The sequence below is a fragment of the Chamaea fasciata genome, unplaced genomic scaffold (assembly GCF_029207755.1).
Source record: "Chamaea fasciata isolate MVZ Bird 193981 ecotype frontalis unplaced genomic scaffold, bChaFas1.0.hap1 SCAF_7, whole genome shotgun sequence".
NCBI lineage: Eukaryota > Metazoa > Chordata > Aves > Passeriformes > Sylviidae > Chamaea > Chamaea fasciata.
The window spans coordinates 33,461,739-33,533,827 of record NW_027094092.1 but is presented as its reverse complement, the minus strand read 5'-3'; the positions used below and the strand labels follow the sequence as shown (position 1 = coordinate 33,533,827).

At 37.1% G+C, this 72,089-nt stretch overlaps 1 protein-coding gene across 2 annotated transcripts; it reads right to left on the bottom strand.

The window, feature by feature from the left end:
- Positions 1–17,267: 17,267 nt before the first annotated feature.
- On the bottom strand, positions 17,268–66,476 carry AQR (aquarius intron-binding spliceosomal factor). Of its 2 annotated transcripts, XM_066188347.1 has the most exons (35): positions 66,337–66,476; positions 65,426–65,482; positions 64,558–64,598; positions 63,350–63,385; positions 62,180–62,300; positions 60,735–60,875; positions 59,074–59,142; positions 58,500–58,600; positions 57,783–57,859; positions 56,498–56,562; positions 54,494–54,610; positions 52,919–53,032; positions 52,036–52,139; positions 51,441–51,543; positions 50,235–50,355; positions 47,265–47,406; positions 46,373–46,551; positions 44,394–44,561; positions 43,810–43,979; positions 39,459–39,700; positions 37,811–37,954; positions 37,253–37,322; positions 36,237–36,347; positions 34,047–34,156; positions 32,603–32,738; positions 30,722–30,931; positions 29,785–29,922; positions 28,868–28,939; positions 27,303–27,490; positions 25,535–25,706; positions 23,092–23,262; positions 22,296–22,381; positions 21,304–21,478; positions 20,800–20,913; positions 17,268–17,789 (listed from the first exon to the last, which is right to left on the bottom strand). In XM_066188347.1, the coding sequence occupies exons 1-35, from the start codon at positions 66,430–66,432 to the stop codon at positions 17,544–17,546; spliced, it is 4,407 nt and encodes a 1,468-aa protein (XP_066044444.1). In that variant the 5' UTR covers positions 66,433–66,476; the 3' UTR covers positions 17,268–17,543. The 2 variants fall into 2 exon arrangements, with proteins under 2 accessions (XP_066044444.1, XP_066044442.1); XM_066188345.1 differs by lacking the exons at positions 65,426–65,482; positions 66,337–66,476 and having other exon boundaries at positions 60,800–60,875; positions 62,251–62,300.
- Positions 66,477–72,089: the final 5,613 nt, after the last annotated feature.

Genomic DNA, 72,089 nt, shown 5'->3' with positions numbered 1-72,089 from the left:
TGCTACCACCACAGAGTGTCAGGTTGTATTCTGTCTTTGTCAGTGTTCTTGTACTACTGCATTTCTTTCTTTCTTTCTTTATTTTAATTTTTTCCCTATAAAATTATAATTCTGACTTACGATCTCCCACTGGTTTGATTTCAAACTAGTACAATACATTAAGAAGCATATAAGCTAAATGAGGTCTCAAAGCCTGAGCATTAAGAGAAAAATAGAACATGCACTGTAATTACAGTCTTGGGCTAGCTGACAACCTGTTCCTGTCCTAAAGTCAGTAGTTTTCCGTATCTTCAGAGGTCTTCCAGTTTGGTATAACTTAGATGTTCATGCTTCTTAGTGAATTTTAAACTCCCAAAGTTCCTGTGAGGCTTTTATGCACAAAGCAATGAGGTACAGGTTAAATTACTTACTAATAAACAGGAAATCATTGATCAACCTGAAAAAGAAAAAATCTTCTAAGAAGTACCACTCCAGTGTTTAATGCATCAGTCTTATAGTTCTCAAATTTTCTAATTATCCCCTATTCCTACTGGTGTTTTGGGGCATGCAGTTCCACAGATGACTTTAACATGATGACATAGTTGTCAATATGAAGAAATTCCTTTGCTCAGCCGTATTTTCCAAGCTGATCTGCTTGAAAGCCCTAGAAAGTACTGCTGGTTTCCGCAGTTATACCCACCCAAAGCCAAAGAGCAGTAAGGTTCTGAGTTCAATTATTAATGAAAAGGAAATTAAATACTGGAGGCCATACCTTTAGAAAAATTATTTCTGCATTATTCAAATGAAAAGAAAAAATAAAATCTTGAGCACAGAAACACAAGGGGTTTGAAAATCACAGCTAAACATATATTCTTGCTTTACCTCCTGCTTCTGGAACTGTTGGGAGAATATAGTTGGATATAAAAATGTCACTGCTACCAGAACAACCCATGTGATATCATGAGAGATTAATTACTTAGCATGGAAAAAAATCATGTGAGATAGGTGAACTCTTAAAGGAAAACTGAAGAAATTATCCTGGTTCTACTTAGTATCTTAGAAATTTGAGTTAGGCAAAAGAATGTTACAAATGGTAAATGCTGTGGGGTCCAAATGGGATGCAAGGACCCAAGGGGGTGCACAAGACAATCCACTGGGGTGCAGGAGGAAAATATTCTTTGTACCATTAACAGGTAAGAGGAAAAAAAAATAATTTGTGTCTGTTTCATCTTTATCTCATTCACTTTCTAATTTTGTTTTTCAATATGTTTTATAGTGTCCAGAATGTGTTATTACAGTAGCACTCATACATAAGTTATACATTAATAAATATACATAGATTGGATGTGCTCATTCAAAATTTTTACTGACAGAGATTTGCAATCAAAAACGTTTGGAGACCACCAGCCTAGAATACTTAATGCTGGAAGACCATTCCAACTAGTCAATGATAAAGAATAGGATGCAGTCCAAAATATGATCAAGGACGGCTGAACAAGAAAATTTAATAACATAAACATAAACAACACAACAAAAAACCAAAACACAACAATAAAAACCAAAATGCAACAACCCCTTAAGACATACTCAGCACAAGGAATTCTACAACTGTTATGTCAGCCATAAAAGCAGCTTTTTAAATATGAAAGGGACTTTTACAAAGTAAAGTTTGTGTAATGAACTGTAACGGAGGAGGTAGAAAATATTATGAAGGAAAATAAAATCAATTAACAAAACCTCAAATTTTAAAAAAAATTTAAAAATCTTACAGGGGAAAAAAAGTGGATGCAAATTACAACAAACTAAACAAAAGAAACCCCTGCAAAAATAGGAGAAAATAGAGGAAAGAGTTAAAGAGAATAAAGATGGATAGCACATTTAGAGTGAGAGGGAAGGGAAAAGAATGGAGATTATTCTGACATACATTCACATCTGTCTTGATTGGTGGGCTCCAAAACTCATTGCAATCCAAAAGTTTTTAAGCAATCACCTACTAATTCTTAATTTGAGAGACATGGGGAGGGAAGAGCAAATTAAAGAGGTGCTCATAGACATCACTCAACATTCTAATTCCCAGTGTACTTCTCACAAATCCTCCTGGGAGTCTGGGCCACAGACTCAGCCTTGACACGTTGGTGCCCTGTGGATGTGTGACATGAAGAAGTGACATGAAGAGCCAACCAGCTAATGTTCCAGTACTCCCAGGATGCACCTGCTAGGCTTGAGCAGTAATTGAAAGATGTTTGTGCATTGCAGGCTCCATTTTACCAGCCTGTACAATCACTGCTGGAAGTCACACAGCAACATTCATGATTGAGAAGGAAATCTAATTACAACATTGGCTTTTAGAAAGTGGATTTCTATGCAGAACAAAAATTAACCACATACAGATATTTCAAAATCAGCTTTCAACAAAAAAAATCTGTTTTTTCAGAATTTTTTCTCCATTTTGTTTCATTATTATGGAGCTATAAAAGAGAAAACAGAAAATATCCAAGTCATTCTGTGCCAAATAAATTAAACAAAAAATATACTCTCATTCCAGCACTTAGAAGCCGACCTACAGGGAGTCCATCACATGAATCACATACTAAGTTTAGAGTTTGAGTTTGGGTGCATTTATTTCCCTTATTTTTCATATCAAGAGCACATATTATGCTCAATATAAATCTCATATTTCTACCTGATATATTAATATAAATGTTAGACGAATGTTTAATGTCTAAGTTTTATCTGTCTGCTCTGCCCTAGCAGAATTCACAGCTCCCATGTCAATACACAGGGGAAGTTAAATGTTTCAGAGAACAGAGTCAGCAAAAAAACTCCCAGTGAATCACCTCAGTCAGCATTGTGTTTGCTCTGATCCTATCCTCTAAAATATTAAATTTCTCCAGTATGTCATCACCCAGTTCAGCATAAGATGATGCTTGAAGGTTGAGGCTAAATGAGGGCAAGGGTATTTCTGAAATACCATTCATCTTCAAAGCTTAGATGCTCTTTTTTGCCAGTTTGGATTCACAGCCTGAAACCACTTTCTAAAGGCTCAAAAATGCATCAACTTTATTTTCCATTGACTTTTTCATTTCAGTAGCTTATTCATAAGTAGTGTAAGTAATCCTTCTGACTGAGGTAGAAATACATATCATTACCTCTCAGAATTGAGAGGCAGTTCTGGACAGAAGATATCACAAGAGTAATTATGGGTAGCTATACACAGGATTGAATTTCTCACTATACCCTAATGATTAGGTGCATCCTCAAAAAGAGGAAATGAGAGATAATTTGGGCTGGTTGCCCTGTCTCTTCTTCCCCTTCAGTACTTAACAAGTAACTGCATTACATAAGTACTGTAAACCATCCTTGGACATGGTTCTCTAAGCTGTAGGCTGGAGAAGATGGACTCTGGTTTCCTCAGGTATTTTCCCTTCTTCACCACAGAGTTTTCCAAGGGTTCTGCAGAACAAGATGATACATTAATCTCCTCATATGAAAAGCTCTGGAATAGGCTTGAATAAAATTAAAGTCCAAAGCATCACACCCAGAGCACGTCCCTGTACTACCCAGAGTGAGACCAAAACCTCTGCTGAAGAAAATATATGCAGTCATTTAACTTCTACTTTATTATTTACTATGAGAGAAACATTCCTGACTTCTGGTTCTTAACTTCACAAGCATGGTATACTTTCACTAAACTGTCTTTGCACAAAGGGTTCAGGGAGATTTAAAAGAGGAAGTTGAAATTCATAGGTGATGTCATATATCACCATAATGTTTTTTCCCCGGTGGGGCTTGTGTCTTTACTTTCACCAGTATTACTGCCACAGGAGTAACAGGTTTGCACAACCATGTTGGGGAGAAGTATAATTTCTGGGTGCATTGTTTTCCTCTAGGTCTTTCAACAACATCTCCTCATTCTTACTTAGTTACATTCAAGTCTATCTCCACAATATAACCTTGCCTGCCCTATCCTCCTGTTCTCAATCTTTTCTAATTAATTAGGTTTTGACACTGAGTTCAAAACCTGATAAATGCATATATAGCTACCTTTTCTAAGTAAGCTACCTTCTCTAAGTACAAGGTATCATAACTCATTTTCAGTACAATAGCTTCCATTGTACATATTCATATTTTAGGAGACAAACCTCTGGATTATTAAGGTTTCCGTGACATGCCCAAGATCAATTCACACAGTTAAAAACTGAGAAAAGGTTGTTCAGACCTGAAAAACAAGGATTAACAGAGTAAACTATGAAATCCAACAGCCTAAAGTTGAGAGCTTGCCTGATGCAAAGCTGTCTCTGTTGCCTAGCACAGGAGCTTGTCACTACATGCATTCTGAGCATGCTGCCTCCCCAGACCCTTCAGCAACACTTGGCTTAATTCATCAGGTTCTATTGAAGCTGAGAGAGGAGAAAGGAATCCACAGAGGGCACACAAGGCTATGCTTAGGGGCCAGCCAAGAAACACCAGCACAATGAGGCAAAATAATCTCCACACCACGCTGTTACAGTCTGCCATCTGAAACCACTGACATGGAAAAGAAGGGTTGATTTTGGCTGCAAGTGCATATATATATATATATATATATATATATATATATATATATACAAACCTCTTTTGTTTAAATTTTTTTTTTTTTTTGAGAGAGGGAAAGATATTTTCAGCCAAGAAAGATCTGTTTCCTCTATTTAACAAAAGTCTAATATAAAAAATACCAAGTCATACATGCCTTCTGGGGTTTCTTCCTCAGGAAGAAAGGGAAATACCAGATTCACTTCAATGAGTAGCATTCTAGAGCAGAATGACTTAAATGCAAACTTTTAACACAGCTCTACAGAGATAAGTTCCAATGTCCCTTCAATGCATGATAAAATATGGCTATAGATGAAGAATAACATTAATGTTCAGAAGACAATACATTTGGAATTTAGTACTAGAATTAGAATTAGACTATGGCTAGTCCATAAAGCTGCAGAACACCTCAGGTTGACAACACTGGTTATTTTCTGGCTTAATGAGGAATAGCTTGCACACAACTAGTAGCAGGTTAATTGAGTCTGCATAACTGCTGGTTCTTTTCATTATCACCTACTCCCTGTGATGAGCTTTGAGACTATGTGCTTTATTTAACAGATCCATCAAGCCTATTATCCACCAAGACTATTAACAGCTATCTCCTCGATGACTGAGATGTGTTGTGAGCTGTCAGAGTATTTTATTTCTGCCTTGCTCATTCAGCAGACTGGAAAATTGCAGATATATTTATAAGTATGATAGCACCACACAATTGAAAACACAACCTGCAATTTTCTGATGGTCTTGTGAGAAGTCCAGCAACTAAATAAACCTAGAAAAAGGATGCAATGGAAAAATAAATGATCATATCTAAAATACGGAGACATTTCTTATGGGTTTGACCACACTCTGAGGGCCAGCCTGCAGAATGTGGCTATAGTAATGAGCGAGATGGCTGATCGAGACTGCCCTGAAAAATCAAAAGGGTTTTAATAAAGGTGGAAAATAATACAAAAAGCAAAACAACAGAGCTGAGCACAGCAGAGACAAACTCCTTGCTTGCTACAGCACATCGAAAAGCATGGAGTTCCTTTGTTCTCTCTCTTTTGTACTTAATAGCTTAGGTGGGCTTTTTGGCCCTTGGCCCAATGAGTGTAACAAAAGTCTTTGAGTAACATTCTCGGGGTCCAATCTACACTTCTGGTCTGGCACCGAGCCAATTACAAGGAGAAATCCACGGAACTTTCCAGCTAACTTCTTAACATGTCAAAAGATAAAGTGAAACTCTTTCCCTATTTGGAAGCACCTGCTAGAAATGTAAGGATTGCATTACCACAATTTCTCAATGTTTCATTTTTAATAATTCATAATTGAGATTTCATGGTAAAAATACAAACTGCTCAGGAAATTCTTTTAAAATTAGAATCCAAGAACTCTGTGCACTCTCGGTTATCAGATGACTGCTGTTAACTAGTTATATATACAAGGTGATAAGGGGGCTAAACATCAAGGAGAAAGAGAAGCAAAAGTTGTGGTAGTAAGCAGTATTATTCAGCATAATGTGAGATAACTGGATATGGTACAGTGTTATTGAGTTAAACATATTGCTATAAATCAGATGTTAATGAAATACATGAAAAACACTCAGGAGGCACCTCTTTAAAATAATGACAAAGTAAACAATGACATGAAAAATAAGAATATCTCTGGGTGTATGGACAACATATACAGTTCCATTTCTTCAGACAAGTTCTGCTTACACAGCATTTAAAGTACAACTATAAAGAATGTTTTCTTGAACAGTATAGCCTTACCTAGTGAGTGTTGCTCATGGACTAATTTCATAGTGATCACACAAATCATACTAACACAATCACATAATCATACTAACATACTAATGCAGTTTTCATCAAGATGGGAAGGTGTGGATTAACTAGCTGAATTTTTACTGCCTTATGACATCGTGCTGTAAAGTACACAAATATATCCATTAGGAGTAAAACCAGAAAAATATATGGAAAACAGCCTTCCTTACCTTGACAGCACAGATTTATGGCTTTTTAAATGATCATATTTTCTCCAGTGGGAACTCACCAAAGCAGAAAACCAAGGTGAATACAATATTTGACACTAGCCTGTCTCCTCTTGTGTCACCTGAACATGACCAGCTACACTGTAGCCAAAACAGGGTCATACCACAGCCACAGATGTGGTCTCAGCCAGTGGCTCATGCCTCAGGAGGGCTGCAAGGAATGGAGGGACTTCTGTAGACAGCAAATGTCTCTCAGGAACTGAGGGGCTCCTGAGCCTGACATTCCCCAACACTCACATCTGTAAACTGGAAACAGTAGCAGGAAATATCTTTGGCTCATGGAATCCCAGCTGGTGGCTGGGCTATCTGGAGCTGCTGGGCAAGGACAGACGTGTGTAGCAGCCATCAGCATCAGCCACAGACTGCACATCTCAAGAGGCATTGATGGCTGCCCTGGTAAGACCCTTGTAGGCCACCCATTCTGAAGAGCTGAAGATGAATCTTGCAGCCTCAGCCACGGTTTGGTGGATGCATTTTAGTGAATATGGTAAGTTTCTTCTGATCTCAGCTACAAAAAACATGAGGCAGGGAAACTAAAGATAGATGCATGTGCATGTTGTATTTTGATTAGTGAAAACATCTGGAGGAGAGACATAGCACACCTGAAGATATTAAAAATTAGTCCCTCCATTCCTTCCATGACAAGGATAGAAAAATAAGGTGGCCTAGAAAATTTTGCAGTGATCTTACAGAAAACTCTGCTGTGATCACTTAGAAAGAGTATATTCTTCATGTCATTCACATGGCATGAAGCTGAATCAGGTGAGGTTTAGATTGGACATCAGGAAAAGGTTCTTCCCCCAGAGGGTGGTTGAGCACTGGACCAGGCTCCCCATGGTGGTCACAGCACCAAACTGGACAGAGCTCAAGAAGCATTTGGACACTGCCCTCAGGCACATGGTGTGACCCTTGGGGATGGTGCTGTGCAGGGCCAGGAGCTGGACTTGGCGATCCTTGTGGGACCATTTTAACCCAAAATATTCTGCGGTTCTCTCATTTTGGTACAGGCATACCAAAGAAACAGGAAACAACCAGACAGGGAAGAAAACATGTCCCAAAACCTCTATGCAAAAGTTTCTACTTATATTCATTGCTCAAGCACTTCCTCAAATCCTCCAATTTCCTTGTCTTTGCCATCATTTTGCTAGATGACAAGAACATTCTATGACTTCCAGGGAATGTTCAGTGTGTATTTCTGTTAGTGCATTTGGTAATTTTTTAAAAGGCATTTAACAAATGCTTTCATATAGACAGCTTTTTTGCAATTCAACTATGTTTATGCTTCAGAAAATTCTGTTAAAATCCACTTAGACTATATAAAATCACATCAGAGTGAAATGCTGTAAGACATTCTAAGTAACTTTCTTCCTGTGGAGATATTTCAAAGAAAGTCTCTGCCACAAAACAAGTTAGGCATTTAGTTTAACAAAACATCTTATAGTCAATGTAAATATATGTTGATTTGAACTATGTCAACATTTTTTTTCACAGTATATATGAAGAAGTGGGTTTTTTCATAAATTTATTTCATCACTGAAGTTGCTAAACAAATATTTTGGTTGAAAATGTAAGTATACGGATGTCATGATATTCACAGTTTTAATGCTGCTGGCAAGTCTGACAGCTTGACAGCTGAAATTTTAAACACTCAGTCAACTTCAGCAAAAGAACAAATTCAAATAAAGAAAATGCACAGGACATGATAAAATAGCAGCACTATATCTTCAGTCTCATATTTGCTGAACAGGCCCTTAACATTAATTTTGGAGATGGTTTGAATTTTTTCTTCCAATAGAAAACAAAAAACCCCTTCACTCTTAACATGTACCCACAGAAATAATACTGCAAAGTAGTGCTTAATTTCTGATTGCCTTTCCTAAACAAACTAGTTAAATAGCTAACTGACACTGTTGTACACCACAATTATACAAAGACTCCGACTTCAGAAGGCTGAAATGACCCCTTTATTCTTGGGATATGTCTCCCCTTTTATAGTATTCTACACAGACCAATTCGATTGGTGACAAGAAGACAAACCTCTTCAATCACATTGGTCAGACCAGAGGGACATCAAGAAGAAGTCCCTCCTAGGGAAAGAATGTAAACAACTTTGCCAAATTACCAAAACATGTCTCTTGTTTACAGAAAATTCCCTGGGAAAGGATTTTCAGAAAACCAAATATCTCAGGCACGAACCAGGGCTACAGCTAATTAAATCTGTCTTCAAACTTCTCAGTTACGAATATATTTAAGATGTCCCAAATCTGGCTTCAAGCTAGAACAAGACAAGAAAGTACAGTCTTTCTTGTCCTAATGGGTGAGGGAGTTCCCTATTTTAAGCAGATTTTACAAGGGCATCTGAAATGATGATAGTCCCAAAAATTTAATGAAAACATTATGAACACATTCAAGTCTTTTCTCAGAATTACTCAAAAGATTGTAATGAATAACTGTTCCTTGTCTTCAAGATTGCTGATTTGAAAAGATACTGATAATCACAGTGCATAGAGGCATATCTGAAAGAAAAAGACCTTACCCAAACCAAAACTTTTGTGGATACAACAGCACGTAAACATCAAAATCTAAACCCATAACCTGAAAATCTGCACATATCTCCTGCCTAATGCCACAGGGGTGTGTGTCTTAGGAGAGAACTTGATGTACATGGCTGACATTGAGTCTGGCAGTGGGAGTTTGACACTTTAGTGTTACAGTTACCCTTATAAACCTTATTCAGATTTCTGCTTATGAGCACATTAATTGTTTTTCACATTAATCTCTCAGAGGCTTACCTTGCAAGGTGAAGCTTACATCTTTCTCTTCAACTGCATGTTGAATGTGGCCATTTCAAGAATGCAAAAAGCTGAAAAACTCATTCAGCAAAGTTTGCAAGCTGAAAAGAAGTTCTTATCGACAGCAAACTGAGACAGAAGGCAGAGGGTAGGGGAAGATTCCCACTAAGGCTTTTCTGGTTGGCTTGAGGAAGAGAGCTTGGCTCTGCAGGCATCAGTAACAGAGAACAGTAACAAACACAGTTGCCTCCCTTGCTTCTCAAAGGAGAGAAGTAGCCTAAGGTGGAGACAGGTGCCAACTGGGAAAATATTTTATCAAAGCAGATGTATTTATAGCTCATTTACAAGATCGTGCCAGAAGAAACATGGAACTGTTGTTACATTCCTAAATTAAAGCTAAACCACTGAGGTACATATTTAGCTTACTGCTACACATTACTGGGCATCTCCTCATACTGTGCTCATGGCATATTATGCACCCCTAATCTAATGGGCTCACCACTTTATACCTATTGCCTTCCAGGTCCCGATCACTTGCAGCCACATAATCCCTTACACAAAATTTGGGTAGCAATTTTTAGGACAAATTTATATGTGGGTAAATTTAGCATCTTTTTCTAAGGTCTAGGAGAATCAAAATAAGTACTCTTGACCCAAAGCTTCATTAGCCTGTGTAAAGCATGCTTTCCTTTAGTACTCTCTGTTGCTGGCAGAATTCAGAAATATAAGAGAGCAATTGCCTTCTCCACACCTTCTCCTCCTCCATGGCAGAGGAGCATTAGCAATAACAATAACTTGCATTGGCCCTTTATTCCACTGTATTTATTTTGGAACACTGTAAGGCATAATTTCTAAATGTATTAAAATAAATGTAAATAGAGTAACTTTAAATTTGCAGGACAAACCCTTTTATGTTGTTTAAATTGAAAGGCTTTTTGCATATTTACATAGAAAGAAAGCATGGGTACATATTCACTCACAGCTCCTTATAATTAAATAGTACCAAAAACCTGGTTTAATAATTTACAAAATAGGCTTTACCTTATATTTTTATAAAATCTCAGGCTTCATACTGACAAAACTAAACACGTTTGTGATTATAGAAAGAGATTCCCTTCAGAATCAGCCTGATATAAATTTACCATTACACAAGGTATGCATGTGTACTTCCACTGATATTTCTGTTTCAATAGATAAAATTTAACATATTATACCTGCTGTGTTTGCTCGGTATTTGTTTCCAATTTACAGTGATTGTTTCAGCCCAGAGTTACAGGAAGGTACTGAGCATCGAGATGAGTCAGGAGCAGCAGCTGTCCTCAGTGTCTCATCTCATTACACAGCCCAGACTGACAGAACGCCAGTGGGTGAACACTGCAGGAGCAGGGAGCAATCTAGGACAACTGTCCCATCACTGAAGTATCTGTGTATGCAGGGACAAGATTAGTTCATAGTACATTAGAGATCAAATGAGATAAAGAACTGAGCCTGTGAAAATTTCTTAGCATTTCTTGGCTCTGAGTAAAACTAGCAGGTGCCCTCAAACATGGACAGTCTGAACAAGGAAAGAAAGAGAACAATACTACATCTTTTACCAGGACAAGAAGGCAAGGCATTTAGGACAATTCAAAGAGCTTGAGCTTTATGAAGATTACAGTGAATCACCCACTTCTGCACAGAGGTTGGCCATTTTTCAAAACTGGAACTCAAGTTGTAGTGCAGGAACGGTTCAACACTCAAACACATTTGATCAGAGCTGGTCACAGTTTGATGTTTTCATTTTATGTGAAACTACAAATTTTTAAATCCTTTTCAGTGTTAATTGGATCAACAAAACAAAACAACAGAAATTTTAAACAATCAAATATGTTGGGGTGTTTTTTTGGTGTGGGTGGGTTTTTTGTTTGATTGGTTGACATTTTTTGTTTGGTTTGGTTTTGGTGTTTTTTAATACTGCACCTTTTACTTCCTATTCCATCCCCTGAATTCCTAAAAATGTATAATTCATGTCAGGGAAAAGTACCTTACTAAAGGCAAGTGCTTGAACAGTTTTTATTTGTTGTTTGCTTTTAAATTAGCGACCAACAAATTGCAACATTAATGTAACCTTTTGGGAAAAACATTTCTTTGGAAAAATTGTCATCATGTCTACAACCCCATTATTTTCAAAAACAATATCCCACAGAAGTTTCCAAAAAATGCAGTTATTTTTCTGTTTGAAAACCCATAGTTCATCTTTTAAAGTTTATGTAAAACTGTGCCTTGCTGACAGGAAAACAGTTATGTAAAACAGTTTATGTAAAACTATTGCAATACTTTGGATACAAAATTATAATACAGAATTGATCTGGATGGCATGGGTTCTGGCCTTGCTCTCCACAAGATATCTCACTACTACACATCAACAGAGATAAGAGAATCCAGATAAATACACAGTAGGCTATCAGTAAAAAAAAAAACAGTCTTGCAAAATAAGTACTCAAAATCTTCTTGAAGGTGAACATGTAGCATTCTCCTCTAGAATCTGTATGAAGCCACAAAACTCCTAATAGAGACTTAATCTCAGTAAATATTTTAATCAAAGAATAGTAATTTTCAATGTATCTTTCTTATATGCAAACCCATTATCTCTTCTTAAATTTAGCCATTATTAGGTTTAATTCAGAGCTATACAGAGGCAATACTTGGATTTGCATGAGTTCTCTTCAAAGTTAGATCATACATTACATTGCATAATTAAAATACAGCAGTTTTTAATTTAACCCTGATCACATTTCCAGGGGTTGTCAGTGACAGCCAGCCAGAAAACCTTTCCACAGGACTTTTTTCATCGCAGTTAGTCCTGTTTCAATGTTCTTGAATGTGTCCTCAGCAGAGGAGGATTATCAGTGAGTCGATTTCTCCCCTCTCTGACTCAGCTTGCAAAAAACATGGTCCCATTTTAGAAAACAGGGTATTGCCCAATAGGACATGACTGCTGCTGCCAAAAATCCCTCTGAGAAAATAGGGCAAGCCTAAACTGCTGTGGCTTGTGGTCAGAAACAAAATCTTTGTGCCTCTATACTGAGCTTCTCCCTACCCACTTCTGCTGCCCCTGAACTCCTTCCTTTCTTTACAGTAGTTAAGATACGTTCTGTCCCTAACGACTGTCCCATCTAAAAATAAGTGCTCTTGACACACAAGAGATGTCAGACTAGCACAGCAGGATGCTGAAGCGTCTCTAGATGCGTAGCAGGGCTTCTCTTACAGCGGGTTGCAGCAATTTAGGAATTCACACTTGATAAATGCAATAAGGGCGGCTTCTTTTTATCTCTTGCAAATGGTGCCAAGACTGATGTATTCCTGATCCTTATTTGGCAATCCAGCTTGCTTCTTTTATGCTGTTCTCTGGAATCACAGAATTCTAATGTTTGATTAAACAAACATGCACTGTGACTGTATATAGCTTTTTCACTGACATCTGTAGGTGAACTGTGTCATTGTCAACAGCTGGCTCAAACTTTTGTTTGAGTCTACGTTTTCGTAAAACATACTTGTACAGAAACATACTCTGCTATGATAGTGCTGCTAAAGCAGAAAGATAATGCCTGAACTCTGGAAAGTTTCTTACCTATAGCTGAAACAACTCCTCTTCAGCTTCTTTCTGAATCTCATTTTCCAGATATAGCGATACAGCAACATACTACTCTGTATTACACTTAATTAATGCTATTACTTGATTCAATTATCCTTGCCCTTGTTCCGTTTTCAAGGTGAATAAAAATCATAATGGCAGCTACATAAAACACACTATCTTTCTTAATAGCAACGTATTGCATTATCCCTTATATTGGTTAGATTAAGCTAAAGCCCTGCCAGAAAAAGGCCCAGAGAGATGACCTGTCCTTGTTACCTGTAAGTTTGGGGGAAAAAAAATCACTGTCTTATTAGAGTAGTAGTGTTTAGTCTGAAATACTCCTCTTTAGGAACTGAGAGGGAGTAACTGCAATTATTGTTTCTCTCTCTTCTACTCTTTTCAGTGTAGCAATTTTCCAGATGCTCATGTCTGCAAGTTTTCAAAGTTTGAATACTGTACTTTTTCAGATACCTCCCAAGAGCTTAGGAAAATATATGACTTACAGAGGAGACTTAGCTGAAAATCTTTCCAGAATGTTCTTTTGCAATTTCCAATGGAAACAGTGTTCTTTGAAAACATTATAGCATATGAACATTACACTGTTAATGGGCTTTTCCAACAGGTACCTAAACAACCAGCACTTCCAGAAAAAGGATTGTAAAAGAACTACGCTTGAGAAACTGCATAGCAAAGGAAACACTAAGGGCCATAAAAACAGCTTCCAAAACTCCCACAAAAACATTTATTTTTGATTGATTATCTTTCCTGAGACCATTACCATGTTTGGCAAAGGAAACTATGCTGCCATATATCTTAACAACACTCACAGCTTCTTGACTGCTGTCAGCTGTGATTCATTTGTTGACCAGGAGGTTCACTTTTGTCTGCTTGCTACAAGGTTTCAAGTGTTACCTACTTCTTGTTTCAATAGAATTGCATTGTCACCATGTTTATCCAGCATGTGATCATCACCACCTCTAGGTCTTCTTTTAAAAGATTTCAGTGATTTCAGAAAGCTGGTCGCTCTTGTCCTGTCAGCAAAGCAATTCTGTTAAAAAAACACCTTAATTTCTACTCCTTGTGAGAATACTTTTCTTCAGGATTCATAGCCTTTTACAGGAAATGGCAAGATCCATTCCAAGAGGGGAGGGAAACTGCCAGTGCTGCTCCCCCTTAAAGGAAGGTTCCTTATTGAACACAGAGCAGTACTCGGTGTCTACCTCTAAAGCAAATATAGTGTAGCAAAAATAATGGCCTTTATGTCTTACATTTATTTGTCCCTTCTTTTTGCCTTGGCAAAACTGCTTCTGAACGTTCTACTCCTGACTTATGCACCACCTTTGCCAAACCCTTTCAAAATCCATACAGACTAAAGCAAACTGTGCTCTGAGAGTCACCAAGGCATTTTCTTTGATAATACCAACACCTGCACTTACTGCATTATTTCAGTCACAGATGGAAACCAGCCTGTAGTTTTACAGCATTATCTCAGCTATATATGGATGACAGAACCCAAAGTAAATTGCTCTTTCCCTTTCTTTTTCTGGCTGTTACAGAAATGAACATTACCTTACAGGATCATTTTTACATTAGCACTACATCAGCATCCAAGATTTGAGCGGTCTCTATACCAGTCTCTAAGCAAGTCTGGAAAGTAGTAACTAAGTCGCTTTACAGGCTCAGTGTAAGCAGAAAATGAGGCAATCCATGTAAGGGTTGGCTAAATAAATATGAAGAAAAATCACTAATAGCCCTTTAGTTTCACTCAAATGTCCTTAATGGATTTCTTATTCTATACCTTTGGAACAATAAAATAAAGCAATTTCACATCTTTTCCTCCAGTTCATACCCTTAGAGGATCTTGCCCTCAGAAAGATTTTAATTTTGTTCACTAAGTTTTCATGCACTGCTATAATAACCTTTGCAATAATGTTTAAAAAGAATTTTAAAAAGCTATTTTAACAATTACTTTGTTCATTAAAGATTCTGTCTTTTTAACGTGATTAAATGTGTGCATTTCTTAAAAATTTCAATACACTTAGTTTAACAACTGGATAGTGTTGTTTACTTGAATAGAGATGATGTTTTCCAATTGCCATTGGAAAACAAACCACATAGATAAAAATTATAGTTTTAGACTCCTTCACTTCTCCCACATAATCTTTCTTGAAAGAAAATGTAAATCAATCATAAAAAAAACTATTTTGGTGGAAAAGACAAAGCTTGTCCTTTACCAAAAATTAAAACCAGAACTAAAAAGCTTTGGAAGTAAAAGGCCCCAAACCTGACCTCACACACCAAAGTAAAGCCTCGAGAACTTTCCAACCACTGCTAGAACAAAGACACAATTTTCCTAAATTCCTGAAAATGCATTCCCCCATGTCTCTGAACAAAGTCAAGTTTAACATGTGGAAGATGGCATGAAGGATAATGAATGACCTGCTCTGCTCAAGTTACCTCAACCAAACCTTCCACTTTTTTTACAGGCGGTGCTTGGTGCCTCAGAAAGCTGCACATTACAGCTGTTGAAGCTTTTACAATTGTTTGCAGTTCAACTGCCTCTTCCTGCACTTTAGCTAGAAACAATCTCCATTGCCACTCCACTCACGATTTTAGGGCAACACTGAGATGTGTCTAGGACAACTCTGTACTTGGCTGCTGCTCTACAAGGACTGAGCCAAAGTGACCAGACACACCTGGGGCCTGCACACACATCACAGCATGGCACAGCCAGGTGTGCACACTGTCCACTGCAACCTGCACAACTCAGAAAGGTCTCTGCAGCCCCTTTCAGCTTCAGGTGCTTGTTAAGACTCATTCTGTCCTAATTTTTTATAGACGCTCTGTCAGTTACATTATTCATTTCAGAAAAAAACCCCTAACAACTGGAGAACCCTTTTCAATTCCTAAAATAATAAAGCAAGTAAATGATTGCCAGACTCAGTATTTATAGAAAATTAGCTAGAAAACAAAGATGACAACCCTCACCCGAGAAGTTGCTTGTGGCCTGAAGGCTTGAGTATTATTCAATCCTGCATGAACACGATTTGTTACTGCATGAAACTTAACACCCATGTGTTCAACATGATTCGTTGTTCCAAGGCAGGTAATTCAGTAATAAACAGTACACTCCCTTAAATCAAAACACACGTGGATAGAACAGAGATAGAATAAATTCTGCATTATTATTAGTTTCTTGTTTGAGAAAACTTCCATTTCAGCAAAGGAAGAACACAAAACACCATGTACCAAAGGTAAGTACTTAGATTTGCTACTCCTGAGCTCCCCTCTGAGAGAGGGGAGAGAATGATTTGAGGGGGAGAGGCAGATGAGATCCCAGTATGCAGAGATTGATATGCAATGGATGCATTTCATGGAGCTTGGCATATTTTTAACTTGATACTATTTTTTCCTGTACTATACTTTAAAAATATTAGGAAAAATAAAAAAACTTCAATGCTGTTAAAAAGCTTGGAAGTTAATTATTCTCTGATTATTCTATCAAGTCGATCTGGCAGCTTCACAACTGCAACACTTGAAATCCAAGTTTTCCCTTTGCCAGCAAACGGTGTTCCTATGGCTATTGCTGTGTTTAAAAATCTACTTGGAAATTCCTAAGTCTCATTAAACCACTGACTAATTTGACATGATGGCAACTATACATAATAAATCAGGGACAAATCCTCTCTCTGATAACTTTATGAAATGTGCACACTTAGAAGTTACCCTAAAAGAGCCCCCACTCACCTATTATGTCATTAAAATGGATATTGTATGTTTTACATATCCTGCATTCAGGGAAATTAACTTTTCTTCCTCATGTGGCTTTAGCCTGGGCAATTATTGTGTCTTCTTCAAGCAAAATAAATTTATTTCAAAACACTTATTTAGAATCCCATGCTGTTGAAAATCTGCATCCTTCCTTCTTCTGTAAAGAATAACAAATTAAAAATAACTGAGAAGTCAATGATGAGAAATTGCTACAAGTACGTGGGCCTTTGAAATCCTGAGAATCCACTAAGGTCAAAATTCAATAAAGCTTTTGATCACTTCAAAGTCCCATGACAGTTCACATTTCTCAGATGTACAATGAAACATCTTAAAGAACTTGATCCTATGCCTAAAATACCAGCTCAGCACATACAAGCCCAGCTCTGCACAAGGAATTCTCCATGGCAAAACACTAAGGAAACTATAAAGCACGTCTGACTAATATTGAATAGCCCTAGTGAGGTTTAATGGGTGACTGAATTAAGAGTCAAATATTCAAAACTGGTATAAAAAGCATCTTTACTGAACAATTTATAAAAAGCAAAATGCACATAGTTTGAGGCCATTAAACAAATTGCATTATCAACAGTGACAAGAACTCAGTAGAATGTTCACCAAACATCTTGCTTGTCCCCAAAGTATTCAGTGAAAAATATACCAAACAGGTATTACACAAGCAACCATTTAATGAAAGTCAATGTAAAAATAGCAATTATTTTTCTAACTGCTTTTTTCCTGTCAATTTTCCAAAATGCGTTAAGGACAAGGATTCCATCAATCACTTTTCAGTCTCATTCTCAGGTTCACTGTCTCCACTATCACTGTCTCTTCCAGGATGTTCTGGCATTTTTCGATGTTCATCCATTTCATCCACACTCAATTCTCCCTCCTTCATCATTTCTTCCATTACTTCACTTTCTTCTGCTGCATCTTCATGCATGCCCTGACCTTCACCTTCTACTTCAGTCTCTCCAGTTTGTGTTGGTTCTGGTTCTTCAATCATGGCAGGTGGGGGCAGTAAATGCTGGATGATTGAAAAAGGAGGGATTTTAAGTTTTTACGCTTTAACTTGAACTGTTCATCTCATATTTAAGGTTTTGCATTAGATAGTAAGTTAACAACAAAAACTTAAAATTTAAAGCTGTAATGGTTTGTAAGCACTTCACTCCTACATATAAAAAAATTAGAATAATGGTCACAGTACAGTTATCTTAGATACATTTTTTTCTGGAAAAGAGGGTGTTAAAATCTCAGGACTTCCAATTCAAAGACAGAAAGCACATTTCATTATCCCAAACACTCAGACAAGTAATACGGTTATGGACTATACGTATATTTCTACCCTAATCTCATCTGTTACCATTTCAAAGTCCTAGATATATTTAACTTGGATTTTGATGCCTTCAACAGGCCTGTTTTTAACAATTCATACCCCTAATTTCTCCTTGCAACATCTTATAAAGTACTATAGGAATGTTATCTGTACTTACACAAGCTTCATGCACAGCTGTAAATGTAGAACAATTCAAATTTCACTAACAGTTAAACAACACTTAAATATTTTCACACAATACTTCTGAAAAAGTAGTTTAATGTATTCAGAGTATTCTGCTTACAACCAAATACGCAGTTTGCAAAACATTATAGACTGGAACGGTAGCCAAGTTACACAACTGGACAAAAAATACCAGGAATACATTGAACTGAAGAATATGGATGAATGCTATACAACTAACTCCAGGCTGAACAGAAACACTCATACTTCTTGCAGCCTGACATTATTTAATGACATAATAGATATTTCTTTGTAATATTTTGGATCCCTTTAATGAAATGCAATCTTGAAGAACCTGACAACTGTTTACATTTGTTTTGCTCAAAAGGCAACTTTGTAGCACATGACAAATGAAGTGTTTAATTGCAGTGAAGTTTTACCTTCAATTAGATGACACGAATATCACAAATTTGCATACACAAATTTACAAATCAATTATGATTATCAGCAGTGATATAAAAAGCATTTTCTATAGACTCTGAAGTTATGAGACTTGTCTCTATATCCATGTGCACAGGAAAAGTGTAGTTCCAAACCGAAGACCTTACAAAAATACATTCTTGATGTATTGAGACAGACTTCTGTGACTTACTTCAATGCACGTTGTGCTTTGTGACAACTACTGTAAAGACTAGTGTAAAAGAAAAGTTAAATAATAATGCTGTACTGAATAGAATAAAAGATATTTAATGCCAGCTTTGCTTTTTTTCAGTAGTTCACATCTTGGCTTCTCCTGCAAGGAGAATGTGATTCATTGTCACAGTAGGAAAATAGCAGTTTTGCAACTAATCTTAGCTAGCAACAGATAAGATTAGGTTTCAGGTTGATTAAGGTGTCAAGCAAATGCTTTTTGATAAAATTTAGATGCTAGCATCTATGTATATGCTTCCCTATTTTGACAGGGCTATTCATTTACACCTAAATGTGGCCAATCTACTGCACAATCTGCTAAGTCTTCATCACATAGCATTTTGCATGGTTGAAAGATCTCCAACTATATTAGACAAACTGGCTTGAAAGCAAGTCTTGTCAGCTGCTCATAGGACTGGGTTTCTTAAAACTGTGTAGGTTAACTTCACTACTACTAAAAAGAATTACAGTAAGAAGAAATCCTAGTAGTGTTCTCCTTGTAGATCCCCTTTTCTTTATAGAACACAGGTAATTACAGCGTTTCTTCAAAATAGTGATAAAGTATCCTCTCAGTCCCAATAGCCTGGAAAAGGCTTTTTCTGGAAAACAAAACACTTCAAATTTGTCTGAAGCTTTCTCTCAGAAATAAAAATAAAATCCAGAAGTCACTTGGTAAGAATTGCAGTAAAAAAAAAAAAATCTATCTTGAAGTCTGACATTCAGTTAAAGTTTTGGGTTCTGATCTCTGCTGATCACACTGTTCCATACTAGATGAAACATGGAAGCGAAAGAAGAATAGGAAGAGGATGTAATAGAGACATCCTTGCATTAAAGAAGAGAACCTAGATCTCTTAGACTATCTGCTCAAGGACTGTCACGTTCACACTCTTTTCCCACAGTCACCTACACAGAGTAAGTAGTGTCCACTTTTGGAAATCTTTCAGAAGAGCAAAAACCAGTAAGGGAACTTCAGAGCACCATGAAAGAATATAGGTAATTCAATATATAGGTATTATATAATAGATGAAGAATAATATATAGGTAATATATAGATAATATAAACATGATAGACCCCAGACACTGAGTGAAAGCGGATGCAGTTGAGGGGGAGCATTTAAACCATTTCCTTTCGGTTTAACTACCTCTAGGCTTTACAGATCCAAGCATGCTGCGTAAAGGCAGCTTTCTGCTCTGAGCTAAGCTACTTTAATGCTGCACTCACTTACATGAGACTACAAAGACTTTCTGCTGTGTTCTAAATTCTGCTTCAGGGATTAAACACCGACAAAACTAGGCGCAGAAGTGTCTACAACTGCTTCCAACCCCATGCAATTTTGCTTGATGCTTAAGTAGGGCTGAAAAAAAATTGCTCCAGAACAAAAACCACTACAGCTGCAAACCAACCTCAGTAATAGGGTGATTTAACAGGGTTAAAATGGTTTCAAGACATGATCTGGTCTTCCTCTTACAAAACATTATTACATCACACAGTGGTGTTACAATCCCACCAGCTGAAATCCAAACATAACACACAAGTTTCCTTCAAATTAATACTGGACAAGCTAGTTCTTTTGTATTAATGAATAGTATTTTTGGCCCAGACAAAGCCACCAATGCACTTGTCATCATTTACTGATAGGTTTGGGGCCTTAAATTGGGGCTTAAACCACTAAAAGACACAGCTTTTGCTACTGCAACATTTTACAAGACCTCATTATTTTCACTTCCAGTCACAAACCTTCTTGATTTTAAATACAACAGAAACAGACTCAATCTCAACAGCTTCTCATACCATTTACTGAAAAATGATTTTATTTTAAATGCATTCCAAAAGTCAGAAGGTCCTTACCTGCTGATGGTGCCGTGTACTCTGTATCATGTGCATATACATATTGTACACAAAATTAGCCATTTGAGGCATGTTCTTAATAACATGTATTTGGTGAGCTGGTCTTTCTCCATTCTAAGGAAGGGGAAAAAAGTTGACATTCAGCAAACAAAGAACACCAACCATCATTCAAAGGTTATTTAACTATACAAGATGTCAAAAGCCCTCAGAAATTAAATAATGCTTCTCAAAGAAAAAAAACAAAAGTGGTGAATCCTTTGGAAAGTTAGGAAGCATAGGTCTTACATTATGGAGAACTGGATTAATCATGATATTGCAGCCTTTAGAAGAAACTTCAAAAGGAGAAGCTGGGTTCTGATTCTTACTCCATTAACTAGATTTTGAATTTGAGAGATGCACCAGTCTAGCAGAGAAAACAGTTTCATCTCTAACAGCCCACTCAAAAAGAGTGAGCAAACACAAACACCCATTACAGATACCAAAATCCAGTGCAGCTGTTCCTACCTGTCTTGCTGCTGGAAAACATTCTGTGGGAATGATGTGGAGGTGAAGTGGTCGAGCTGTGAGTTGGCTGAAAGCTGGAGTTAGTTCAAAACAGTTCTGAAATAGTGATACTCTTGCAAAGATATAAAGTCCAAGTCTGGCTCTTGACATGGCAACGACTAATCGTCGGACATCCCTTCAGAAAACAAAATCAATCATGTTCTTTTTCACCAATGACACACTTGCAATAAAAGTAACTAGAAGTACACGGGAGTCTTAACTGAAAGAAATATAAAATCATCTGACAAAATACTATCTTGTCTTTAGTTTTTCCACCCACATATTTTTTCAGTAACTAGCAAATCCTTGTACCATTATACAGAACCATAAATATATTGGCTCACTGAACCAATACCACCATGAAAAACCACCCTCTACTATTTTCCTATACCTCAGAGGTAAAGTTGAGAATTAACATTGAGAAAAAAATCCCAATTGCATTTCTGTATCTTAAATGAGTAAAGATTAATTTGATAACTCATTTATCTACCTAAGATTAGACAAGTCTTCCTCCATCACATCCCAAACCAAAAGTGCAAACATTTATAACTACACACAATAATGCAACTTATGCAATGATCAAACACTTCTGAGACAAAATAAAAATCTCTACTACAGGAAAGGATCTATGAGAAAATTTAAGCTTGCATTTGCTCAACAAATACTACAGTCCTATCATTCTACTAGGGTGAAACCAAGGTCAGCCTATCTGCAGCAAAATAAACTAATTATAGGGTAAGAGCCATTACAAAAGGATAAAGTGCTTGAGAAGAGGGTACCAGATAGTCATAAAAGGAAGTCTTTGTGGACTTCATTATATACATAACACTGAACTTCATTTCTACTGCATACTCATACAATTGAATTTTTTGTATAATGTACTAAAAACATTTCTGAATCTGATACAGAGTACAAGTACTGCTATGGCACTACAAGAAGATGTTCTTACATACCTAAGGTGGCCTACAGCTTTGGTACGCACTAGTGAAAGGAGAATATAATCATTCTGTTGGCCTTGAAATCTGTCCACAGTTGTTACCTAGAGAATTAAAAAATAAGAAAAAACCTCTACAGGTTAATCTTTGCCATTTCAACTAAAATATGACACCACAATTTTACCATCAGCTTTCGACTGAGATTGCAGTAAACAAGAAGAGAAAACAAAATTCTTTAACTGATTCACTTGGCCTCTAACAAAAAGCCTGGTTTTTTCTTCTGGAATATGTTGGGAGGAGCTTTTGTTTAATTCTTTTTGTTTAAATTCAGACAGCTAGAAGTGGGGCGCTAATACCAAAAGATTATGGAAAGCCATTGGCTTTGTAATACAGTTTTAACCTGCAGAATTAGCACCAGACATTTGTTATTATATTCTTTTTTTGTTTCTTCGGATTTGTGATCATACGTTCTATCAAATAATTTCTGCTTTGGGTGATTCTTTCTAAAGATGTGATTTTGGGGAATGATGTTCTTATTGAGGACAAATAAATGACAAAAAAAAGTTAGTCTGTCCCACATAGCCTGTAGTCTTTACACCTTCACCGACTTCACTCTGTCAAATTATCAACAGGCAAAAACAAGGGCACTAATCTATGAAATTCCATAGAATGGTTCATAAATATGTGGTTAAACAGGAAAGACTTCCACAGATAGCCGTTTAAGTATAGCTTAAATTAGCCTGATTTGCAATATGACAATTTAAAACCACAGAAACCAGAACTACTCCAATGACTAATATATTTTCAAAGTCACCTTGTTTGGCCGTCCAATGAGAGGATTGTTTCCACATCGCTGATTGATGACATCCCGGATCAGGTGTTTCTGTCCATTATATGTTGTCAGGATACTTATCCTGTCTGCAGGATAACCAAGCAGGCACATATACATGAAGACTGCCACAACATACTCTGCCTCACCAAGATTCTAAAGTTTAAAATAAGAGAAAAAGGTATGAAGAAAAAGATAAAAAAAGGGTAACTCATCCTGTAAGGTTAGAAAGAATAACAGCTGTGACACTGTCAGGTATTTAGAGAAATATTTTAATGCTAAGAGAAATGTCCCTAGATCTGATGATTCTTTGTCACTTCATACAAGCCATTTTGAAAGAATAAAAGAACAACAAATAGGTTTAATAACTTCACTCTCATTCCTTTTCAGAGAACTGCTAAAAATATCTACATCAATATTATTGTTAGGCACTGATTGAAACTTTGCAATATTTACTCAGAAGTTCCAGTCAGTCGAAAAAGCCTCAATGACTCACTCCCCAGTAAACTGAAAGCAAGAACTAGATGCACTAGTATAAATAAAGTCTTTTCAAGTATTAATCAGGAGACAGATATCTGGATTATCAAATCCAGTTATTTCCACTGCAGGCCATCCTATTCAATTACAAATCACCACCTGTTATTTTGTATATTGTAACTTTTTCTCTGTCATTACTTTGTGAGTCTGTCCCAAAGTACCATTCTTCTGGCTACAGGAAGCTTTGTTCTATTTCCAGACTGAAGATATTCATAGCCTATTTAAATCCACTTTCTGTCAACAAAAATTATCTTTCAGGTTAAAAAGTTGTTCTCAAATGCTGACATTTACTCTGGCACTATTTATACAAGGAATTTTATCCCCACTTGGCATATGTTTGAATAGGCTGGACATACCAGCCCCATTTATTTTTTCTTACTAAGTGGGCTCTGCATTACTTGGAAAATGCAGTTGCCAGGCATAGCAAACACCTGTGGGTGTAAAGCTATTCTACAAATTTTAATCCCCTTTAACTCTGGAAAGAAAAGCCCAAATTCACAAAGAGAAATAATACATGACAACAATCTATTATCTCATGAAAAACCATGAATGCCACCAACATACTCTGCTAAATATCATTCAATTATCAAGATCACATTAAAAAAAAAAAAGTAATGGTAGGAAGAATTAGAAGAGTGTACACATGAGAGTACTGATAAAAGGAGAAGTTGTTCTGTGTCCTCATGTCAGTTTTCTTAATCTTCTTTAGCCAAAGAGTGGTCAAAAGCAGTGCTCGCACTCTCCATTATCAGGCACTCCTTTCAGCTGTTTGTGTTCCACTGGACAACTTTTTACTACTTGTGTGTTACAGTTTCAAAAACAAATTCAAAATAATCTCTCCAAACAATTCTGTCCTCAGTCTAGCAATGGGATAAAGTGGATTATGATTTAGCATCACTTTCTCCTCTAGCAGCAAACTAATTTGTACTGAAGAAGTACTGAGAGGAACCCAAGCAAAACCTACGAATGTATTTCATACCTTTTTAAAAACATAGATTCACATAAGTCTCAGTGATCTTCAGAGGGAAAACTGAACATGAATATTATCATCAAAGAGTATATTGTTTGCTTTCCATAAAATTAAACAAAATACAAGGTGTTAATTCCATGTTTGAAACTCCTTAGCTTGCACATCGCTCCAGCTCTAACTTTTCCAAAGCCAAAGTTTGCTATTTTAGGCACCATAGTTTGTTTCATCAGTTTTTAAAACTAGAAAAGGACTGAAAATATAAGCATCTCATTACAAGTGTAAAATGTTTTCCTAATTTAAGAGAAATAGCTAGACGTTGTTGACGGCTTGATTTCAAAATTTAGTTGAGGGTTTGAAAACTTAGTTGAGAAACTCCAAGATTAAGGTTTCTTGGCAATTTATTTCATCCTCAACATGTCTATGCTCCTTATGCATATTAATAGCAGTACTGTTTTATTATTTTATGAATGGGCATTTAAGCATTCCTACATATAGACCAAATCGACACAATGACTCTTCAAACTCAGGTATGAGCTACCAAGCAAACTTCAATTTTTGTCTTCAGGGTAAGTGCTACTATTTATTTCACTATCATAGCAGTACAGCTGAATTACAATGGACTTTAATTTGCCTTTAATTTGTCAAAATGACGTTTTGCACTGAATTATAACAAGTCTCATCCCTCCCCTAACAATGAGAGAACATATCAAAGATATCAAAGTTATTCACTGATCAAAAGCCCCAACATAATGTTTTCATTTTTGACATTCAAAACTCATTAAAATGGGGAAAAAAATCATACACGATTCAATTATCTGAGAACACTGAATGTCAGTTTAGTGTTTTTGATAGTCTGTCTTCATTGCAGATCTAACAAGCCCGACTGAGGTTAATAAATTACACAGGTAGTATTTTCCTTACCTGATAGAAATAAGGATTGGGTTCAGACTCTCCTACACCATTGAAGTCTTCCACATTTATAAGCTGGAAGTCATACAAAAAGCCAGCATTGGCTGTTCTGAACTCTGGCAGAAGCTGCACGTGAGGCAGGTTACCCAGGTTCTTGTAGCGCCAGTTGTAGAGGTTACACAAACTGCTCAAAACCACACAGACACAAACCACAAAGAGTGAGTTACAGCAGGCTCTTTAACTCATCCAAAATAGCACAGATGCATATGAGATTAGTGCTTCTGTAGGTTTCCAGTGAAAAGAATAATTTTGCTAGGCAGTCTGTACATATATTAATGAACATACTCTAATAATCTATCCAACAATAATATTTTTAGGTTGTGATTCTGTTTTGCTCTTTATCACAGAAAACTTCACATGCCAGGTCAGTGTGGCACACGCAGCTTTAAGTCTGTTCCACACAAATTTTGCCAGAATTCTAGCAAAAATTTTAATAGGTAACAAAACTTAAGGAATATTAATGCTTCTGTACAAACACATGGAATAAGGAAAAAAGGATTTTCTGCATTAACTGTGGTAAAGACTCTTACAGTAAAAAGAAATTGATTGCTTTATTTTGTGTATTGCCTAGTATTAAAAAGACATGAACTGAAACAAACAAAATCTACCTAATTCTGAATGATTTTTGATATTTATAGGGACAGTAATACTAACAAAATGGCTCACTCACAAATGCACAACAATATTCAGACCAGATTAAGAAGCAGATAGCTCATGGGGAAGCAGCTATCTGTGATCAAAAAAGACAAAGCCTAGGAAGGCATGGACAAAAAAAATCCATGATCAAAAAATTACTTGCAAAGTGAAGGACTTCTGCCCTCTTATCACTAAGAAGTTCACTAAGATTTTGGAAAATGAACTTTATTTACCATGAGATTTGATAAAATGTTCATTTTAAAAATCATACTAAACTGTCATTCATTAGACTAGAAAATAATATTCTAGATTCCCAACATTTTGTACAAGAAAAAAATTAAGTCATCCTTCATACTGTTCACTACATTTTATGCCTAAAATAAAGATTTAAAACTAAACCTAGAATAACAAGATTTTATATGGAGTGATTTTCTCTTATTTGGTTTTATTTTTGCTTCTTAACGTGACACCACAAATAAGCAATTTACAAAATCAATAAATTTGTGAAATGACAAAAACATAGATAAAAAAGAAAAACTATTACACCACAGAGTCACAGTATCTCCTTTAATATAAAAGAGGCTTTATGTTCTTGTGTGGACAACCTGGATGAGTCCAATCCCTAGATGCACCCCTCCTGAAATACTACAGAAAAGCACACTTCTACAGACTTCAAGAGAATTATTATACATTCAACACTAAATAAATCAGATCTTTATTTAACTTTGAATATACTAAATGTTAGTTTAGAAAAGAAAGCTTCTGCAAAGTCTCTTTTGTAAAAAAACCCTAAACACTTCAGATTATTAAATGCCTTTGAATATAATTTTCATTAAAGAACTCATGCAACAGCAGAGTACTACTGTAAAAAAATAACAATGAAGAAATTAATCTGATTCCATTTCAGAGAAGTAAAATCTGCCTTTCTAGCCCAAGCTGAAATTAATGGAACAAAACAACTAAATCCAGTTTTGTAAACTCCTGTCCTGACAATAAAAAACAGTTTCTCTAATGATATGTGCTCTTCTCTCATTTTTAACCTGTTACTTTCTTACAAGCTAGACAAAGGAATTTTCTGTCTCACCTTGATCTTGCTCTTCCTTGCGCATCCAAATCAACAGTTGGCACTCCGACACGAACAAACCGTGTAAAAAGAGACTGTTCCATGTTGGAGTATTTTTGAAAAGCCATGTTCTTAATGACTGGTGGCAACTGATGATGGTCACCAATCATAATCCACCGCTTCAAACGACTGAATCCATCCTGGGGGTTCTAGAATTGAAGAATTACACTGTTGCAACTATTACAGTATAATCAAGGCACTCAAAACACATTAAGAGTCAGATTGTCTGCCTTTGTCTAAGCCTGTCAACATTTGTTGTTAAGCTACACTGACCTGCAGTTTTTTTAAAGACTACTTGCTTCCAACCAAATAGAAAGTAGAATTGTAAGTGAAGTCTCTTTCCTTATAAAACAAGTGCCTTCATCTACTAAAATTACTAGAGAAATATCAGAATAAATACCTTATATTGCTCTAAAAGCCAAACCCCCCCTGATTACTACACAGTAGTAGTAGTTACCCCAGAACTGTCTTTGAATTTTATTTTTTGGATTCTGAGGCAGTGAATATGAAGCATCTGAAACAGTTTTTACTGTTCAGATGTCTGAGGAAAAACCGAACCTGACTTTCAAGTGTCTCTGTAGTCATGCGCTTAATTTGTTTACTTCTGTAATTCTCAAATAGCCTCTTCCATGACCAGGATGTGCCCCATACTAATTCCCATCTTGGCTCTTAGACTGAATGCTCTTCACAATTAGCATCCTGTGATAATTCCCTTCCCCTATGGGAACACTATTTGAGAGAGAATGTAAAGTTCCTTTTCCTGCCACGTGAAGTGGAAGAGCTCTGAAGCTGTTTCTGATCAGACAGCAAGGAAAGAAAACTGAACTCTGCATTGTCCAATTCTCCAAGTCTGAAAAAGCCTTAGTAAGAAAGTAAGAGGATGAAAATAACTTTTATTAGCAAGAATAAAAACCACAAAAAACAAAACTTTCTTTTTTTTTTATTTTTGCCCCCGAAAATTTCTGTTTTGGAGATGACCAAGCATTCTATACAGTTGTTCTCTATGTATCAGCCATTTTAATCTTGGACAAACAGCCCCCCCAAAAACTCTCTTTTTAAAAATTTCTCACAGAATTGCAAGTGAAGAAATCAAGTACTGCTAGTCTGGAAGGCTAGATCCTTAGGCTTTGTTAAAATAAAAACCCACTTAATTTTCAAGGACTATCTGGATGCCTCACATAAATAAACTCATGGAATATCCTCCAGAATATGCCTCTATGGTGAAATTGTCTACTCTAATTACACAAAGTCTTCCATTTCTGCATTTCTTACATATACCTATTTTCCCTCACCTGCCAGATGCAACTGGTTAATCAATGCTCATTTAAAAGTTTGAAAAAAAAATGCAAGATGTTTACTTCATTGAATAAAATAATTTCATAATCAATGTGAAAGTTCTTACTAAAAAGTATCAGTTCTGGGTTACTTTCTGCACATGACATTTTTCATTTTAATATTCAACATTTCAAGAACACAGAGTCTTATTTAACTATTTTTTGAAAGATCTTTTATGTCTCAAGTCTGACCTGCAACAGGAGAGGTATAAAGGTTTCTATCTCCAGAATCTGAGCAGACTCTTCCATTAAGATGTTGTCATACTGAGAGAAAAAAAAAAAGTAAAAAGATGTCCATAAATACAGTAACATGAAGGAACATATTTATTCAGCCTACCAAAAGAAAGCATCTATTACTCCTTCACATTTTGCTGGGTGGGACAGTTACAGCAGGATTTCATTTTATAGGCAAAATATCAGTATTATCAAACAGGTGAAGTCCTACTACATCAATGGCAGATCTCTCTGTACCAGTCAGGGCTTATATCTACATTACATGCTTCCTATATGCCGTAACCACAAGAGAAAAGCTTTGTGCAGAGGAACAAACTAATTTGGTATCTCTGCACTGAGGGTGAAGAGGAGCATTTTGTGATCCAATACAGTACATAATCAGTGAAAAATAATACAGGAAGAATTACTAGTGGCTGGCTTTTGTAAAAAAAAAAAAAGACTGTACTAAATTAATAGTTTTAGTTACCTCTGCAGAGTGAAAAAAGCATTGCATCATAGTTCTTTTTCCTCAAATTGTTAATTTTTAGGTAAACAATGCTCTAAAGGCCATGTTTTTCTAACCAGTTCTGCCTCTATTATATTAATCCTATCACTGCTGTTTATCATGTAATATGGCAAAACTGACATTTTTAAAAAATGCACTAATAAGCGTTTTTTCTATATACAATAACTTAAAAGTGATTTAATCTTTTACTTACAGAAGTTGTATTTTTCTTCAGTAAAATTAAAAAATTGAAACATACAGGTTAAAAATGCAACCCTAAATAATCTAGCTGCCTAGCTTTGGGGCAGATAAACAGATTCATATGGGGGGGGGGGCAGGGGAGAACCAACACCAAAGTCAAGTAGTACAGTAACTCTAGTATAATCATTACTTTGAAACCTAATTCAACCAGGTCACGTCGTTTCAGAGCAGCATGAGTACAAGTCATGGCAATGATTTTTGCTTCTTTCACCAACAGGTATTTGGATCTATCCAGCCCACTGCGGAGAAGTTCAAATGCTCTGAATTCCTATGGAGGACAAAAAATAAGTCTTGAAAATCAGAATAAGAAAAAATATCATTTATAAAATTAATCCACTCAAACTATGTGGCCACCTTCTTCACATAATTAAACAAGAAAGTTCTGAGGGCATGTACTGTTAACAATCCCATCTGATAAATTTGTTGTGGTTTCCAGGTTTAGCATATTTTGAAACACAATCTTGTAAAAACCTATCAAAGAATTCTTCCAACCTACAAGTACATACAAATTTGTAGACAAATATTCAAATAATTCTGAGGAACTCTCTCAGAATCCCCCCAAATTTTCTTTTATTGTATCTTCTTGTTTCGTACTTTATTACATCGTAACATCGTATCAAATTCAGTAGTTGAAAGACCATTACAGTTAATATAATCAAATGATACACAAATGATAAACTTTTAATAGCCTCTCAAGCAATTCTGGCAAAACCAGAAGATAATCTGTTACTTTCAGGTTATCTGATTAAAGGCAATTCACTGTAAATACAAAGATCTGTGAGGACCAGAGGAGCAGTGATAGGTGTACCAATCCTTGTAACCTCATCAGTAAAAAAACGGATGCAGAATGGCTGCTTCCTACAATCCAACTAAAAGAGATCCTTGCCCCTATTGTGTAACATACCTATATTACTCAAAGGTGGAAATTCTCAACTTGCAAGGTACTGAAGCTGCCTAGGCGTGTACATTTTTTCTAGGATGTAGGGAAAATGAGAATTTTGCAACTGTGTAAAGTTTTTTCTATAGATTAGCCAGATTCAACTGCCTTTAACAGTTACATGTCTTACCTCAAGCTGAGTGAATATTTTCTTAATATGTCTAAAACACCCTTCAGCAATTTCCATATCTTCTTCAAATGATTTGCCTTTGAAAACTGGTTGAGGAGCATTTGCAAAATACTGGTGAAAAGGAAAGCAGCTGGAGACATCTGCAACATCTGGTGATTTTCCACCTTTAACTTTCACTTTACTGATATACTCCTCCCAACGAGACATTACCTATGACAAAACAAAGTGGGTTTATATCATAAGGTTTTTGGCAATGTATAAGCTTGCAGAATAGCATTACAAAATTATCACAAAAGGAAGGTATGTTTTAGGTAGCATTTGACCTTGTGTCAGGATGACATTTTTGAAGTTGCGGTAGGTTGAGCTTGGCTGGCTGCCAGACTCACACCCAGTTTCTCTCACTCACCCTCTTCAACAGGACAGTGGGAGAAAGATGGAAAAGCTTATGGGTTGAGATAAAGACAGGGAGATTGCTTAGCAAGTAGCATCACAGGCAAAACGGAAAGTTAATTTCATTTATTTCAAATTAAAAACAGAGTAAGATGGTGAGCAACAAAAACAAAACCAAAATCACCTTTCTTGTCCATTCCCTCTTTCTTCCTAGGTTTAATTTCACTGTCAATTTTTTAATCTCCTCCCCACCCCGAGCAGAACAGAAATAATGGTGCTGTAATTCAAGTTCACAACACCACATCTCTCCCACCCATCCCTACCCACACTTCTTCCCTGCTCCAGCATGGGATTTGGACAGGCTGCCTCTTCCTCCAGGATATATCCACCTGCTCAGCATGGGGCACTCCTCCGTCTGCAGTGTTGGTATCTGCTCTGCCACAGCCTCTCCATTGGCTGCAGGTGGAAAACCTGCTTTACCATGGCTGTCTCCACAAGCTATGGGGGAAGCTATTCTCTGATGCCTGGAGCACCTCCTGTCCTTTCACTTTCTTCTGACCTGGGTGTATGGGGTTGTTTCTCACATGCCCCTCTCTGCCCTCAGCTGCTGCTGGTTTTTGACCTCTTCTCAAAGAGGGTTTCACAGAGGCACTACCAGTGGCACTGTGGATTCAGCTTCGGTCAGCAGTGGGTCTGCTGGAGCTGGCTGTGTCCAGCACAGGGCAGCCCCTGGCCTCTTCTCAGAGGTCATTCCTACAGCCACCTGCTAACCAAACCTTGCCACATAAACCTAATACAGAAGTAAACTTCTTTATTATCTCTACTTACACTACTCTGCTTTAAATACCAAGTGGGATTCATTTGGGAGGAAACTGAATCAGAAGAGGACCTCTAGCAGTGTTCCTCACACTCTTCAACATCTAATGCGTGTTTAATGTTAAGGTCCACACTAGCCCAGAGTAACTTCAGTAAAAACATACACAGTATGTGCATTCAGTCCTAACTACCACTCTCTAAGTCTCCTTATGCAGCACTAATTGCAAATGTAGACTATATCACTGAAAAGTCCAGGGACAAGAAATGAGGGACATGCAAAATATCATTTTGTACACTGTACATTTGATTTCACACTGGCATTTAATATCATAAAAGCCTCCTATCAGAACCATCAAGTAGTTGCTCTAATGTTTATCCAAAATATAAAGCAGCCTACAGATTTTCCTATCTGAAGGAGAAGCTTCAGGTTAGAATCTTTGCCAGCATTCATGAAGGGCAGCAATGACTTGGTGAGTCAGCAAGCAGGATTTAAAACAATAGCAACACAAGCAAGTCATGCTGCAATTTTAACTTTAGCTGTTACTGTATTGTGAATCACCAAAGAAAATGCTTTTTGTTTTTCTCTCAACTGAAAAATTCACTGCAAGTTTTACAAAGTGTTTCGTAACGTATTTAGGTCATAGAGTCTCTCTACAAAAGTATTTCAGTCCTTACTTGGTATAAGAAAAAGTGGCCAGCTGTTTCACAAGTGTAAGAAACATCTCCTGGGACTCCAAGACTCTCTTGTAATCGCCCAACTTCTCGTAGAAGTTCAAGTCTTCGAGCCAGCACATAGTTAACTCTTCCATACCTACAAAATGGATTACATGTAATTTTTATTAAACTCAAAATAGTATCTAAGTATCACAATGAGAGATCACAAAAAACCCCAGCACCCTGCCAAAAACCCCCTACAACTACAACCCTGTTCCAAAGCCTAAGAATTTGCTACATTCTGACTATTTCTATCAGTTGAGCCCTAACAATTCACAAAGCCAAGCTTATGAGAAATGAAGTTCTCACAGCAGTGCAGCCCACCTTCAGATATATTCTTCAACCTTTACCCCACCCTCTTGAACTGCCGGAATCCACAGTGCTTGCAGAAACACCCCATAGGTCTGGAGCTACCTTGAGAAAGTGTGAAAATAGACAATGTAGTGTCTTAAAGATAACTCCTTTTAATGATGAACAATACAGTTCAAGGAATATATTCAACTATGGATACTACGAAATAAATATCTGCTATGGCATCATTTCAGTAAGTTTTTGGCTATCAAATCTCTGGAATAGTTTTACTACATCAAAGCATTCAATTTAAAAGAAAAAAAAATCACAAGGTATTTATTTTGTTAAATACTGAACTATGTACATGTGGGCAGCTTCTAGTGACTATATATAATTTTTACTACAGCTTTTGAAGTCAAAGTATTGCTGTGATAATCCAGTACTGGACAGTTCAGATATTTCCAGTGCACGACCATTATACCCCGCTTACATTTATGAATGTGTGTAATCCTACTGACGTCAATTGGACTAACACATGACAAACATACAAATATTTAGAAGAACAGGTTCTTAAGTCTTTGTACTGATACAGAACCGATAGCTTTCCTTATGTATGTATACTTCAAAATGTGTTATCAATGAAATAAGTAACTTTGAGGTTAAGCAGTACCTGAAGAAGTCAAAGCAGAAAGTTTAATTTCATGTTTATTAATGCAAAAATCACCATGATAGTAGAAGTGATATCATATTTGTACAAAAACACTGTAACTCCAAGAATCTGCTTTATTATTCTAGTTTGTCTCACAGATTAATTGTATGAAAGTTATAAGGGTCCAAAAAATATAATTATCTACTATTCAAGCAGTTGAGTTTGTGAACAAGCAACTGCCTTTAGATGCTCAAAGGTGCACAGCTTCTGTACAGAATAAGAACCAAAATTACTAAACCTTGTACTGAAAAATAGTGGACTCTGTGTTACTGGGATTCAATAATATGAGAAGGATAAAACTTGTCCAACACAGCTCCTTTGCATGGGAGGTAGAGTGGATTCAACAGAGACATCTTGCTGCCACGTTTATACAAGTGAGTTTATGATTAGCATCTTCTTTCTCACCTGCTGAAATCTTTCTCTGTCTCTAATTCCTCCTCTCCATGACCCAGACGCAGAAGGTGACGCTCATCAATGTCTAGAGCCATGATTTTTTCGAACAGCTGGTTCAAAGCCTAAAGATTGACAAGAACAGGAGAAAAGGTAGTTTTTAGACGTTCAGAGGCTCTTGCGGGGGAAAACTGAGGAATTACTTGTAAGTAAAGTAGGAGATTATGCCTATTTTAGTATAAATGGAAGTCAAAACAAATAAAAGTTAATTTTGTTTTAACAAAACAAAGTCAATACTGAAACTCCTAATCTTAACAACAAGGAAATTAGCCTACTAACACCCTTTTATTTGCATACTTTATATAACAATGACATTTGATTTTACAATTTCAAAATTTAATTCTATCACATGGTTAGCTTATTGATAAAGCTATCAATTTACAAAACTGTCACACAAACGCTTATTTTTGTATAATGACATTAAACAATTTAACTTTTACTGTACATTAGAGAAGAATGATCTGGTACTGACTGTCAGGTACTGTGACTCTATTCCATTTTGGAGAACTGAATTTTTCTTAACTAAACTAGCTGTGCTGTATCTTCCGCCTTAAACTCTTCAGTTCTCTAGTGACTTACTATCAACTAATTTTGTGTATTTCAAAGGAGCAAGCTTGTAAGCACTGGATCATCAAGTTTTGAAAATAAGAATAAACACAAGCAAGCTCCACTTGCAGCTGCAAGTCACGTAAACATCTTAAAGTGCAGCATCAAGGCATGGGTAACTTACCCTGCTGAGATACAGCTAATTTCCCAGGGTACAATTTCAAGTTAATGTCCTCACGAAAGTCTTGCCTGGTAAGAAGAGTCTTCTGTCTGCCTCAAAGTATTTCCTTCTTTTTTTCCTCAAAGGACATGTTCTCAACCCTTCCTCCCAACTTTAACCTGCCACTCTCCTGCAACCCATAGCAGACTGGCCTGTATTATTCCAGGCTGTAACTCCTCACCAAAATGATACCTCCTCAACCATTCTTTGATCTTGCTTTGATGAAAAATTATGAAATGTTTTCCAATGGTATGTTCAGCTAAAGTAACTCATAACTGAGATGGGACAGGCGAATCAAGGAGACCAGGAAACAGCTGACCCTGGTTTCCAAACAGATAATTCCAAGTCAGATGCAGATTTAAGAGAATCATAAAATATGCTGAGTTGGAAGGGACCCATAAGGACCATCAAGTCCAACTCCTGGCCTTGCACAGGACACCACAAGAGTCACACCTTGTGCCTGAGAGCAGCAGTCCAAATGCTTCTTGACCTCTGTCAGGCTGGTGCCTCCCCTTCCCTGGGGACCCTGTTCCAGAGCCCAACCACCCTCTGGGTGAAGAACCTTTTCCTAATATCCAACCTAAACCTCCCCTGACATAACTTCAGGCCCTTCCCTCAGGTCTTGTCACTGTACACCACAGAGAAGAGATGCCTGCCCCACCTCTTCCCCTCAGCTGAAGACCACAGTGAGGTCTCCCCTCAGCCTCCTCCAGGCTGAACAGACCAAGTGACCTTAGCTGCTCCTCATACGGCTGCTCCTCAAGGTCCTGCAGCATCTTTGTTGCCCTCCTTTCAACACTCTCTATTAGCCTTATGTTTCTTGTATATTGTGGTGCCCAAAACTGCACAGAAGACTCAAGATGAGGCTGCACCAGTGCAGAGTAAAGTGGGAAAATTAAGAGTAAGACTCTTAAAAACTTAACATTATTATTTCTTTTATTATTTTATATATGCCTGAGAATTAGCAGTTAGACTCCATCTCTTATGAATGGGAAGCAAATATTCAGCTGAAGAGGCCTTCCCAAAGGAGCATAAAGCACAGAGCAACCAGTATCTGAGAAAGCTAATCAGCAAAAATCTGACATGCATGCAACGCATGTGCAACTATAAGAACCAAGCAGAGACTTTTTCAAAATATTTTCGTATTTTTAACCTCCAACCAGTTAAACACATTGAAAACTTCAGATAAATAGTTTAGAACTGCACACCTGAACTTCAAAAATTTAATTTCACATTATGAAACTAGCAAAACTGCACACAAGCAGAATCAAGCTTTCATAGTTAGGAGACAAATGTGATTCCCAAACTACTGACCTCAGTACCTACTGTTCTTCTACATTGTAATTACAGGAAAATTCCACACATGATTGACACTTTACCTGATTAGAGTGGGTAACTATTAGAGTTCGTTGTTCTGGGAAATTATGATAAAGATTGGATATTATCTGAACTGCTACATCAGTTTTTCCAGTACCAGGTGGACCCACTACCTAAAAACAAACACACACACACAAATAAACCCAAACAAAAATCAATACACAATTTATCAGAATACTTCACATTAAAAAAAGAGTCAGCTGGGGAACACAAAACCCAAAAGAACCTCACAAGACACTGACATTACACATTGCCTCCTGGATTTGGTGAACTTTCAGACCAAATACAACATATTATAAAAGACTCCTTCAGACTATTTTGCCAGATTCCTGCCTAAAAGGAATATGGTAATCCAGCACAGGAAGTACTGCTATGAAAACAGACATCCTCAGAGAAAAAAGGTAGTTTAGCCTCAGAACAGGCTAAACAGGGTGGAAACAGTGAAAAGAGAACTAAGACACACAACTGAAAAAGTGTAAGGTGAAACAGACAGAACGAACAGGAAAACTAAAAAAAAAGAGTTAATTCTTTCTATGATGATACAGATATATAATAACAGTTAATGTTTTCATAGGCTCAATTCCACAAACACTCCAAAACTGATACATCAGACATTTTAAAGGTAACCAAGTATTATGAAGCATCTCAAAGTAATTTATTCAGGATTAAGATGCACAGAAGAGCAGTTTCCATAAGCATCTACACATAAAATTACAAACTGCTATGAAATCAATCCTGCTTTATTTAAAGACTCTCCAACCACTGCAAAAGCAAATTCAGTTTGCTGTGGAAAGCCTTCAGCCACTGAAACACAGGATACAGAGATATGTGTTGCCATATGATTTGGTGAGGATTGGAGGGTGCTGAACCTTCGAATGTTAATTTTTAATATCTTTAAACTATTAATAGAAATTACCTCAGCAAGGCCACAGAAAGGGGCATTACCAGCATTTCACTGAATGTACGTAAGGCCAGAATTAAATAAATAAGAGTACAGAATCCTTAAAAACAGTCTTACCATAGTTAGTCCAGGCTGCATTCCTGCACGGATGGCTTCAATCTGAGTATGGGTAAATTGAATAGTATTGCTGTAACAAAGCAAAATAAGATCAGATAACTGATAGATTTTGCCAACATAACAACCATTGTTTAATAAGTTTTATTTCAATTAACTGTTTATATCTTTCCCAAACTACACACTTGCAAACTTTTGCACAAATTAAATCTGCATTACAACTATCTTTTTTATAGACACAACAGTCTAGTAATTTCTAAGTAAGGCAGTAAATCATGTTGTCCATGTGACAACAAACTCATTCCATCTAAAAGACTGTCTTTAGTTATTATTTGCAGAGGATGTTGCAAAATTATTAATGTATTACTTTCCTAATATTCGAATTCCTGAGACAAAAACCACCAGAAGACAGTATTCCTCATTGTTCTTCAAGGGACCTCTTTAACAGATGGGGGACAACAGAATATTTTGATTTAAATGCTAAACAAACCAGTCTTATTTCCGAAAATACACTTCTATGCACATGTTACCATTTGATAATAAGTTCCCATCCATTTTTACCGTTTTGGTTGATTATATGGATATGGTCCCCTGTTTGGTATAACATGAGGCTCAACAATCAGTGTTTTAGCTTCTTCAGGGTTTTCTTCATTTCCATCCTCTTTTCTTTTTGTTCCTTTACCTCCCTTTATTGGGAAAGTTATCCTGTAACACATAATTTAAGGTTACAGTTCAACATGTTCACTACAACACAGACTGTCTCAGAAGGTGATAGAGAAAGATTTTTTCTCACCATTAAGACAGACTTTCATACAACAGGGAAACAAGTGCTGCAAATGACAAAGTTTTAAGGAGAATAAAAAAAAGAAATGACAAATAAATTGATGAAGCTGATTAAAACAAAAAGTATATCAAAAGCACTCTTCTCATAACTGGAAAAGCCAGGAGTAGTGCTGAGAGCCCAGCATAAAAACACTGAAGACAAGAAGTTCATAAGTGAAAAGTGGAATGGACAGGAGAAAAATTATCATAGAACATAAGCTGTGTCAGTGTCCTAAACTATTACAATGAATGAAGTTTTTATCCACCCATTTAAAATTTTTATAGCCTTCTGTATATATTAGCAAGCTTTTCTAATTCAGAAACAAATCACAGATGAAGGAATCCCAATGCCTATCCAAATATCTCGAGACAAAAATGCAGCTACCTATAACAATAATAATCTCTTACAGGACAAATATAGCAGTAGTAGGAAGAGCAACAGCTCTTCATAAAGAGCAGTATCTCTCTTTAATACAAGAACTGAAGAATAGGTCATTGAGGCAAACTATGTGTGAGATCTTTTCCTGATAACTTCTGACTATCTTTATATCATTATATAGTGTTAATGCCTTCTCCATACAAATTCTCCACGCAATGTTTCCAAAAAAAACTTGGGAAATTACCTCCCTGCTTTTCAAGATTCAATTTAGCCATGATAAAAGCTGACTGGTGCAGGGAAAAAGCATCTTTTCCCTCCACGGATTTATTCCTTCACAACGAAAAGATGTAGTTTCTTCAGCTGAAGGAACTGTTCTCCAGTACTGTGCACTGTGAATCTCAGTTGTCAAAATTCAAGGAAGTGCAACAGGAGGGACAGAATTGTCAAGTCTAAAAAAGCTGGATCACAACACCACTGAAACAAAATGAGTAAATCTCATTTAGTTGCCAAGAAGGTAGGCATCCTATTTCAGAAATAATTTCTAAAAATAAGCAATATGGGATTTCAGACTTAATCCTCTGCGTTGATTGAATGGTATTTCCAAAAGCTCAAATTTTAACTGATGTTGAAATTGCTGTTCTTAGCTCGTTGTAACAAGACGTGAGGAAACGTTTAATTAATATTTTCTAGGCTAATCTTTAGGACGCTAGATACCATAATGCAGAAGAGAGTATTATGTGTCTTGATTCTATCTCATACTTTTTTTTTCCATGTATTTTGTAGGCTGATCTACAAGCAATGCTCTGATGCACTTTTGTACAGAATAGAACAGAAGTTGGTCCCAGGTCTAACTGTTGTACAGGTAACTCTACCAGGTAACTATCTAAATCTTAACATATCTCCATCTTAAAAGAAAAAGCATCTCCCTTCAACCCCTGAACATAACTCAGCTGAAAACACATTTCAGCAAGAATACCAGACCAGAAGTACTTGAAAAATTGAGGTCACCTGAAAGGGGGTACATGCAGATCTGGATTGTCAACAGTGACTTTAACTTTGTACCCAGGAAAGCTAGCTTTTAAGTGATCAATGGACAGGAAAGTGTCATTAAAATCCAGAGTTGCAATCTGATTTGGCATTTTTGAATAGTGTGCACTACTTGGGTCACCATATCCAAGAATGATGTCATGCAGCCAGTCAGGAACTACACAATCTGTGTTCATCAAATTCCTAATAGTCTCCAGAAGAGCCTGTAAATAAGGAAAAACAGAAAAAATAGGATTGAAGAGACTGACTTTTTACCAAGTAAAAATCATACTGAAGATCAATCAAATCTATTTTAAGATGACAGAATGTAACTTTTTAATTGACATTGTTTGGTTAGATTGATTCAATAGGTAGACAGTGTACATATGCAACAAAACAACAGTATCAAAGCACAGAATCCTTAAACTAAGAGCTAGTAAAGATGACCATAATCAGCTGTAAAGTTTTCATTCCAGAACACTCACAGCAGGGGAAAAACATATAGATGCTCATGGAGTCGAAGGTTTCCTCTTACATGCCTATAAATTTTATCCCTGCAGTCAGCTTAAGCTTCCTTTCAATCACTGTTCTTCACCCACAAATTAATTTATCTAATAATCTGTGGTTATATAAGTTTTCTGTCCTTTCTCTTCTTGTGGAAACAACAATGCTCCAGACCCTAGACTTGTACAGAAGGTGTGCTAAGAGGTAGCTGAACTCCAGCCTTCCTGTTAAAGGGCTACTTTAGTGGCAAGTCTTGAAGAACCATCTCACTTGAAACTTGGCATTTGGACACCATGTCTCTACTCCTCAGCAGCAGCAGGAGCACAGGAGACTAGACCTGCACTGATTTCCAGATCCTCCCACTTCCGGTGCCACCAAACATGGACACGAATGGCAAACACAGCGCATCAGCTGTCCACACCAGAATATAATACAGAACCTCCAATACCAATCTTATAAAAGAATAATCAGTCAAATCAAAGTACAGAACTTTATTCTGATAGTCTACATTTACATATCCACCACCGCAGGGCAGGATTTTCTTTTCTTGCTTGTGTTGTATCATTCAAGGAGTCAAGTAATGTGATCACCATCCCTGCTTAGTCAACCTCTATTAAGGCCCTGATTCTTCCCCATTACTGAGCATGGGTGAGACCACATCTGGAGTGCTGTGTCCAGTGCTGGGCTTGTCCAGACAAGAGACACAGACATACTGGAATGAGTCCAGCAAAGAGCCACTAAGATGATAAAGGGACTGGAGAATCTGCTGTATGAGAAGCTGAGAGAGCTGGGATTGTTTAGCCTCAAGAATACAAAATCCAAGGAGCATTGGAGAATTGGATTGACCTGTATAAAAAAAAAAGTAACGGGAGGAAGTAAGGTCAATGGAATGACAGTCCACTCAGTAGTGCCCTGTGAAAGGACAAGGGGCAATGGACACAAATTGAGATATGGTAAATTTCACCTAAATGCACCAAAATACTTTTACTGTAGCAGTAATGCAACACCAGAACAGGTTGTCTAGACTGGTTACATAGTCTCCATCACTGGACATATCCAATTCCAACTGCACAAAGTCACAAGATCTTGAGCAACTTGCTCTAGCTGACTCTGCTTTAAACAGGCCTTGAATTAAATAATCTCCAAAGGTCCCTCTAAGCTCAACCATTCTCTGAATCTACTCCTTCCAATCACAATCATGCTGTGGATTCTGTGACAGACCTATAAAACTACCATCTTAGCACTTCTGAAACCTGGAGGTACTGCAATTACTTCAAAGATATATGGAGACAAGTCCCATATTAACTAAGAATTTTGTATTTTTGTTGCAAATATAGAACAACTACTTCTGGCTCAAACATATATTAAGCAAAACACAATGTGTTTGTGCTAAGAAAAGAACAAAGAAATCAGACAATGTCACATTTTCAGGTAGTATTTCTAAACCTAGTGATCAGTTTCTAAGAGGAAGCAAGAAATACATTCCTAACAGCTAATGTGCTGCTTCTACATCACAAAAACTTTGCTTTGGGTTTTCAAAAAGTAATTTCTATGCATGTAAAAATAGTAAGATTCATGCTTGTAAGAACTAACATTGCTGACCAACTGTAGTGACACAGTGGTGTCATCTCCAGCAAACACATCGTATTTGCACTTTCTCTGCTGTCTCATCTGCTTAACTTACAAGGACTGCACAAGAGTTCTCTTGTCTTCTCTCCTACAAGCTCAGCTTTAAACTTTAGGCTGCCTTCTATCTGCTTCATAAACTGTCTACACTAGCCACAGCATCATCTTGTTTTCTTTTCTCCAGTTGAAGTTAGAAAGGTTTGTACATGACATGGAATGCATGCACCTAAACTGGTAGCAATGTGATACATGTGGTTTCTAAGGTTTCAAGACCTTAGATTGTCTTGAAAATGAACGTATAAGACTTTTGTAAATGCCAGCATAGAATGGCTTGCACTGGGATTCACCTGTAAATTAGCTGCAAGAACACAGTACAAATGTGAAAACTACACTCACATTTAACTGCAATGCTGATCAAACTTAAGCATTCACTGCAGAACTTTCCCTCTCACTACATGGAAGTGCATATACACGTGAATGAAAAAACATGTCTACGTGCTTGTACACCAGGAGGCTTTGGCAGAGAGCATTTGCATTTATAATGTGAAAGGAACCTGCCACAGACACACAACATAAACAATCAGTTCCGGTGTTTGTTTTGAATGTCTTTATAAAGGACTCTCTCTGAAGTATGTTCAGTGTACCAAGGCACAGGTGGATTGCACCACGATGGTCTATGCAGACTGCAAACTACTGCTTCACGCCAGAGGTATCTTTCTAGACACAGAAAAAAAAAAGTCCATGTCTTCCTGCCTATCTCTTTATCCATTTACACAGAACTTGCTACAGAACCCTTTAAAGTGAAAATCACTTCAATTATGCAGTGCATGACTTCAAGGCACCAAAAGAAATGAAGTTTTTCATTCATGTTGCATTTTCATAATGGAAAACTCAAGAAACATCAATGATTCAAGGGTCTAAATAACAAAGAAACTGGGTAAAAAATATTTTTAGGTGTACAAAATTATGCACCCTCCCAGCAAAAAAGGCCAACAGCACCTTGCGCTACAGTATGAATTTGCCCAGCAGGTCAAGGGAAGTGGCTCCTTCCTTTCTGCTCAGCATTGTTGAGGCGGAATCGTATAGTGGTTTCGGCTGAAAAGAACCTTTAAAGGTCATCAAGTCTACCCCCACTGCAATGAGCAGGGCCATCTTCAACCAGACCAGGTTTCTCAGAGTCCTGTCCAACCTGACCTTGAAAATTTCCGGGGATGGGGCGTCTACCACCTCTCTGGGCATCCTGTTCCAGAATTTCACCACCCTCACCATAAAGTATTTCCTTCTTATAGCTGGTCTGCATCTGCCACCTTTTAGTTTATAAACATTACACCTTATATTATCACTATCAGAAAATTTGTCCTCATCTTTCTTATAAGCCCCCTTACTGAAATAGTGCAGTCAGATCTCCCTGCAATCTTCTCTCCTACAGACTAAACAACTTCAACCATCACACACTTTCCCTATAGGAGAGGTGCTCCATCCCTCTGATCATCTTCCTGTCATTCTTCTGGACTTGCTCCAACAGGTCCTTCTCGTGTAGGGGAGTCCAGAGCTGGATGTGGCACTCCAGGTGAGGTCTTACCAGAGCAGAGCAAAGGGGAAGAAGCATCTCCTGTGACCTGTTGGCTGCCCTGCTTCTGATGCAGACTAGGATGCAGCTGGTTTTCTGGACTGAGTGCGCATTGTTGGCTCATATCAAGCTTATCATCCACCAGTACATCCAAGTGCTTCCCAGCAGGGCTGCTCTTTGATCTGACACACTCCAATGCCCAATAAGAAACTGATCCAGTGACTTTCCCAAAAGCAAACAGGTTCCTCTGATTCTTACATTTTGACTGATTACTCGTTTTCCTACAGTCCACTATTACATTAGGTAATAAGAACAATCCACATACTCCCTTAACCCAAAAGTCCAAATCTGTAGGCTTCCTGTTAGAAGACTGAAAATATAAACTAATGTTTTATTATATACTCAAGCAAAGTAGCACTGTTCTGATTTTCAGTGTAAGAGCTATCTGCAGGGGAAACTTATCACCAGCTGACATACTCTAGCTTCCTGCAGAGAAAGCCTACTTTCTCTAGCCTACCAGTTGGCTTTACCAACTAAAAAGTCTAACTTTATGCATCTAAAATACAAAAGTTTCAGTACTGACAGCATATTCAGACATACTCTTACCTAAGAGCTAAGGAGCAAGTACCTTACCTTGAAATTGTTTTCTTTTGGTTTTCTTCTCATTATTATATTAAATGTCTCATACACATCTTCTGCTCCATTTTGGATTGTATTGGTCATATCCTGCTGATACTGGTTTGGGTCCAGAAATACTCTGTATGTTCTGCAGTCACCTTTAAGTCTTGGTTTTGGTTCAGGTCCTGCCCACAAGAAACAGCAAGATTAGAATTGGACTCAGTGCTAAAAGCAAATTATCGCTGAAAAGTGATCCATAATTTTTCCTCAAATGAAATTTAGACAAATTCAGATGATGAAACTAATTTCTGCATAGCAATAGAAACAATTTCATTGCATTTTTCTAATAGCTTTTGAATAGAATCTATTTAACTCCTCAACCCAACATACTGGATTTATTCTGCATCAGATTTTACCAGAGGAAACTAGTAAACCTTTCTCAGGCTGCTTATGGAATTGGCTTGTTTTTTACCAATTATATAACTAACTCAATGAGCATTCCTTAAAAGAGAGGAAAATTATCAGTTAGGCTGTTAAAAATAAAAAATAGAGTGAGAAAAAAAAGATAAATCTTTTGAACAAGTTTTGGTACATCATACCTTCTTCAATAACACGCCCTTTCTCGTCCAGCATGCCCTGAATTTCACAGCCTCTGACATACACCAGGCCAGTCTGCTCCACAAAAGGCTGTCTCCTGTCAAACTTGGTGCCATAAGGTTGCATGGGCCGCACCGTGATCAAGAAGCAGACGTCGTGCTTACGCAGACCTGACCCCCAAAAGGAACAATCAGTGATTTCATTGAATAGCATTTTCCTCATCAATTCTTGAACACACATATAAAAGAATGCACTAGAATTTCTTTTAAATAAAATCCCACGTGTACAGAGTGTATTTTGTTTTGCTCCAAAATATGCCTTGAACTTAGAAAATACAAAAGCATAGGCCACTGTGATACAATAGGTATAAAAAGTAGAAGTTGAATGCCTTTTTCATAAGAACAGACATAATTTCACGATTATTCTCCTCCCAATGATCTCACTCCAGTCAGGCAACCTAGCTATTTTCCATCAACTCTAAAGAAGTGTGGCATTAATCTCTTATTCTCATTGCTTCCCTCTGGACAAACCTCCAAATCCTTTTTTTTCTTTTTTTTTTAACAACAATTTAATGCCTAGAACCAGGCACAAAATCCTAAACCAAGTTACTTTAGTTATCTATTTAATAGAGTAAAAGGTAGCTTAACCAAGTCACTTGTTTACCGTTAGAATTCCAGTTTAAAAATTTTAATATAACTTGAGGTTTTTTCTTTTTCCCTCAGTGCTTACAGAATGCTGGGCAACCACATTCACTTGTGATCAATGATTACCTCCAATCTTTCCGTTCTGCAGAGGTACTGCCTGATAAGTTATTCCCCCCAAAATGCATCTGTACAGTGACTTATTCTTGCATAATCATCATCCCGGTTGAACTACATCCTAGTTTTAAAACACTGCTTTTCCAATTCACTAACATAATTCTGAACATTAAACCTTCTCTCCAGTATACCTCCAGAGTCTCAGAGATCTAAGACACCTTCAAAGTTCAGAAAACATGCTGTATTTTTCATGAGACAAATAATTCCTCATTAAGCACCAGATATTATACAATAGAAGTTGCACTAAGATCCTGTTACGTCAGGCAATGACTCATGAATTCTCATCTCAGTTTTGATTTAGTCAAACCATGATTTTTTATAAATCATAGAGTATTTTGTAAATACTAAAATACTATTTTAGTATTTAAAAAGCTAGGCGCACCACTATATAGGTACCTTCAGTATAGTGAATTCTCTGCCATTCTCCTAGATTTTCTACTTTAACAGAAATCTACAATCCCAAACTGGTATCTGCTCATTTATCACACAGTCCAGCTTTAGCATTTGTGCTGTAATCACACTACGCAGCTCCAGCACATTTATCGGGTTTCTCTAACAAAAGCGAAAGGAGTGACATTTACTGATAATAAAAGTGCATGCTCCTATGCCACTTGCCAAAATGGTCAACTAAAGTTCAAATCCCCAAGCAAGAGAAGTGTCCCCTGTGGATACTTAGAAGAAACAGTATTTGGTACAGTCAGCACATCCTAACATTCAGACATATTGAAAACTACTGAAATGCACTGGTTTGAATTAAATAAAAATCTGTCCTCTTCACTTGTGTATGAGACAGATATCACATTCCCCATACTTTTCAATGTGATATTTTTAAACTACACGTTATTTAAAATGCTACATTAACTTTCCACAGTCCCTGCAAAGGACAGCATTTTACAACTGGTCATGAATGACATCAGTCTGAAGTAATAAACATTCTGTTCCTAAGGAACGTCTTAAGTACTTTAATTGTTTCAAACTTCACTTTATGGAAATATAAACTTCTTAAACTTGGAATTTGAGTAACTGACTTCTAAACAGTGTACTGACAAATCTGTATCATGGATTAAAACTTCTTCTCCTTACGCATAAAGTTATCTTATTATAAAATAAGTACTTTGATGAGTACCTATTTTGAGCACTTTATTTCAAAGCATGTTCAGTACCTTCCCATTCATCTTTGATGTTATCTCGGACATTCAAATTGATTGTAACATCTGCTCTTACTCTCATGGGCCAGTTTTCACCAATGTTGGGCTTGGCCACCTCCACCACTGTGAAAGAGACAATGGGTTGCGCCATCCTAGCCCATCCACCAAAGACCACACCTCCATATTCTGATAACCTAAGGAACAAACCCCAAGATTTTGTTAGTCATTAGCTGATAACAGATTGAATTCTTTTTTAAACTATGAAAAAAATTACCACATAGTAAGTTTTAAGACAAAAGAAGAATTCTTAACTTTACATGCTACTGAATTGGATTCATGTAATCCTGCATTTTAGAATCAAAGCATAACATGAATTGACTTACATTTCAAAAAACAAAGGCAACTTATGCTAGGATTATAAAAAAAAACCCTCACTGAGAGAGAAGATAAAGGTAAGAAAAAGCAACTACTGAGCACAGAAGATATCACACCAAATAAACACTTTAAAACAGAAGAGGATTAAAATGTGGCAGATGGCAAATTCAAGAATACTCAGTAACAGCTTCCACAAACATAGGAGTTCATGATGTTTGCATATTTTGTAACGTCAACCAAGGCTTAGTACTCATGGAAAATTAACTCATCCATCTTAACACAACAAAGGCTCTTTTTTAGAGTCCAACACACTGCCTTTAACACAACTACATTTCCACAAACCCCTAAAACATCAACCCTTGGGATGGCAACACCTTATGGAAGGGGTAAGCATAAACTACAGTATATATGTAACAATTCTAAATGCATTTGTTACTATGTATTTAGTATACACACAGTATCAGTTTCTGACTCTCAAATACACTTAGATTAGAAGTGAACTGACAGGCTTGTACCAGTTGATGAACATTACCATGGTTTCATCCTACTGACACTATCTTCGATGTCCTGTCTGATCTCATAGGTGGACTCTAAGCGGAAAAGATTGAAGTTCCTCAGCAGGTAGTCATGGAGAGTCAGAAACTGTAGATTCAACTTGGGGAGTGCAAGACAGCCTAAGGGTTTAAGGGCAGGAGGAGAGAGGTATTTGAGGGATAAACAAAAAAAATGATGAATTAATTTACCGTTTCTATGAACTCATACATTCATACACACTTTACTGTACAACTGCCATAGCTGCTATTCTTGGAGATTCTAAAAACTACCCCTTTTGTCAATACACACCTCTAAAAAGCATGCATTTTTCAGGTTCTCTCTAAAAGAACCTGCACAGGATTGCAAGAATTTTCATCTTTCTAGCAGTAAAAGAGTGAACTACTTAAATAATAAATCCATCAATGTATTCACACTATAACAAAATTGAGTTGAGGAACATCAAATGCACAGGAAAGTAATGGTCTTTGGAAATGCAGCAATTAAGTTAGCATTAAATAATGATGAAAAAGGCTCATAAACGAATTAAAACCATGCAACATTCAACAATTCCCCTATTCCCAAGCTTTATGTTTATTAGATGCCGTGAAAACCATTTATGGAGAAAAAAGCTTTAATTCAAGAAACCAAATTTTAACACACATCTCTAAAGTTTCTGCTACTGGTTTGTTTTTTAAATAAGAATGAAAAACATAGGAAGATTAGATCCTACTACACAAGGAGTATTAGAACTCCTAGACAGGTCCTAAAGTGTCTTTCATTGTTTTAAGATGACTTAGGATGTCTTAGATGCAAGTTTTCCATAATTAAAATTCCAGTAAGTTACTCATATAATGTTACTGGACTACTATTCCAGTTTGATACCTATGTTTAAGACCTGTGAAAGCATCTTGCTTTTGAAACTTGCAATTGTTGAAACCTTTCTCTGATATAGGTACTACATACTGACTTTCATGTGCACTGAGATAAAACAGCAGTGAAGAAAGGTAGCAGAACAGAGTAACTTTTATTGTGGAAAGCCTGATGGTGATAAAATACTTTAACACATTTCCCAACACCAAGGAAGAAACCCTGTCCTGTAAAGCCAGTTAGATGCACAAAAGGCAGGGTGTGAAGCAACACCTCTTTAAGGCTACACAGCATTCATTAAAGATATATTCTTCTTTCCTCATTTTCTAAAAGGAAATAGAAACAATACTCCTAACATTCTCGGGTTAAATTACTCTTACATAAATTTTAGACCAAACTTATTTAGTTACTTTTAAGAACATAAAAGACCACAAAACCAACACTGTCTTGCTTGAAACCAGGACAAGAGAATACATGGAGATGAAAAACAGAAAATGTAAACTAAACTAAGAGAAGCAAAATAGAAAAAAATACTTGTAACAGTCTGATAGCAAAAGAAACACTTCACAACAGCACCACCAATACCATAGTTCCAAAAGTATTCACCACAGGAGGAAATGTTTCCACTAGCAACCAGAGTTACTTGACAAAATTACATTTCGTTATAAACAAAATTTCCTGAATGCATTATTAAGAAGTCACAATGATGAGCTGCTTTCTCCACCTGCCCCCCCTTCCCTCCCCCACTGCAACCTATATTGCCATTAATACATTTGGCTAATCAAACATAACCACATAGCACACAGAAGTCAACTACCCAACACAGGATGAATGACAGTAGAGTTGCCCAGACCTGCATTTAAGAACCTGAATGTTTCAGCGCATTAGAACAACCTATGCGCTGTTCACTGAAACAAAAAAGAAAATTAAAAAGAAGACTTGGTTTATATAATAATTTCCTAGAAATTACAGCAATCTCCCTGGTTCAGTGGTTTGTTCCTTTGTTTGGTTTGAGGATGTTTTGGGGAAAGAGGGACAGTCTCTTTTTGTGTTGCCTTTTTTTTTTTAAACATCATCATCAGAAGAATCTGAATCAGCTTTTAACAAACTGCATCATACTAAAGAAAAATCCTATTTTTCCTCTTTTGGGGCAGATGTCTAGATGACATTAGTATACCTATCTTGTTGAGAAAAAGATCCTTTGTTGCCTATAACCCTGCCTGTCTGAAGGGGGTCATGTCTTTCTTCTCATTAATACTTGTTTCACAGAGAATTTATCCAAAAAGACTAATTTATGCTAAGCAGCTGAACTTACAGCTTATACCTATACAAAAAAACCCCAAAAAACAACCCCATTTAAATCAAAACAACATGGAGAAGAGTATGGAATACTGGCTGCTAAAATCCAAGACAAAGTTTATACTCGTCTTTGAAAATTGTTATTTGAAATTGTCACATTCCAAGTTAAATTTTTCACATTTCTAAAAAATCTCTCATGATCTACATAAAAACAACGGTTTTTAAAAGCAGCTAAACAAAAATACATGTGCTGTCTATTGCAAACCCTAAAAATACAGGATTCCTGTTTGCAATACCAGCAGTTTGCTTTCTTGATCATGAGCACAACAGGTTCTCAGAGTAGTCACCTTTCAGTGACTACATGTACTTTTACCTTGAAATAGAAAATAAGCAGTGCTAATTTCCCCCCATTACCACCTTTCCCCCCTTTTTAGAAAGGCTTTCTTGAACATACTTCAGCACAAAGAACAGACAAGAGCTTTTCTGTTGCTGTTTCCAACCTTTTTCACCTTACCTGTGCCTCAGCTGGTAGTACAGCACGTCTGTTATCCAGAAGCAAATAAACATCTTTGTGTAAAAACAGATTTTTCTTTAAATCCACTATATATTTGCTAACAATTTAATCTCAAGAGTTCCTGATTCATAACTGACAAACCCCCCCTGATCTTGCTCTAAGATACTGGAAGATGTCAGAGCACCGTGTGTAAGTTTCTTGGACAGAAGAAACATAATACATCAAAACTCCTTTTTTTATTGCAGCATTTACTGCTCGGTTCAGCATTTACTGAACTACTAATCATACCTTCTCCAGAGTAATATTCAGTTGGTACAATATTTTCATCCCAAATAATCTTCTCTGTAGGATAGAGAGGCATCTGGTTGAGTTGCTGAATTTGAGATATTCGTCGCTCATGACGGGAAACCTAAAGAAAGGAAGCATTGTAAACCTAAGTGAAAAAGGAACAGTAAAGATACTTTCAAAACACAGACAATAATTCATAAGGTGGTCACTTGCATCTTCTCCATCAATATTTTTCTAATTAAATATTTTAATACAACTAAATGCACAGAGTGACATCAGAAGATGAACAAACACATAGTCCAACTGCTGGTCAAAGTACTAGAACCAAACAATCACTTGGCTACTCAGCAGACCAAAAATGGCCCAAGAGAAATGAAAATACTCAGTCAAGGCTCAGCAGAGAATCAAGTTCAAATAAAAATTATCTTACTTTCCATTAAAAATATGGTCAGTACCTGACTAACACTGTGCATTCAGTAACAGTTAGTCTTCATTTCCTCTTTGGGACAGAAAAATATCTATCCAATACTATAATATGTTATCTGAACAAATATCTCTCCATGGCATTCACAGGCATCATATCACTATCCTCTGAACTTCAGAAAACCACATGAACAATTTTTTAAGAAATCAACAACCACAAAACAAACTTATGAAAGAGATTTAAAAAAGCAGCCATGCTATTCTAATACTGTTATCAGATTAGAAGCCTACAGTAATATTGGTAGACCTTGAATATCCAAACAACCACGATGTGCAGTAAACAGTATGAAACAGTATAAACCATGAAACAGTATTTCAAATTGGTCTGAGGCCCAAACAGGTACTGAATATCTAGATTTACTTTAGCAGATTTTTTTTGTTTTTAAATGGGACAAAAACCTTATAAGAATAACTCAAAACCATTTCCAAGCCTCCCCTTATTGACCTAAAAAAACATACTTTAGTTTCTCACGGAAACTATACTTATGAATAAATTGAATAAATGAATATATTTATTAATAAATGCCTATTATGAATAGGCATTTTCAAATACTTAATTTATATGGTTTAAAACCCCATCTTAACATGCCAACTAGCGCTGTAACACTGCTGTGGTTCACAAAATGCTCTAAATGACTACTGTATCGGAGTGTAGTTGCTGGATGTAGCTACGGCTTGAGTTTTCAACAGAAGAAGTGCAAGCAGCACTAAGCACGTTTGTACCAGCAATTCCAGCAGAAACTCCTTCTCGTGGCTCGTGTCCTCCCCCTCGGCCAGCGGCGGCAGCAGGCACAGGTACGACGCCACCTGGTGGAGAACGTTGGAGCTGCACAGCGAAAGGAAAAAAGAAGCCTCGGTCACACTGAAACCAGAGTGACAGCGCTGATTGCACCGGCTTTTTCCTTAAAGAAAATTCCAACTGTCTCATTCGACCGGAGACAAAACAATTACAGGTCAGGCTTTTAAGGGAAGTTTGTGTATAACAAACTACAAAAAACACGGCAAGGGGTGGATATTTTTTGTTGTTTCAAGACTTGACATGGAACTGAACAACAAAGCACATACTGCCTTTGTCAAAATAAATACTGCTAGCCTTTTACTCACAACATTTACAATATAGTAGAGTTAATATAGTGCCATGCTTTCATGATTTCTGTTGTTGTTCTTCTACAGAAGAGAGTTAAAAAAGATAAACTAAACACGTTAGAGGTTAACTACTGGTTACGCACATGAGAAGTAAGAAGGAAGAAAGGCTGGAAATTTGTGAAATTTAATCACACTGAGAACCATGAATTTCAATTTCAGTTTGATAACTTACCTAAGAGGTCCAAATAACTTCACCAGTGCATCACGAGTATCTACTGCAGCTACATTTGAGAGTGCAAAGTCATATAACTCTGGGAAATGTGCAAACGCTGCTCTCTACAAAAGACCCATGCATGAAAACTGGATGAAAGCATATTAATGAAACGATTTAATAACAGTTTCAATACTTAAGAAAAAAGCATAGCTTCTACTGGCTCATAACATGAACCACTCTATGGACTCTACCAAGATAGAAATATAAGGCAGATTCAATCTCCATTTTTCTTAATACCATCTATTTGTTACTCCTCCACTTCTGACACAGTATCTTTTATACACCTTTCTATCAGCATTTGTTGTCATTAAAATAAAACATAAGGGAACAGACATGTAGCTCGGCAGGGAACTAAGAAAAGTAAGGAACAAGTTTAACTTAACCATGCTTCTTTGAACTGTTCTGTTAAAACTGATGGGAATAATTCTAAAAAGTGTGTGTGAATTTACTTTGTCTCTTTTGTACAAGGGACCACTGTAGGCACACGTGCTCACTCATCTTGAGGAAATGCTGCCACCTACTGCATCACCACAGGGTCCTGCAGCATCCTACTTTCCCTTCTCAACAGACTTAAGAGAAACAGTTCATTTTGGTAACACAAGGTCCAAAATGCTGATATTTTGCTAGAGCGTATTATATAGCCATAGTCACATCCACCACACTGAAGCACTACATGTCTTCAATATGGCACAGGCACTCAAACTGAAGCTATTCCAGTAACTCAACAGGGGAACATAATGGGTTTGATTTTGGAAATAACCTCATGCCAATTCTCGATGCAAATTAGACTAGAACAGCAAAGCCTGCTCTATCTCTCATAAGTACTTCATCCTCTGCTTACCTGTAGAGAAGTAATTCTGTCATAGTGAATTGTAGTCATCTCATTCTCTGTTAAAGCATTTCCAGTCTGATCATTGATTTCAAAGCCAGTGTAGAATTTAAGCATATCTAAAAGCTGAGACATCATCAATATAAATTAGTAAATTAATAGTAGGAGACACCCTGCTACAAACAAAACCACAATTCAAGAGGACAAATGCACAAACAAGAACTCCTCAAAGCTCTAGAAGAATGTGACTAAGGAGTGGTATCTGAATTCTATACTTGGCTGATGCACAGAATAGCTTTTGTTAGATATCTCATTTGCAAGCCATCAAAATTCCAGTATAGTCCACATGCAACAGGGTTTCTTGATATACTAGGATGTGAAACTGTAACAGATCACACACAGTAAGGTGATCTAGCCAGAGGCTGTCACTGAACCCAACTTACAGCTTGCTGCTACCAAAAGGAAGAGGTCTTGTGCCCTTCTGCCCTCCCTCATGGCAGCTCTGAAGTTCATTCTACCTTTCAGTGGGATTATTTAACTTGAAGGAATAAAATTATTCAGATTTGCTGCTGGCTTTGTGTTCCATCAATACTGACCCTCAGAGAAAATGAACAAGTGCCAGAGATGGGGGACAGCAAGCAGCAGGAAAAGCAGCTGAGATGCAGGAATGGGGACAGATCTTCAGATCCTGCCATAAAAAAACAGTATGCTAGCTATGAGTGAGTAAACTGAAGGACAGGAGTGAAAAACAGCTGCAGCGTGGAACTGCGTGAAGTCAAAATGAACAAGAGAAGAATGCAGTGGTGACAACTTCTGCTATGTGTAAAGCATGCCAGGAGTAGCAATGCTTTCTAGCTTGTACTTTTAAGAACTTCTCAAAAACAGAAGCAGAAATATTACTCTGCTCTTGTGAGACCTCACCTGGAGTAGTGAGTGTGTCCAGCTCTGGGCTCTCCAACAAAAAAAACCCCCATGGACTTGTTAGAAAACGTCCAGAGGAGTTTACCATAGGGCTGAAGCACCTCCTCTGTAACAACAGGCTGAGAGTTAAGACTGTTCAGCCTGAAGAAGATAAGGATCCAGGGAGACCCTATAGCTCCCTTTGTATAACTTAAAGGGAGCTACAAGGAGGATGGAGAAGGACTTTTCAGAGGACATGTAGTGATAGGACAAGAGGGAATGGCCTTAAACTGAAGGAGGGCAGGTTTAGATATTAGGATAAAACCTTTTACATTGAAGATGGTGAGGCACTGGAACTGGTTGCCCACAGAGGCTCTGGATGCCCCATCCCTAGAGGTGTTCTTGACCAGGCTAGATGGGACTCTGAGTAATCTGATCTAGTGGAAGGTGTCCCTGTCCATGGCAGAGGGGTTGGAAGTGGATGATCTTAAAGGTCTGTTCCAACCCAAGCCATCCTGTGACTTCATGAAATAGAAGAGAAGAACTACTGTGTGAAAGATTCAAATAAACATGTAGTTTGCATCCAAACAAAAGCCTATCCTTAATAAAAAAATAAAAATCAAAACAACTGCAGCATTCAGAAACAAAGGGAACAAGAAAGTTCTTTCCAGGAACTTTGTATCTCACCTGGCAGAAGAGATGACCCTCTTTCTCTCTTTTAGCAAGACTAGACAGGTAACAGTGAACAACAAGATGAGAGTCATCCAGCACTGTATTAAACCAGCGTCGTGTGGGAAGCAAAGCCTGTGGTAAGTAACATCATGTTAATACAAATAACTCTTTAAACATAAGAACTCCTGGCTTCTCTGAATTTTCCACTTCAAGAAGGCATATTAAGATAGACTTCTGCAGCTATTTGCATATCTAATACCCTCAGAGAGGTAATAAAGCAGCATTTATGTATGCCAAGACATGGGGTTTATGCAGGTAAGTTGCTATGAACACAGTCTTTTATGTAATAGGGAGCATGGCAGGAACTTGCCATTAGTGAGAATTCATCCTGCCAGTAAAAAAGTAAATTAAATAAAGCAATTGTTTAACTAATAAATATCTACATAATGATTGTGTGCTACAAATGATATGACAAACTGCTTCAGCATTGTTTTAAATGTCTGTTTTCTACACTAATTTAATGTATTTTAAGCTTGTCTTCCTTAAAATTGCCAACTCTTTCTTCTAAATACGATATGGTATTTCTTTGCAAAATACTGAAGTATTTTTCAAATCTTCAATAACAACAAAATAGAGATCTTTTCTTTTCAATGTAAATAGGTAAAGCTGCTATATGTAGCAACTGCTGAACAGCATACAGTAAAATATCACAACAGTTTAAGAGAAAAATTAGCTGCTCTCTACAGATTGAATTTAGAATGCCAAAAAAGCATCAGCATGGTGTTTAGAACTAAGACGAAGAAAATAAAAGAATCTGTAGTAAAAAATGTTGATTGCTCTGCACAATAATTACAAAAACAAATTCACCAAACCGTAAGAACTCTCCATTGAATCATTACATTCAAATTACCACATCACTAGTTTTGATGGCAGTGTATGCACTGTAATATGAAACAGTAATATTCTGAAAAAGGCTTTAACACATGTAAAAAGAGCCCATTAACACAGTACATGCTACAAAGGCAAAAAGACTTGGATTTACTGCTAATTTCTCCTTTGGTTGTTCCAGTCACTTAAACAGGCTTTATAACCCGTCTGAATTCTAATCTTCCTGTAATACCTAGAGAGAGCCAATATTAAATGTGCTGCTTCTAAGCATTTTAAGTCAGACTTCAGTTCACCTTCCAACATATTTTCTCTTACCAGAGTATATTACATACATAAGACTACGAGCTCTAATTTAAATTACTCAATCTACTGCAACTACAAGCACAGACTACCTCAGTGATTTATCAGAGTCAGCCTGCAGAAATTCACCACAAAGCCATTTTAAAGTTCCCTGTGATACTGCTTCAGAAGCTCTGTTTTATTTCACAATGCCATCTGAAGTTACTCAAAATAATTACTCATGCAAGAAATTGTAAATGAATGCCTCTACTTTTAATACTGGTACTGGGGTGCTTAAAATTGTCTCACTTCCTCAGTATCTGCTGAAAAGTTTCAAAAAACCTTGCTCCACGCCTTATTACTCTAACAAACTGCTGTTCACCAGACCTGGTACTTCTAAACAATGAACTCTAGTCAAACAGGAATAGTTTGCATTTCAGACTACTGCTGCTTTCTGGGATTTAACCCAACACCACAAATGTGACTTTAAGTGACCTGTTATGCACTGGGAAGAATAATTCTGAATTATGCCTACCAGATAAAACCATCACACATTTTCAGAAATTGCCAGTATTATTACCACTATTCCAATTAAATCTTCTCCACTGAGCACTTTAGGATCCTAGCTTAGTCTAAGAATTCAACTGGCTTATCAACATTGCTGGTCAGTTCCCAATATGGATGCAATGCTACAACCCCTTATTTACAGATGGAAAATTACTATTAAACAACCATACACACAGCTGTGTCATAATCACCTCCTACTTGCAATAAGGCTGTAATAATTACTTTATGCACTTAAACCCTAGAAAAGTACACTTGGAAACCGGCTGAAGTAATTTAGAAACTTACCTCAAGGTCTAGCATGAGTTCAATAAACCTCTCACAATAATGAACTTTGTCCATAGAAATAGGGCCTAGATTAAAAAAAAAAAAAAAGTTTAAATTGATCCACATCACAACATATTTACACTTGAACAATTCCTTAAAATATCAACAAATGCTACAAATATTAATTTTATTCTTGTAAAAAGCTAATTAAAACATTATCCTCTTTTTAAAACAATCCTTTCTTATGTTAAAAATTCTTCCGGCTAGCAATGAGAGTAACAGAACCAGAATTTCAGGAGTGATTTCATCAGCTTTGAAAAACCTTGAATGTAACATGAAAAAATGCTCAGTTGCATGAGATATCACTTGTCCATTATGTTTGTTAAGAACTTTTAATGCCAAGTACTCAAAAATGCATTTTTAAAAGCTGCAAAAAAGATTTGTGCAAAAGGCCTTGACCATGTTCAAAGGTACCCAGTGGTGACTACTAAGGGGCCTGTCAAAAACACACCCAGTCTCCTTTAATGAGTTTCTAATTCTTACGGCCTCCAAAGAACTGTTAAAGTAAATCTTCCTAAAACAGGTCTAGCATAATAAGGAAAACAGAGGGGACAAGTATCCTTTCTGATGAAGCCACATTACAAAACTTAGAAAAATTACCCTCACAGCTCAGGTAAGAGCTGAAACTTGCTAAGAGTTTAGGAGTAAAAGCAAAACTCTGGGAACTGATTTCACCCAAATTGCGCTGTGCTTAGAGCATAATAACCCTTTTCTGTTAAAAGGCTAACACCTTCTTCTACAAACATTTTTCCTTTCTAAATCAGGCAAGGAGATAATTTTGCTTGTCACAATGACTCAAGAGCAGTCAAATCTTACAGAACTTCACTTCACTTAGGCTTTTGTTCTTACTGTAAATCAACAGTATGAACAGACAGAGTCTTATGATATCCATTTATACCACCTATTTAACAAGGCACCTAAGTATGTACGAAATACTTTAATGCTTGAAGGCTTTAAAGCACACAATAAAGAATATCAGTTCCAGAAACTCTGTTTTTTACTAAGTACATACTGAACAGAAGGAGGTCTAAAGTAGTTTTTGCTGCTTCATTTTTAAAGTATATACAGATTTCAATACTGATTTTGATATGAAATCCATGCAGACAGGCATGGATTCCACTACACGCCCTACCTGAAAAAGGTCACCAACCTCAGGCTGATATCCTAAGGACTAGTTGCTTCAGAAACATGAAAAGATTTTCACACAGATTACCAGATAACAAGGTAACATAAGAACCACAGTTACCTGAGACAGGTATTGACTTCAGAACTGAAATGAATTTCTGAATGAGCTGGGAAAGAAATCTTCTCTCTCGATATGCTCTAAAATTGGACAAATGACAAAAGAATTAATACTCCTTAAGTGCAAACTAGAAGTATGTTGTAGCTTCCACTAATACAAAGTTAGCTGCTTCAAAATTCATATATGGTAGTAGGTTGCTTTGAAACACACCTAAACAGTTTAGATGGTAACTTTTCTCTCTGCATTTAGGCAGACCGACTAGCATCCTACATTTTTAGGCACAGAAACTAATTAACATGCTTCTTACTGTGTCAAGAAGTAAGTCTCCTCCTACACCTTACCACATTGCAACACAAAGGCATTAGAACATTTAATTTTGGTGAGATAGATTTATTGAAATACTTGCATAAGCCATATGCCTAAGAGCTAAACATTTTTTAAAGGTCATGAAAAAAAGTGAGTTGCTACATGAATACTCTTTTATGCTTTCATCCTCTAGTTTTAAGATTTGATATCACAAATTCACTGAACAAATAAAGTATAAAGTTCTATAGGAGTATTTTGCATGAAGACTACTGAAAAACAGAACAGCTTCCAGAAGGCCACACATGATCAATCTTCACTTGCCACAGGTTTTCAAAAAATATCTTTTTCATTGAAACTATTTATTTTAGCTGAAGCACAGTGAATGCATTAAGGAAAAAAGGGTTCTGTACATACTGTGTTCTTGACTCTTCATCCATTTTTGCATCATTTTTTTTAATTAGATTCCAGAATTTTCTTAGTTTTGGTGTCTTTTTCAACTCTTGTTCCAGTCGATTCTGAAATGTTAAAATGATATTCAGTCACCAAGGAACCTTGTTTTCATGAGATACAAATACAGTCCAGTCTTTTTATTAAAAAAGAAAAAATAGATAACAAATTGAAATCTAGAGCTGTCTCTGGCTATTCTCACTAAGTATCACTGTAAAACAAAAATGTAATAATGCTAGAGAGTCCAGCCCTGACTAGACGTCAACACCATCGTCTCCCTGTGACCTCATGGCCTTGTCTATACATTATAGCTTAAGGAAGATATAAACAACAAAGCTCAGTTTTCTGAAAAATTACATGAAAACATTATTACATGGAAATTTGCAACAAACAAGAAAGAATTTAGCAAAGCACACAAAAATATAATTCCATAGCAATGCTGTAAATATTAGAGTTCCTTAACAGTATTCCATGAGAGTTTACTTAACAGGACTTGGATAATGCCTAGAAAACTTCTGCCAGTTAACAGCGTGATGCTTACAGGTTGTAGAGCCATCCACATCGGTAAGGAAATGAGCTGCTGCACCTGACCTCTGATCAAATCCACTTCCTGTTAGAAAGTTACAGATGACAAAATTTTTTAAAACATTCCTATGTTTTCTGATATGTCTGTCTTACAAAATACATCGATGTACATTACCACCTGACAAAAATATTTATATTGTTCTATTAGATTTAACAATTCCTTAACAGGAAACTGCATTGTAACCCTACCCACTGACACCTCTGTATTTTAGGTTCTTTTCATGGAGTCAGTCAGTTCTTAGTATTTCACCAGGGGCCCCATCCATGCAAGTATTTTTAGCACAAAAGCATTCGAGAACAGATGTTCCTTCTTCAGTCATTTCTTATTCTTGAACTCACCTACCATGCTTTCTCTACTAGTTTTTAAGCTGTTCTCTGTCTCCTGAAGCCCTTAATTTATCAAGTTTCTCTCACTTCTTCTATACTCTTCCCATCGTCTGAAACAAATCATTTTCTCCATGTCAGTTCAAATGTGCTCCCTCCAAGGATACCTGTGATCTGGATCCACAAAGTTTTCCTTCTTTCCTGAACTACTGAAGAATTGCAATAAACATCTTAAGTATGTCTTCATGGACAAATACTCCGTTCCCAGCATTCTGAAACTTCAGATTTTTCAGAGTTTTAACTCTACTCTGACTATTCCATTCTGCCTCTCACAAAGAAGGGCAGCTTCTAATAACAGTGTGCTTTCACAGGCACATGTTCACCAGCTTCCCTATCATATTGTATTAGAAATGTGCTCTACAAGGATTCTGTAGTCACCACCAAACTATTTAAAATGAAGATGCATTGTACCATGGCCACTACAGAGAAATACTGTCTCAATAAACGATATATATAAAGTTCAAGATGGTTACTGGCTTCCAAAGTCATTCCTAATCCCAAAATCAAATAACACCCTTCCTATGTTGTTTTGTCTGAGAGACCATTTTGTTATTTGTGCAGACCCTGACTTTGAATAATACACCCCATGTGCAATGTAAGTAAGGAAAAAGTGCAATAGCAAGAGAGGTTAGAGAGCACTGCCTCATATAATAGGTAATTGCAAATTGCCCTTCCTGCTTGCTGTTTAGGATCATTAACTCTGTTGTAACTACAGATTGAGAACATAGATTGGTTTAATGCTTTCTTAAAACTAACTCAGGAGAACTGCAGATAAATATCATATCTAAACCTGGTTTCACAAGTGAAAAAAGCCTCACTGTCTTTCTCAATAGTTATTGGAAATAATTTTTGTGCTATTTCCTAGGGAAACTAAAAAGAGCACAGTAGTAACTAATCTGTCTTAAATGTAAAGCACCTTTACAAATATAAATACATAAATTTAAAAGTACCATTTTTAATACAAGAATTTATATTAAATCCTATCTTTTAATTGTCTAACTGCCAATCCTCCAGTTTCAAGTCTCATCTATGACATTGTGTCAGAGAAAAGCAGATATGATGAGATAGACAGAGCAAGAGTCAAAACAGAGGGTAGAAGCCCTCTGGTACAGTGTTTTCCTTAAATGGGAATTTTGCTTCATTTGCCTTGTAAGAAGAAATTGCTCAAACTAAACTGGAATTAACACAGAACAGCATAAACACACTGGAAATACTTAGTTACTTTTAACATACCAAACTATTGAAGCAGTGATCAAGGAAAAGCAGCAGGACTGTCTGTTCATGCAGAGAGTACTCACTCTCATCTTCAACCAGCGATGCCTCCAGTATGCGTTTGAAAAAAAAAGGAAAATGTTCTGGCCTTTTTTTGAATGTCTAGGAATAGAAGAGGAAGGTAATTTTGAGTCAGGTTGGTCCAAATAATTTGCATCTTTATTCACATAACATAGCTTAAGTTTTCTAAAGCCATTTAAATCTATAAAAGAATGGATTAGTTTTTCTCATTTACATTTATTCTGATCAGGCAGCACAAGCAAAACAGACTAATGATATCCTCCTGACAAGGGATCCTCTCCCTATACACTAACAGGTGATGCACTGGACAAACTAAACAAGAAGCACAGGTGAAGTCTTGTGGGGATGTTCACCTGGTGACTGCACAGAAATACTCTAAATTCTCCCAGGTAGAAGATAAATGGTAGGTTTTTGGCCAAAGCTATGGCAGCTCTAAGTGACGTGCAAAAAGTGAGCAAGTAAAAACCACCAGAGATGAATTATAGTCCTGGAACTCCCATTCCGCCACCTGAGTAGGAAAAAGATAAACTGAATAATCACCAAGATAAAACAGTTCCTTTACAAGGACAGTCATGTACCAAACAAATTTAACTAAGCTGTTTGGAACGTTACCCTTACCTGTCGTTTTACTTCTAGCACATATGCCAGAAGAAAAGCACACAGGCAACATATGAGCAAGTTATTAATCCTTTGTGCTTGGCCAGCACTCAAGTAAAGGCACACATACTGAAGTAAGTGTGCTTCTGAAATAATGCCTGCATAAAATGTGTGTCTAGGCTTCTGTTGTTGAGATAGCCTGTAAAACCTGGATTGTTTGTAGAAACTTTAAATAACTTCTAAACCTAGTATTACCCAAAAATCCCCAAAACAAAAAGCCCAAAAAAAGACCCAAATGAACAAACAATATACACAAAAGGAAGAGTAAGACATTATTTTTGTATAAAGCAAAAAAGGTAGAAACCAATATTCACATTTGAAGCAAAACATTATTGGATAATACATTTGACTTCCAGTGGTGCCTTCTTGTATATACAGACACATTAATCCTACTTTTTCTTTCAATATCAGTGCAAGAACTTCTCTGTAAGTACCCAACCTCTGCCAGGTGCCAAAAAAGCAAATGCTGGTGATAATGTTCGGCAACCTCACAGCAAAACCAAGGACTTTAACACCAGAAGGAATCAAGTAATTTTTCACCTGTCCATTCCTTTCTCCAAAAAAGAACACAAACTTTAAACTTTAAAACACCATATGAGATATTCTAGCTGAGGCACCATTTCCTTTTAACACAAGCTCTTCTACCTTCTGTCACTGTAAGTGAGCACACCATAAAAGCTGCAACTTGCAGAACAAAGTCAATTCTAGCTGCAATTGAAATCAGTTACCTCCCACGCAGGGACATTCTCTCTGAACTTCTCATTCACCATACAGCAGATTGACATTAAATATGCCTTACTGGACACCTCTGGAGAATAATTCATCCATAGGTAATTTTCAAGGTACTGACTGTGAAGAGATAAAGAGTATTTCATTAGTTACAACCACCCACATAATCTGTCACTCATTTAAAAAAGCAGTTATCCACAAGGATTTTTTTTTCCTCCTTCCCCTGAAAGCTATCTTCATAGTTTGTGAGTAGCTCCTCAAGTCACCTCTCATCTAAGTCACCGAAGCAAAACTTGTTAGACTCAATAACTGATGACTTTAACAACGTTCACAGAAAGGACAGGAATCTCTAACCCTGTGCTACTGCTGACATAAAAATTCCAGAAGTCCGTTGCATGCCATTTGTTAGTGCCAAACCCTTAATCATAATTTATATTTTCTGTTCTGCACTTTTTCTAATTAAGATGCAAAAAAAACGAGGGAAGTTTGTCCTTTTGTAGTTACTGGTACTAACTTATGGACTCAAGCCTTTTTGACACAAAGAATTCACCTCAAACAAAAAAATCTCATATATTTTCTTCAGATTTGAGAGATAAAAGAGCAAAATAGAACATAAAATATTGGGGGTTTAAGTACATATTGCAAATATTAATTTTATATCCTTTTAGACATACTCTGTAAGTTCTTCCAGGAAAGTCTGGAAGACTTTCTGAAAGAAAGACTGAAACTATTGTTTAAAGAGATTTCCATTCTTTTTCGAGAGAGTAAAATGTTAATGATGCTGCTGCAACACAATTAATTTTTAACCTCATAGTAAAAGACATAATCCAAAAACTTCTCTAATTACAGTGAGTTCTGATTTAAGGCTTAATGACACATTCCAAATGACAGAACTAAGTTTTCCACTTATTTCATTCATACTCTTTCTTGGTGCTCCACTTACACTAGAAATTGAGACAAGACACTCTGAGGTGTTACTTACATTTACAGAATTATTTCCTCTTTAAATTACGCACTCTTCACCCAATTTTCCTGAGTACACAATTCACGGCCTTACAAAGTATGAACAAATACACTGCCTTTAAACTGTCTTACTGCCCTGCATTTGCTTCTCACCTTTACAGGTTCATATGAAAAAATAACTCCAAATTTCCCTCCCATCAGCTTACCTGAATTCAAGAAGCATTATCTTCCTAATCGCAAACCTAAAAAGGAAAAATTAATCAATTAACACAGGAAAGAAGGCCTCCCACACACAGCTGCATGGAAAATGGCTGCATTTTCCCTTATTTCATTATATAAGGAAACTTGTAGAAACACTCAGGAATTATTTCTGCCCTGACATTCCCATGCAATAGCAACTACTTGAATGCAGAAAGAACTGCTCTAATGCTGCAGAAACTGAAGTTCATAGAGATTCATTAAGCAATTTAATTCACATTTTAAAGAAATTTACGTAGGTCTTTAAACATGAAGACACCACTTCCAATAGCCTTGATGATATAAACTGCTAGCAGCTGAGAGTGTCTCCTGGAAAACTACGATTATGTATTTAATCTGTTCATAATGGTATTTTTTCTTAGTGACTGGAAGTGGAAGTTTGCTTTGATTCCATATGACAAATTCTTAGATTGCTTTCATACAGGAATAATACAGAGAATTTTCTGCAGAGCTCAATCTTCTCCAAAAAGCTCCAGCAACAGTTACACCTCTTTTTTTGCACAGAGAGCTGCAGAATGCAGTGTATCTTGCATTTGTCTCCCCCATCTAACAGTACAATTCACTGAAACCAGACTTTCCCTTCATGAATCTGGTAACAGCAGCCAGAACCCAGAAGGAAGCTAGAGGCAGTGCACTCTGCAACAGTTTCTTTTCCTTTACATCCCTTAGCAACATAAGAAGAGATCAGCCTTCTATAACCACCACAACCAAACCAACATAAAAGGCTACCAGGTAAAGGGTCTGAATTAACTCCAACCATCACATTCAAGGTTTAAGGGCTTAGGAACTCTCTTGTTACCACATTCAGACTTTGAAATACCATAATGATTAAACTACTTAAATGCACTTCTAATTTTCATCTGCTTTCAACATATATTTTCGTATTATATTTTTGTATAAAGCAAAAAAGGTGGAAACCAATATTCACATGTTTGAAGCAAGACATTATTGGATAATATGTTAGACTTCCAGTGGTGCCTTCTTGTATATACAGATATATAAATCCTGCTTTTTCTTTCAATATCAGAGCAAGAACTGCTCTGTAAATACCCAACCTCTAGCAAGTTCCAAATTATTCTATCAAACATTAGAAACAACTCCAATGTGGATAATGTTGGAATGGTAGTAAATAAGAGAAAGCAACTAGTGTACTTACTTCGACCTGACAATTTCTTTTGTATATACATCTTCAATGACCTATGGAAAAAAAATTTAAGAGAATTTTACATACCCACTAATATGATTCAAAATGCATTAAGACATTTTACTCTGAATTAGTTACTCTCTGCTTACTGCTATTAAAATACTTTCAATAAATGTTTCCAACAAGAATGAAAGAATCTGTGCTATAAGTTAGTTCCAACAGGAACACTTTGACATCACACAACACAGAGATGCAGTTCAGCTGTTTAAGTACATCCTAACACTCTACAGTTTTAACAATCACAGACAAATTCTATCACAAATACTACAAAATAAACTCAGGCTAAACAGGGAGATTTAGGCAAACATGCGCAAAAGAAAAGAAACTTAACATTTAAGTACCCTGCAGTACACGAAATCAAACACACCACGCCAAATTTTAAACATTCAAAATGCACATTTCCACCAAAACAGCAATAAAGTTGTCTGATGGAAACTCACTGACGAGCCTTTGAGAAAGAACACAGTCAGAAGTACCTTCATCTTTCATCCCTGTTTGACTTCTAAAAGTAGAACCAACTCAAGCATCTTTTAACCTCAAAAGAGATGCTCAATAGTCTTCTGCCCGCATAAATTCTTGGCCAAAATAAACTGAATAGCATACAAAATAACTGCATGCTACAGCACACCTTCCTAACAGTGCCTATATTTACAAACTACAAATACATAACAAATTACAGTGTCTCAAGCAACAGCTGATGTTCCAAGCAGTCTCCTACAGTCTCATATAAAATAAGCATCACTAAATATTGGCACATCATGGAATGGTTGATCCTCATTCTTTTACACTCCCCCAATAAAATTCCAGTAGAAGTAACTACCTTTACATCAAAAGACAATGTTTTCTTCACATGTGGAGCCCAGTATTTATTTGCTAACTGCACAAAGAAAAAAAAAAAAAAAGAAAAAGAAAGGTTAAATACATACATTTTCATGTCAATGATACAACATCTCTACAACATATCCCATCCTCAAACTTCATTTCACTAATTAATGCTTACTTTCAGCATATGCTAACTACAAGTAACAAAATTATGTTTTCTAACAGCAATGTTTATTAACCATTTAAGGCTTTTATGCCGAAACCTCTTTCAACAGAAATACAGTTATCTGGAAAAAATTCAGATGCATAGATTGCTATCTAACAAACATTTTCTATTCTTAAGTTACTTCTAACAAATCCATCAAAAATAAACTAAGCTCTTTCAGGGACTATAAATCCCAAAAGGCAAGTGATTACTCTTCCTTGAGGAACCTGACAAGTAACGAGAGGTTATATACAAAAGTTTAGGCACTTTACGGCTCTTTGCTGCAGCCATCACCAGGACTCCTGAGCCACGATGACAAGAGCTTCCTATGCAACTTCACTCAAGCTTCTTTAAGCTCTGGAAGAGGAAGCAGAGTAGATTCCCAAGAAAAAAGACGACTTGTAGAAAATCGCTTAGAACTTACACCAACAGGGAGCTCTCGGCAGTTTTCCACACGTTAAAAGACGCCTTATAGCGACGCACAATGTACTACACTGCTGCGTTTGGTAGCGCTGCTTTGCACATCCCGCTGGTCTGGAAGCGCGGGGGGAACACCCTCTCGGACATGACAGAGGCGAACATCTCCCGGCAATCACGACCAAGCAAGACCCTTTCCCCCATTACCCACGGCCTACAAAGGCTACTTAAAAACACAGGCGCCGTCGCGGCCAGAATGTCCCTTCGAGCCCCAGCTCGGGCCCTACCTGTGTCACGTACTCCGCGTTGATCTGCGACACCGTGGGCGCCACGATCTTCTTCGGCGGGGCCGAGGACGCCGCGGTGGCCGTGGCCGCCGCCATGGTGCCGCCGCTGGAGCCGCCCGGCGCAGGCCTCGGTCTCCCGGCGCCGCCAGCCCGGGCCAGGCCGAGGGAGGGATCTCCGGGCCGGGAGCAGCGGAGCCGGGAGCGCTTCCGGGGCCGGGAGGGCTGGAGCGGCCGCGGGGCGGGCGGGCGGCGGCCGCGCCATCTGCTGCTCCCGCCGCGCCGCTGCAGCTCCCGGCCCGCAACGCCGCTGCCTCCCTGCCGCCGGCCCGAGGTCGGGAGCCGGTGCTGGAAGGCGGAGGGAAAAGGGACGCAGGCTGTCAGCCCCACGGGGTTGCTGCCAAACTCAGTCTTCCAACGCTCAGTGAATCCGCTTAGGGGTACTCCTTCTATTTTATACATCGCTTATGGCGCAGCTTTCTGGCCGTCTAACGTGGGAAAACCACACTTTTTAACAGCCAACAATTGCAGCGACGCCTGAGCGTGGCTGAGCGCTCTATCCCATGTACAGGCCCGTAATTAAGGCCATTTGCTTCGGAGTTGTACAGGATGATCCTTATGGGGTCCCTTGCAATTCACAATACTGTGTGAATCTTGAAATGTAAGGCAAAGGTACAAGGGGGAAACTGCATCCTCAAGGAGGTAAACAGTTCGGTAATGTTTTAGAATGGTTTGCAATTAACTTATTCTATTTGGTAAACAGATTAATTAAGAAGGAAATTAACAGACTCCCCAGGGAAGTTACTGTGCTTTGTTTCTGGGCTCATTATCCATCACCTGCCACTTGAGTCCTTTAAACTTCCAGGCAGGTCCTATCCAAGTCTGTTTGAATATGACCTCCTTTGTTTTCATACGAAGGTGATCTCCATTTCATTTCTTCAAGCAGAGGTCAAACTAAATATTCTTTTTGAAGTTGAATTAGAATGTACAATGGCAATGGGAAAAGTAATGACAGTACCTTGAATAGGATCAGACAATGGCTGCATTCCAATAAATATGCCTACTGCATGCCTTTAATTTAGAAGATCCAGAAAGATGAAAACAAGTAAAATTTAAAAGTTACAGAAGTACCAGCAGCAAATTTTGTAAATAACAAGGATTGAAACTGAGGCTACAAAACAGTGATTAAAAAAAGGACAAAGGAATTTAAGTTCATTACCTACAAATACAGGCTCAAACTAGGAAAGTTTCTGAACTGGCTTTCAGTAAGAAGCCAAAAGTTTGATTTGTGTTAAGATGGGACAATTAGGAGGGGAAAATGCATTTTGGATTTTGTAAACTTTGTAAAAAAAAAAAAATTGTGAATTTTCTAGAACAGCCTTGCCAGGCTAACCTAAATCTTCTGGTTTTGATGGATCATCAGGCCTGTATCAAAACCCTCAAATTTCCTTCCATATGTTATCAAAGCTCTGAAACATCGAGGAGGAATCCACATTTACCTAACTTTTGGCATTTGGGTGTCCCAGTGAGGAGGTCAGTTGTCTTCAATCTCACTACAGTCAATGTGGCAACGGAGGTCCTTCCAAAGGGCAAATCAGAACTCATCTAAGTGCTGTCATTCTCTGAAGGAGCTTCTGATATCAGAAACGAATATTAGATGCCTAATGTTGGGCAGTATGATTACATCCCTCAGTGAAAATGTCAAATAAAGTGACAAAGATCCCCTCCCTATAAATCATATATTAAATTTTTCTCTATACAGGGTATTGTTTATTAAGAGAGTGCTGGGACAGTAGGACTACAAATGAATAGCAAAAGTATAAATTAGTGCTTTGGAAAAATACATTGCTTTCATCCTCAAGAGCAGGGAAACCTTTAAAGAATTGTGGTGGGACCAAGCATAATAACACCTAGTGTTGTACCTTTGTCCCCATCTGTGAATCTCACCTCAGCTCACAACTGTCTATTAAGACTGGTCTCTTGAATTCCTATGCTCGGTTTCCCCCAGAGTGGAGGCACATCTGACACTTTCCACTCCAAACTCCTTTGTAATTGAGGAGAAATAAAACCCTGTACCCCATCATCCCAGCAGCCTTCTGTGAAGTTCTCCATCTCTCTAAACTCATTGGCTTAACATGTCAAGAAAATCAAGTATTCCTTTCAAAAACCTGTTAATTCATTCATGAAGACATGTATTATTTAAAAGTCACATATTTGAGTAGATGCAGTTTTCAAGACTATTATTCATTTCTAGGCTGCTTACACTCCTGGTCAATTTATATTCCATGCTGCTTTCTTGCTTAATTAGCTCCTCTTGTTTTGGATGCTTCCCCTTCTATATTATTGTAACCAGGAAAAAGAGGCTTTTCTCCTTTTCTTTGTAAACTGTGTAAGCCAAGATCATCAGTAAGCTGGCCATTGCTTTTATTTCAGTTACACTTTCCTGAGCACAGTTCCACCAGAACAGGAAGTACCTAGTGATAAATCAGCAGGGGTTGAGTCTATGTTCTCTATTTTCTACCTTTTAGATTGTTTTAGATTCTACCTAGAGTCACAGAAAATATTAATTCCTAGCGATGAAAACTCCTGACAATTCATAGAAAAAGATTTCAAACATTGATTTTGTTTGTTACTGTTTTAAGGTCATCAGTGAGACATGATCAGTGAATTCAGCAGATTCAGCTGGGCCATACTTCTAATATAAACACTGTTGCACTTTTGACTGTTTGTGTAGCACACAGAAATTTAGACTTCAGCTTCTTAGACATAAATAAACTCTGCACTAAGATGCAGACTCTGTATGGATATCATCTTGCACCTTTGTACACTCTGGTGGGAAAGTTTTGTTCCAAAGCAGGTAAAAAGTAACCAGCACTGCACTCAGCATGCAAAGTGGCAGTATCTTACCCATTCTAGTCGCTTATTTTTTTTTTTTTTTTTTTTTTCTTTTAAAATTATGAACAGGCATCTTGTCTGGTGGACAGCTGACTTCTTGTCCTCCAAGGAAACATTCTACTGGGACAGATGATTCCCCATATGCCTCAGCCTGGTCACTGAAGCACTGCAGCAGAGACTATTCCTGGCTCTTTGATCTGGAATGATGGGCTGGCTACTATCACAACTCTACTGTCACCTGTCCAGGTGGCCAGGGGAGCAGAAAAAACATTCCCCTGACATAAGATGGAATTGAAGATACCAGAACCTTCTTTCCAGGCTGAAGGCTGTTCTCTCATAGCTGAGAGCATGCTAACACCACTCTCATAAAGCAGCAAAGCAGCTCACTGACAGACAGCATTGTTGCACTGCCCCATGCTCTCCCGTGCAGGAGTTGGATCCAATTTTGCTTCTGGTCCACTTGTACAGTTTTAAGCTAGGCATAAAGTTCCAGTACATGACCAAGGCTGTTGACTTTTTGTCCTCAATTGCTTCTTGATAGAAACACTGGGACCTGAGAGATGGAGACACTTCTTCCTTCCCAAATCATTGACTGTGGTCAATGAATCATTGAATGTGGCTGTACTTCCCCTTTCAACAGTAGTTTTTTCTCCTTTCTGCATATACTGAGTACCCTTAGTGTTTCTTGGCCCCTGCGTTCCATAACTCAGAGGCCAAGGGAAGTTTACTTTCCCTTTTCAAGAGCGAGCCGTGAATGTTCTGACAGCCGTGTTCTGTGTGCAGAAAGTCAAAAGCAGCTAAGTTTTGATGCCTGAATTGTCCTTTATGCACAACTTACAAATATTGAGGTGGTCCAGGTGGTTTTTAAAAGAACTATGCTTCTCAGGATGGGGGTTGAAATATTTGGGATGCATCTCCCCACTGTATGGGAATGTGTTATCTCACCTAATATCATTGCATTATACTACATGTATACACTTATCTTTGGGAGGGCACCTAACTGCACGCTGCACACCTTAATTTAAAGCAGATGAATCTCAGCCTGAGTGACACTAAACCATATGTTGGGTAGCCTTTCCATGAAGCTAATCTGTAAAGCTTAGGAGAACACATCACTTTAAAATCAGCCTTTATCTTAGTTTATTGACTTTTGCACATACACAAGAGATTTTTCAAGAGACATCCCTCTGAAAAGCTCTGAAACCGAAATCTCCAAAGAATTTCAAGTGTCATCATGCAGCATGTATATGTACCAATTTGGATGTACAGCTTTTCTTCTAACCAAAAAATGAAAGTATATACAATATTTTGAAATACTTCTTTTTAAGTTATATGAAATAACTTTTTGAAAAAGATGAGGGGATGAATGGTATATAAATGGAATAACATGTACATTAAGCAAAAAAGATCTGAACTCTCCATTTCTCTTACCTGTTGAAATTATAGAAGAAATATGATTTAAACCTGCTTTCAGGTAAATAAAATTTGGAAAGTCTTCTCAAAGAAGATTAGAGGAATCCTTTAACCTGTAAAAAGCTTAGGCACAATGACAGGGAGTTATTGCTTTAGTTATAGCTTATCCTTCATAGCAGTTAATATTCATATAAACTAAATGTTCAGTCTGTTCATTACAGCTTTAATCATGTCACGTTGGTTTTACTATTTTATTTATGTGCATTCTTCTAGTCCAAGACTTTTGTCACTGTGTTCATCTCATTAAATATGTGTACTTCCACTCAGTAAATATGGGTACTTTCAAAAATGATGCCTCAGTTTAGTAACAGATGCTTCTTAAAATATTTAGAATTTTAAAGTGTAAAGAAGCCATCAGTGGCATTCTGATTTGTGTATAAATATTTATTTAGCACACATTCTGGCCAATGTACTGCCCTTGATTTTTGTGCAAAACTTACAGTAACTTCAATGGATATTCTGAGCTCATGACTAGAGGAAAATATGGTTAATTCAGCAACCCAGCTGCTTTTATATCCCAGAATAGCAAGCAGTGCCTCTAGTGAAGGAGACGGTGAAAGAGGAGACTTTGTGTCATTCTTAGCTTTCTGTTGCTGGGCTCACATTTGGGTAACAGCTCAAGTTAGAGCAGACTCTGGACTATTCTAATTCTCTTCAGGGACTTCTAGATAGATATTCCTGCCAACTGAGGGAGAACAGTCGTAAGAAGTTGATGTCAATGGTCAGAAAAGCTCTAGCAATATTTGCTAAAATCCAGTGAGAGGCTTTTATGTGATGAAGTTTCTATGTGGAAAAAAATAATATTAAATAAATCTGATGTAGAAATTTCATCACTGAAATGAGATTTTAAGGCAAATAATTTCCTTCCTGCTAGTGCTGGCATGAGAAGTACTATAGAAATTTGGGTCTACTTGCAGTATCATTGTAAAAGTACATTCTTGATGACATCTCTTTTCTTACAATAAAGGAAAAAAATAGACATTGCAGAAAAAACTGTAACATATCTAATATGCCGCATAAAACTCAATCGAGACAGCAATTCTAAGATGCTGAGAGCTAATTCCAGTTTCCTAAAGCTTTCATCCTTGCTTTTCTCTGTATTTTCTAGGATTTTGGTAAACATTTCCATTAGCATTTCAGGATTTTAAAGGAGTATAAAATAGCAATAAAACAAAATACCTACTGAAAACAGCAAATTCACACCTGTGTAACACCAAAATAAATGTTTTGACTTTTAATAATTCCTTTTATTGAAAAAACCATTCTACTGTAATATAAAGGACAATATTTCTCAACAAATCGTTTTAGCTTATTAGCAAATAGACATTTTTCCTCTTCTAGTTGCATTAGCATCAGACATGTAATTCAACACCTGAGAGGATTCCTCC

Bases quoted from the DNA above. Each gene is read 5' to 3' on its own strand.
- AQR (XM_066188347.1), bottom strand. From the start codon at position 66,432: ATGGCGGCGGCCACGGCCACCGCGGCGTCCTCGGCCCCGCCGAAGAAG. The intron at 56,563-57,782 runs GTAACTGTGGTT...TTTTTAATCTAG, and splicing joins GAAGTCAATACCTGTCTCAG to GCCCTATTTCTATGGACAAA. The intron at 34,157-36,236 runs GTAAAGTGTCAA...GTCAATCTTTAG, and splicing joins TAGTTACCCACTCTAATCAG to GCTTTGAACCAGCTGTTCGA.